The sequence below is a fragment of the Nomascus leucogenys genome, chromosome 14 (assembly GCF_006542625.1).
Source record: "Nomascus leucogenys isolate Asia chromosome 14, Asia_NLE_v1, whole genome shotgun sequence".
NCBI lineage: Eukaryota > Metazoa > Chordata > Mammalia > Primates > Hylobatidae > Nomascus > Nomascus leucogenys.
The window spans coordinates 54,099,810-54,171,898 of NC_044394.1; the positions used below are offsets into that span (position 1 = coordinate 54,099,810).

The 72,089-nt window shown below is 37.1% G+C and overlaps 1 protein-coding gene across 2 annotated transcripts; it reads right to left on the reverse strand.

The window, feature by feature from the left end:
• Positions 1 to 24,893: 24,893 nt before the first annotated feature.
• Positions 24,894 to 46,621, reverse strand: LOC100591818. 2 transcript variants are annotated; one of them, XR_001114782.2, is made up of 5 exons: positions 46,491 to 46,621; positions 43,754 to 43,924; positions 27,061 to 27,190; positions 25,972 to 26,105; positions 24,894 to 25,053 (listed from the first exon to the last, which is right to left on the reverse strand). XR_001114782.2 is itself a non-coding variant. In XM_003276084.1 (5 exons), the coding sequence occupies exons 1-4, from the start codon at positions 46,571 to 46,573 to the stop codon at positions 25,986 to 25,988; spliced, it is 477 nt and encodes a 158-aa protein (XP_003276132.1). In that variant the 5' UTR covers positions 46,574 to 46,615; the 3' UTR covers positions 24,894 to 25,053; positions 25,972 to 25,985. The 2 variants fall into 2 exon arrangements, 1 of the variants encoding a protein (XP_003276132.1); XM_003276084.1 differs by having other exon boundaries at positions 27,061 to 27,163; positions 46,491 to 46,615.
• Between the last annotated feature and the right edge of the window lie 25,468 nt (positions 46,622 to 72,089).

Sequence of the window (72,089 nt, forward strand, 5' to 3'; positions counted from 1 at the left end):
TATTGAAGCATTCCATTGCATAATTTAACTTCAAAACATTTCTTGTTATCTTCCTTAATTTCTGAGCCAATTTTGGATATGCCTAGCTTATTTCTTTCTTAAATAATGTATTCTGCAGGATTCAGCTTTTCTGTCTTACTCTAAAAGTGCTTTTCTTGGAAGATCACAGTTCTTCTCTGGTCTCTCTCTCTCCCTATTTGGTCAAAGACCCTCATACAACTCAGGAATTATTAGCCCTGAACTTCAGATTCATTTTACCTACTTTCAATTGAATATCTTCACCTCAATGACACATGGACAAATAGAATTCATTATAACCTAGTTAATCTAAAAAACATCTTCCTTCATGTCTCCATCTTTTCTATTTTGCTTAATGGCTTTATATGGCTTGGCTTGTCTAGAAACCCAAGAGGTATCCAGACTTTCTTTTCCCTTTTATCACAACATTCAAAGAGTCATCAAATAATGCTGATTTCATCTCCAAGGTTTTACTGAATATTTTCACCTTTCCCATTTCTGCTGAAATATTAGTTTTCTACCATACTCTGAATATATATCCTATATGGTCTATTAGGGTCATGTTGCCCCATATATATGAACTGATAATATATTCTCTGTGCTGCCACTAGATCTATCTTCTGTCACAATCTGATGGTAACCTACTGGTTAGCCATATCTCAGAACACTTCCATACCTAATACTCCAGCCTTGCAAAACTACACCCTTATCCACTAAATATGCATTTCATGCTCCAACATGGTGTTCCCTCTATTTTTTAAAAAAGTTTTCTTCCCTTCACTACCTACCAAATACCAATTCACCCTTTTAGCTCTCTGTTCAATTTCTCCTTCATAAAATCTTCCTTGCTTCCTTAGACAGACTGAGCTACTTTCTTTTCTATTCCCACAGTATGTTTTTGTGAATATTTCTAACAATAGTACTTGTCACACTATATCTTCATTACTGCTTGTCTACCTCTCTTTTTGATGGAATTTGAGCTTATCACAGGCAAAACCTAAGTTTTACTTTAAATGATAATTTCTAGCACAGTGCTTGCAGTATAATCAGTACTTAAAATATGTTGAATAAATTTATATAAATGGATGAATTAAGAAACAGAAGAAGTTTTTTTATTGTCCTTCTAAAGTCATCCCTACCTCCAAGTCAAAAATATTGCTTTCCATTAACTTTGAAGATCATACTCATTGAGATATTTTCATGGTTGAAGGTCTTTAAAACTTCAGTTATCATGGAAAAGAGAAGATAATTAACATTTATTTTACCTTCTGTAGACATTCCAGTAAGATAGATGGTTTACCTACATGATCTCATTTAGTCCTCACAGCAGACTTTTAAGATGTTGTTAGTTTTCAGAGTAGCTAACTGAATTAGTTAAATCCGGTTTGGTTATGAGTAATAGAAAATATAACAGTGACTCAAACAATCATCATGGACTTAAGGTCCTTCAATCTTGCTACACTAACATTCTCCACACCTTGGTCCAAACTGATTGTTGCAGCTCCTAAAGGGAGGAGAAAAGCAAGGGAAAAGAACATGTCTCTTCCTTCCAGGAAGTTACACCATTGCTTTCATTTATATATCACTGGCCGAACTTTGTTACTGGTGCACACTAACTGCAAAGGAATCTTGAAAGAATTGTCTTATTTAAGATATTTATGATCCTAGCTAAAACTCTGGGGACTTATTTCTAAAGAACAAGGGCAAAAGCTCAGATTTTTCATGGTTACATTATAATATCTACCTTGATAATCTGAATCATCTGACTGACTTCAGAACAAATTCCTGAAAGCTGGTGGTCCTTGGTCCTGACCAGTCTTATCTATTTAGAGGCATCACGTTTTGCTAAGCCCTTTCCTTCTTTGTTCAATAGTGAACATTTATTTTAATCTATATGTTTTTGATGCTTGTGCACTTAGCACATGAAAATATTTATGGGGTCAGAAATAAAGAAAATCAAAACTGTTTGATGTCTGAAAAATCTTGAGTTAATTTCACAACCATTTTTCATCGTCTTTTAAAGCATGAAATCACTCTTTGCTAAGTTTTTTTTTTCATTTTTTTAAGTCAGAAAATCAAAAAACTCCAATACAGTTTGAAGGCTCCCAAGTGAACTCCCTTAGGATGAGAAAAATTGGTAAATGGCTAAGAAAGCAAAGTTAAACTTAAATAATTTGTGTTTTATTAAGAAATATTCATTCTTTTTGAATTCCTCACAACAAAGTAAAATAGTGAAATACTCATGGTTCTCATTTGTGTTGTTTTAAATCGCTATTTTGAAAAATGAAGATCAAAAAGCTAAATCTGGTTAAAATTTCCTCAAACCAGGAAATCCCATCAGGTATCAAACACAGAAGCCTTACAAAAACCATATTTCATCTCAAGGAAGAGCCTTATGCAATTCTTGCAAGAAAGATGTAAGAAAGACCACTCTATTAGTGTTGAAACAAAGAAATTAGAATGTGGTCCTAATTGTGAACAGACTCCTTAACATGCTATCAATTAAGGACAAAATGGAACTGGAGGTCAATGATCTTGTTTTGGTGGTGCAAGAGCTGCCTGGGAAGGGTCAGAGAATAGATAACTAACTAGGTTGTTTGTATTCTGTCGTCCATTGACTTGCTTACTTTTTTTAAAGGGTGACCGACATGGGAAGTGTCTTAACATATTTCATGCAGCATAAAATAAAAGACCTACATGAAGCCAGTCAACATCCAGACGTTATTTTCAACTTTTTCTTGGATTAGGATTAAGACATCAACCAATGTTACACGTTACCACAGAGAGTGACAATTCTTAATGAATTGGAGGCAGAATAACATATTCCCAATTGGCCAGGTGCAGTGGCTCACGCCTGTAATCCTAGCACTTTGGGAGGCCGAGGCGGGTGGATCACCTGAGGTCAGGAGTTCAAGACCACCCTGACCAATATGGTGAAACCCCGTCTCTACTAAAAGTATGAAAAATTAGCCAGGCATGGTGGCGGGCACCTGTAATCCCAGCTAGTCGGGAGGCTGAGTCAGGAGAATTGCTTGAACCGGGAAGGTGGAGGTTGCAGTGAGCCAAGATCATGCCATTGCACTCCAGCCTGTGCAACAAAAGCTAAACTCTGTCTCAAATACATACACACACACACACATATATGTATATGTATATATATGTATGTATATATGTACATATATGTATATCTGTATACATATATATTCCCAATAATGTCCATGTCCTAATCTCCAGAATTGGGGAGTATGTTACATTACATGACAAAGGGAAATTAAGATAGCAGACGGAATCAAACTGGTTGATCAGCTGATTATCCTGGACTATCCAGGTGTGTTCACCATAATCACAGCGTTCTTAAATATGGACAAGAAAGGCAGAGGAGTCAACATCAGCATGCTGTAATGTGAGAAAGACGACTGGCTGGTCACTGCTGACTTTGAATATGGAAGAGGGTCATAAGCCAAGGAATGCAGAAGGTTGCTAGCAACTGAAAGGCAAGAAGACAGATTAACTCCCACAGCCTCCAGAAAAGAATGCAGCACCGCCAACACCTTGGTTTTAGCTCAGTGAAGCCCACTTCAGACTTCTGACCTACAAAAATATAAGTTAATAGGTTTAGGTTTTTCTAATCCATTAAGTTTGTAGTAATTTGTTACTGCAGCAATAGGAACTTAATATGTCCTTAATATACCCCCTTAGTGTTTTTTTTAAATTAATTCCTTCACAGACTCTCATCTAGGATGGAAAAATTGATTCTTGTCATTCTAAGTCCTTTCTCAAAGGTGTAGAGAACTCCTAACTCCAGTGCACTCAGAATAGTTTTGCCTGGCTAAATAATTGTTAACATATCTGTTACATATTAATAGTTTGTTCCTAAAAGACAGAATGTTCTTACCTAGTAGTCCCCCCAGGATCTCACAAGCAGCACTTCTCATTTCTATATATTATCTTCAAATAAACAAATTAATGCTTGTTACCCAAAATTTTATAGCTAACTGAAATTGTCAAACAGTTCCCAGAATTTCAACTTATGGAGTACCAACTGCTTTTGAGTCACAAACTTGAGCAACAACACTGAGAATGACTGAGGCCACCCAGTTGATACTGGGATTTTTTAACACTGCCTTTTTATGCTTTCAAAATAAACTTTAATTACCAGTTGAAATTCAGCCCAATTTGAAAGTGTGCAGTAATTGGTACGTAAACAAGTCCAAGGTGAAGCTTTTTAACTACTGAATTCTATAAATACCAAATTAAAGCTGCTGGGGAGATGGTGAATTCTATGCATTTAAGCTGATGAATCTCCACTGCCTAGAAAAGTGTTAGGAATCTGACAAACGCTAAATATGTGTTTGTCGACTTAACAAGTGGTCTAACCCTTTTCTCCTGAGACTTGGTGATCTGCTGATCATTATTAAGTTGAAGTGTGAAGCAACTAGAGGTACTTAGTGGATGTGCAGCAGAAAGTAGGTACATGGCCCAGAGACCAGTGGAAGTACACAGAAAAATACCCACCAAAAGCACTCTATGTGAGGCAGCTATATTTAATGAAGAATCAAGGCCAGAAGAGGTGGCTCACGCCTGTAATCCCAGCACTTTGGGAGGCTGAGAGGCAGGAGGATCACCTAAGCCTAGGAGTTTGAGGCTGCAGTGAGTTGTGATTGTGCTACTGCACTCAGCCTGGGTGACAGAGTGAGACATTGTCTCAAAAAAGAGAAAGAAAGAAAGACAGAAAGGAAGGAAGGAAGGAAGGAAGGAAGGAAGGAAGGAAGGAAGGAAGGAAAAAAGGAAGGAAGGAAAGAAAGAAAGAGAGAGAAACAAAGAAAAAGAAAGAAAGAAAATAAATGAAGCCTAGCATTCCTCTGCTCTTCCTAGCCTCAACTCCTCCTCAATTTTCTTAGAAATTATTGTATACATTAGTTTTAGCTATTTTACTGGATTTCAATTCCAGTTACAAAATGAAATATTGTGGATGAAATCTTTGGTATTTCTATTTATACATCTTTCTTTATTTTAAAATTTACATATAGTAAAATTTACTCTTTGTGGTGTACAGATCCACGGGATTTGATTCACAATGGTTTCAGCACTCCCCAAAATCCCACACATTCTCCTTTTTCAGTCAACTCGTCCTCCATTCCCAACCCCAGGCAACCATTGATCTCTTCTCTTTCCTCATCATTTTTTTTTGCCATTTCCAGACTGTCGTATAATTTGAATCATTCAGTATACGTGTAGCCTCTTGGGTCTATTTTGTTTCACTTAGAAGAAAGCTTTTGAGGTTCACCCCTGTTGCTTAGTCAATTAATTTAATGCATGGATATCCCATGGTTTGTTTATCCATTCAACAACTGAAAAACATTTGGATTGTTTCCAGGTTTTAGCAATAATGAATATAGTTGCTACAACCATTTGTGTACAGATTTTTTACAAATTTTCTTTTTTTCTTGGGTAAATACCAAAGAGTAAAATTGCTGGGTCATAGGTAAATGTATGTTTGACTCTATAAGAAACTGCCAACCCATTTTCGAAAGTGACTGTACCATTTTGCATTCCCATGAGCAACATACGAGAGTTCCTATTGCTTCATGTCCTCACTATTCATTGGTACTATCTTTGTTTTAACCATTATAATAGATGGATAGTGGTTAGGGCATTCATTTAGAATATTCCAAAGAAAAATTATTTAGATGATTCTCGGACACCTTGCAAGATCACCCAGGCTTGGATTCTGAGAGAAATCATATCTTGAAGGCGTATCACAAGTGACTACTTATTGCTCCATACTAATGGCTGTAGCTTTACTCTAAACTCTTTTCCAGTATACAGGCCTTTAGAAGTACTTCCTTATTTTAGTAACAAGTTCAATAAGCACTTCAATGATGATTAAAGTCAAAGATTTGATTCTTTAATAGACAAATAACAATCTCTTTACCCTTTCTCATAGACTTGAAGTCAATTCACTGTTTGCAAATGCATCCTTTCTGGTATCAAGTCTGCAAATAGTTCGTTTAAAAGTCAGGCCATTATTTGGAACAATAAACTCAAAGTTACCATTCTGTTCATAGCAGCATTTTCTTCATACGTGAAGAGCAGCAACAATCAAAATGAGAATGATGAAGACTTTAAGAAAATGGAATACTTTTAAAGTGCCAAACACTATCACAGGACATTTAGGGTATTTAAATTTCCATCCAACACAGTTCATTTAATACTATCCAGTCGGTGCCACATGAATTACCCTTCTGTTCTTTTTCTTATTAAAGTTATCTCAATTAAGTCGTTTTCTCCAAACTTTGAACTTTTAAGGCAAAAGAGAAAGATAAAATCTGTGGGTTACTTTTGTAACAAGTTATGTTCTTTCCCAGTGAATTTTCCATGACATTTGTTTAGGAAAATCTCAGAAGATACCAAAATGAGATAATGATGGGGTTTTATATTTATCAAAGGCAGCCTTACCCCCATGCACAAATACACTAACTCCCCATTGCATGGCAGGACGCTTTTGTGTGCCCAGAGGCACAGTCAGTGAAAGGAAACTGGTTCTAATGAAAAAGATCTTGCTAAATCCTCCTTGATAAAAGCTGGAGCCATCTGAGCTTGACCTTTCTGATACTTCTATCAATTTGGCCTCCCTTTTGTTTTTGATATACATACATATCAACATATACACACACACACACATATATATATACATACATGTATATGTATGTATATATATGTGTATGCATATATAAATACATATTTTATACACACACACATACACACATAAATACTTTTGCTTTGTTGTGCTTTCAGGTTGAACTTGAGAACACATTTAAGGAAGTTCTCAGCAAAAGGATATTTTCAGAGAAGGACTCTTCATGATGCAGGAAAATGAGACTTTATTTTTGATTTTTTTTTTTTTTTGAGATGGAGTCTCGCTCTTGTTGCTCAGGCTGGAGTGCAGTGGCATGATATTGGCTCACCGCAACCTCCGCCTCCTGTGTTCAAGCAATTCTTCTGCCTCAGCCTCCTGAGTAGCTGGGATTACAGGCATGTGCCACCACGCCCGGCTAATTTTGGTACTTTAATAGTAGAGACGGGGTTTTGTCATGTTGGCCAGGCTGGTCTTGAACTCCTGACAGGTGATCCACCCGCCTCAGTCTCCCAAATGCTGGGATTGCAGGCATGAGCCACTGCGCCTGGCTGAGACTTTATTTTTGAATGTTTTATGGTTGTTCTCAAGTAGTGCCTGACTCAGGCAGAGGTTTTTGTCACCAGTTATAAAGTGCTGAGAATCCTTTAGGTTGAGAGTACTATAACTGGTACTCTGGGAATCGAATAATTTTAATGATATATGTGCTTTGCTTGCTAGGTTTGTTCAAACGCTACTTAATTTATTATTCAGTAGAGAATCTAAAGATCTGTAATCTAAAGAGGGATTATTAAGACACGTAATGTCCATTTCTTTCTTTATAACCACCATAGTAGGAAATTCTTTGATCCTAATTTTAACCATAAATTCTCTGGAAATACAAATAATGCTGGTCACTGGTAACATTTTAAGATGTTTATGTATGTATTTCCCTATTTAAGATGAGAATATACCAGAGTCACTTCAGGCTATAAGTTCATTTTTTTCCTCAATCTCTTCTCCACAATATCAGTTCCCCAGGTGCTGCCCTGTTATTTGTTTCTCTCATCCTCCAAGTGTTTTATTTGCTCCTTGACCTTCAATGTTCTCCTTCCATTAGTAACACCAGCACATCCAAACCTATGCCTCAGGCTGTGACATTTTACCTTCAATTCAGTCTTGAATTCCCAATTGCCTAAAGACCTGAAGATCCGAGTGTTTTGCTGGTACCACAAACACTTGGAAAAATGAATTCTCCACCACCTGGAATTAAACCAGCGTCTCCTTCAGATTCATTTCTTCCTGCTAAATGATGCTCCATTGGTCCAGACACTCAGATATCCAAGTTCTTGTCTTTTGGACTTCTCTCTCAGCATCTATACTCAGGAAATGTCTATACACAATTTTGTTGTATTTTGTTTTCCCACAATGTATTTTACTTTAATCTTTTCATAGCTAGGTACTCAACATCATCAAGTGATATACACTAATTAATCCAGGCATTAAGTAAGAGGCTTAATTATGTCAGCACTTGGCAATCCATCCACATCCCAACCAACTTAACAGCTACAAGTTTGCCAAAATTCTACTTTAATAGGCTATTTTCCTGCCCCCAAACACCAAATAGTTCAATTCAAATAAAGCCTAGAAAGTTCAAAGTCCTAACAACTTTACTCAAGGCTCAGTGAAGACTGACCTGTACTTTTTCAAGGCTTGTATCTTGCTACTTCCTTATATGCACCCCACACCCCAGCAAAACTTTTGCTTTCAAATCCCCAGCATGCCATATTTTCAGCTGTCATGCCTTTGTCTATATTCTGTCCATCTACAATTGTTGTCCAACTTAGTCATCTAATGAAATCTAATCTTTCCCTTTAGAATTTATGCTCCACTTTGATGTACATCGGAATAAACCGAAATGATTGTTAAAAATTCAGATTTTCTTACCCAATCTCAGATTTTTGATTTAATAAGTTAGGGAAAGGACCCAATAATCTATATTTTTAACAAATCCACTTGAGTGATTCTCATACAGATGGTCATGGGATCAAAAACATTTGAAAAACATTGTAAAGACCAAAAATATAGACTGTTTAAAGTTTTCTTAGATGTCACTTGTTAAAAACTATTTCTTTTTTTTTAGGAATACATCAAGCATCTTTATTAAATCTAAAAAGAAGTGAATTCACTATCAGACAGCAGCCTGAATTAGCATCTTGATTTCATCCCGAATGAATTAACTAATGTCTGTGACACTCTTTTGTAGTCTATAGAATGGAGTAAATAATAGTACCCACTTAATAACATTGTTTTAAGCTAGGAGAAGCACTTGGCCTGGGTTTGGCACAGAGAAAAAATTACATATTAGCTATTATTGCATTTCTTAGCATAGGTTCCTAGACACAAAAATATTTTTATGGCTTCGGATAATAATCCTGGCCTCCCTTTTCAGTCTCTGTCAAGCATCAGGTTTATTTTTGAACATGCCCTTTCTCCTTAACCAATCATAAAAGTTCCTAAAAAGTGGTTATTATGTTTATAGAGTGTGCATTAAAAAAAAAAAACTCAGGCCAGGTGCAGTGGCTCACGCCTCTAATCCCAGCACTTTGGGAGGTCGAGGTGGGCAGATCATGAGGTCAGGAGTTCGAGACCAGCCTGGCCAACATAGTGAAACCCCGTCTCAACTAAAAATACAAAAATTAGCCAGGTGTGGTGGCGGGCACCTGTAGTCCAAACTACCAGGGAGGTTGAGGCAGGAGAATCGCTTGAACCCAGGAGGCACAGGTTGCAATGAGTCACAACTGTGCCATTGCATGCCAGCCTGGGTGACAGAGTGAGACTCCACCTCAAAACCAAAACAAAACAACACAACACAAAACAAAACAAAAAAAGCTCAAAAACTATGTTATTTTATTCTATGTGTATTACCCACACCTGTCTCTGAATAAAGTAAATGTTCAATAAATATTTCAAATTAGGTTAAATCGGAAGTTCTATATGTATTTTGAGCAAGTGAAAATTAGGGTATGCATTAGAGAATTTTAAAACTTTATGAATCACAGTGATTATGCATGCAAATTTTTTACTTTTGTAGGTTACCTTTTCAGAAGAAGAGAATGAAGCCCACAGAGGTAATGTGATCAATGGTCTGCAGTCAGTTGGTGGCAGAGCTAGGTCTGGAACACAAGTCTCTAGCCCATGGGTCCAACACTGTATCTCTTGTATCTCTGCTGCAACTACTACTAGAGCTTGTGATTTCCACCAAGATTTCAAAAATAGGAATAAAAAATTAGTAAAGTTCTCTGAAGATGTTCATAAACAGAACATTCTGTGCATGTGTAATGTCATAAGTAACTAATTGAGTCCTGATAGAGGTAAGTAGGCAAATGCATTTTCTCCTTTGAAAATTACCTAAAACCAAGTGTACAAAGTACAGCTTAAAACTAAGGATCCCTATGAATAGTATCTAAGTTGGGTTCTTACCCTTTTAAAACTCAGAGGAGTAGATTTTCAGGCATGACATCCTGCGTCCTACTTTTACAGTAGAACAAGAAGTAGACTAACAGAGAGGAACTCTATGGGGCCGATGAGCTGGCAAATAAACAAACAAAATGACTCTATGTCTAGGAATGGTATTCATACTCCAAAGTCCTTGGTCCATCCAGGATATCTTGTGTCTGTAATGTCAAAACTAATAAGAGAAAGGAATGAAGACAAAGTCCAGAAGTCTGACAGCTGCTTATTTCCTATTGGAAGCCTGATAACTCATGCCTGTGTGATTAAAACAAATGGTTGAGACATCTCAATGATACCTTATTGATGAGACAGCAGTGACCAAATATTGATACCAGAACACAATGAAATAGTCCTATAAACCAGCCATACCAAGATTTCAAAATTATTGATTTAATCCCATATATTTTCCCATTTGTCAACACTCAATATTGGATACCCAGCCAAATGTCTTTTTGGTTATCTTAGTGTTTGTTCCATAATCTCACATGTTTTTACTTAGATTTTCCTGATAGAGTGCCTATTTTTTAAAATCTTAGCTTTATCCAATATTCATACTTATTTTATCTTTTTCCATCACATTGCAGTAACTCTCCATTAGTGTTGTAATCTTTGCTTCTGCATTGTTGCTTTTCCTACCACAGATGTACATTAAGACATTACTAAATTCAGAAATTAACTCTGAGATCCTGTTGTAAATGTACCCATCTTGCTGCTTTTGACCCCATGCATATCTTTTGGCTAAGAGTAAGAGAGAAAGAAGAAAACCAATGCTCTTATTCATTCCAGAATAAACAATATTTATAATCCCAGACCTGTGGGAAGCATTTCCAGGAAATATGGATCATCACATTGGTTCTCGTTACCAGAACTGTACAAGGTAAAAGAAGCCCCTCAAAACACATTGAATTATCAAATGGGAAAAAGGTCACATTTACTGGCAAAGAGTCATTCTTTTCCTCATTCATTCAACAACCATGTTTTGATTATTCCTTATGAACAAACTGCTGTGCTCATAGGACATTAACTCTTTGGGTGACATATCTGTCAGTGTCCCAGCAAGGAAAAAACAAGACCATATTCAATGGACTTGAGGAAGATTTAATAATGGCAACAAAAGCCAAAATTGACAAATGGGATCTAATTAAACTAAAGAGCTTCTGCACAGCAAAAGAAACTACCATCAGAGTGAACAGGCAACCTACAGAATGGGAGAAAATTTTTGCAACCTACTCATCTGACAAAGGGCTAATATCCAGAATCTACAATGAACTCAAACAAATTTACAAGAAAAAAACAAACAACCCCATCAAAAAGTGGGCAAAGGACATGAACAGACACTTCTCAAAAGAAGACATTTATGCAGCCAAAAAACACATGAAGAAATGCTCATCATCACTGGCCATCAGAGAAATGCAAATCAAAACCACAGTGAGATACCATCTCACACCAGTTAGAATGGCCATCATTAAAAAAGCAGGAAACAACAGGTGCTGGAGAGGATGTGGAGAAATAGGAACACTTTTACACTGTTGGTGGGACTGTAAACTAGTTCAACCATTGTGGAAGTCAGTGTGGCGGTTCCTCAGGGATCTCGAACTAGAAATACCATTTGACCCAGCCATCCCATTACTGGGTATATACCCAAAGGAATATAAATCATGCTGCTATAAAGACACATGCACACGTATGTTTATTGCGGCACTATTCACAATAGCAAAGAGTTGGAACCAACCCAAATGTCCAACAACGATAGGCTGGATTAAGAAAATGTGGCACATATACACCATGGAATACTATGCAGCCATAAAAAATGATGAGTTCATGTCCTTTGTAGGGACATGGATGAAACTGGAAACCATCATTCTCAGTAAACTATCGCAAGGACAAAAAACCAAACACCGCATGTTCTCACTCATAGGTGGGAATTGAACAATGAGAACTCATGGACACAGGAAGGGGAACATCACACTCCGGGGACTGTTGTGGGGTGGGGGGAGGGGGGAGGGACAGCATTAAGAGATATACCTAATGCCAAATGACAAGTTAATGGGTACAGGAAATCAACATGGCACATGGATACATATGTAACAAACCTGCACATTGTGCACATGTACCCTAAAACCTAAATTATAATAAAAAAATAAAAATAAATAAAAAAAGAATTAAAAAAATTAATAAAGAAACTATTAGCAAAATTATGGGAAGAGTTCAGAGAAATCAAAAAACAGAGGCAAAAACTAAAACACAGTGGTAGCCTAGGGCTAGTAATGCCCAAATTGTTGTTATCCCTAGGCCTAAATGACAAAGGAAGAGAGGTGTTACTGGATCCTGGCAGGAGAGACTCCTGTAGAGGAACTGCCATAAAAGGAAGATAATGCTCAGGAGAGGGACACAGGCAGCCTCAGTTGACCCCACAGAGAGGAGCTTAGGGGTTAGACAAAGTGACCTTACTCTTCTCTCTTCAATTGTAGGCTCCCATTGGCTGAACACAACTGGATTTCAGAAGACTTAATGGAGCCTGTACAGGTCAGCCTTCCAGGGTACAGAGCAAGATGGAGAGTGATAGACGAGATACAGAAGAGCAATCCCAAGATAGCTCACCCAGAGGACAACACTCACTCTGACTACCCAACTTCATTGAAACTAAAAGAAACTTCATCTTGCTTTAGAGGAAAATAATCTGAGCCAGATACGCAGCTTGGGCTGATAAATATACTGCTGTGTATACTTTACACTTTGCAGAGATGCGGCAGATACCTAAAATCTGGGTTTAGTGAACTGAATAAAAAAATACTCTGATGTATATATATAAATTTCAGAGGCCTAATAATGAATAGTGTGGTGCACAGACTCTAAGGAAGCCCCCATGATCCCTGCCTCCAGGTGTCCATGCCTTTGTGAAATCTGCCCCCATCGAGTGTAGGCAGGATCTGAGACTAGCCTCTAACCAATAAAATTGCAAATGTAATAGGCTGTCACTACTGTGATTATGTCATTCATATGATAAAGGTGCTGATGTCACTCCTGTGATTATATTGCATTACATAAAGCTGCCCTGCTAGCAGGCTCATGCTGGAGACTTTCTCTCTTGCTTGCTTTGAAGGAATGACCTGCCTTGTTGTGAGAGGTTTGGGGAGAGAGTCACACGGCAAGCAACTGAAGGCAGCCTCTTGGCACTCCTGGCTAACAGTCAGCAAAAAGCCAGAAACCTCAGTTTACAACCAGAAAATGATGAATCCTGCCAACAACCTGAGTGGGTCTTGCAGTGGATCCATCCGCAGTCAAGCTTTCAGATGAGAATCCAGCTCCACCCAAGAGCTTTTGCTGTTGTTCTTGTAATTCATTGTGAGTTTTTTTTTCAGTCTTATGGAGACATAGTTGACAAATTAAATCACAAAAATTTAAAATATATAATGTGATGATCAGAAATATAGAGATACTGTGACATGATTACTACAATTAAGTTAATTAACTGTGTTACACTATTCTTGCATTGTTGTAAAGAAATAGCTGAAGGCTGGGCATAGTGGCACATGCCTGTAACCCCAACACTTTTGGGAGGCCAAGGTGAGCACATCACTTGAGGTCAAGAGTTCGAGACTAGCCTGGCCAACGTGGTGAAACCCCATTTCTACTAAAAATACAAAAAAAATAGCCAGGCATGGTGGTAGGCATGTGTAATCCCAGCTACTCAGGAGGGTGAGGCAGGTTTCACTTGAACCTGGGAGGTGGAGGTTGCAGTGAGCCGAGATTGTGTCACACACTCCAGATCAGAGACAGAGTGAGACTCTGTCTCAAAAAAAAAAAAAAGAAAAAGAAAATAAATAGCTGAGACTTGGTAATTTATAAAGAAAAGAGGTTTAATTTGCTCACAGTTCTGCAGGCTGTACAAGCATGGCATTGGCATCTTCTCAGCTTCTGGTGAGGCCTCTGGGAGCTTTTACTCAAGGCTGAAGGCAAAGTTGAAACAGGCACATCTCATGGCTAGAGCAGGGGCAAGAGAGACAGTGTGTGGGGGAAGATGCCACACACTTTCAAACAGCCAGATCTTACAAGAAATGAGAACTCACTCATTATCATAAGGACAGTACCAAACACCTCTAGCATTGAGGTGTTCAACATGAGATTTGGTGGGAACATATATTCAAAATAACACATCCATCACCTCACATAGTTACTGTGAGTTACCGTGTGTACGTGTGTGTGTGTGGCGAGAACATTTAAGATCTACACTTTTAGCAAATTTCAAGTATAGGATACAGTATTAACTATAATTACTATGCTATACATTAGGCCTGTAGAACTTAATTATCTCATATCTGAAAGTTTGTACCCTGTGACCAACATCTCCTCGTTTCCCCACTCCCACCCACGGCAACCACCATTCTACTTTTTTTCTTTGAGTTTGATTTTTTAGATTTCACATATAAATGAGATCATACAGTATTTTTCTTTATCTGCTTGACTTAGTTCACTAATCATAATGCCCTCAAGTTTCATGCATGGTATTGCAAATGGCAGAATTTCCTTTTTTTTCAAACTATTTTCATAAGTAGTAAATCAACTGTTCATTGAGATAAGCCCATGTTATTAGTCTCAGATAAAGGATAAAGAAACAGGCTGCGAAGTTTGAATTGACATACCCAAGGTTAACACTAAATGGCAAATTCTGGCTTTTGTCCTTTGACCTCTGACTACAATTCCTAGTTTATTCCACTCTGCTGCACTGCCTTTTTAAATTTAGTTCCAGATGATTAAAACAGTGCTAACAAGCCACACTTTCAGTCCTTAGAAGGACCAGCTACATTCATTCTGCTCCTCATAATGGCAAAATGCCTTCTCTTTCTCTCAAAAATAGGTATGTTACTGGCTAAAAGACGAAAATTATCTGCCAGTAGGAAAATTCCCATGGAAAATTCAAAGTCTCCTTTGGTTAATCATTGGCTCAGCAGTGCATCCTTATCTAAAAATCAAGGTTTGAATTGCAGTTAGGAGTGTTACTAGCAGCAGCAGCAAAGACATAAGCTGACATTCAGAAACGTTTACTGCATAGTCTACCCAAGCTTAATTGTTTATTCCTTAAAATAGCCGAAAATAAAAGGACTTTGGCAAAATCCCTTATGATAAAAGCCCAGACTCAAAACCTTATTAGAGATCAGAGCAGATGGCAATATTAGTTAACAGATTTTTTTTTGTTGTAAACTGCTCTCTGCTTAAAAAAATATTTAAAAGTGATGCAAAAGACCTACAATTTACCTCTTTGTGAATGGCCATCGGTGGAATTCTATCTGTGAGGTCTGTTGTTAGTTTGATCCAAAGGCCAGTGAATGGCAAATGGCATATATGACAATCTCCTTTGCAATGGAGCAGAGCATTTTCTATGATGGAGATCAAAGGCGCTAGTACAAGTCATCAAAGTGGGCACCTGCAATAATACAAAAAAGAGTGATTGAAGTTTTCCCACCGTTGTGTTTCACCTTAGTCCATTTGAATAGTCATCATTAACATTTCTCCCCATATTTGTCTCTTTACTTAGACCTATTAGTATCATTGAAGCTATGAGAGCTTAAGAATAATTTTATAACAAATAAGAGATTGTTTAATGTTGCCAAACATTTAATAAGCTTCTAGAAAATATTCTGTTTTAGTTTGGCTCAAAGTTTGGCCCAAGATGAGAGAATTTGTGTGATTGTTGGTTGCTTGTTTTTCTGAACCTACATTTTAAAAGACAGCAGCTTTGGAAATAAAGTTTGATCCTATGATTCAACCTTGGAATGCTCTTGCTGTGTGTCTGTGTGTCTTTTATCAGGGCCCTTGATTAGAAAGAGAAGAGAATGGAGCCCTTTTTGTTCCATCTCTCCCTGTTATTATATTCATTATGAATCTTTCCCTTTCTTTCTGCCAATTAGGACCGGTCCCAATATGGTGGGACCTCCAGAGTACTACCGCTGTGTCTCATGCATGACTCTTCCCAGAAATCCCTTGGCTTGAAATTCAATCCTTTTTTTAAATGAGAAAACACAGTACCACTGAATCCCAAAGCATTTATATTTAAATCTTCCATGACCTAAAGACTTATCAAGAGAAAATGAGAATGATGCTATTTTTACCCTTACCTAAACACACAGGCTCACGCGTGCCAAAATATTTTAAATACTTAGCCCTTGTTTCTTGACCTTGTGCAGAGAAGCTTCTTATCATAGTGTCACTTCAGGAGAATCAGGCAGAGGGACTTGGGTTCTAGTCCTGACTTCACCATTTACAAACTCCGAAAAAATTCAATATATTATGTAACCTCTTTTAAAGCTGTTTTCTAATCTATAAAATAGCAATAATAATCATGGCTTCTTGAGGCTGCTGTAAGGGTTGAATGAATAGTATACAAGGCCTTAACCCATCATCTGAGACATGGGGAGTCATTGAAAGGTGTTATTATTTCATGACTGAAAATAGCATATTTTTCTCCAATTGCCTTTTTCAAGTATTCCATCAGTTCCCTTTGGTTTTCTGTCATTCTTATTTGATTAACTTTGCCATAAACATCTGGACACTCTATCTAAATTGTACAAAGGAAAGGTAAAGAACTGAAAAAGGACTAGTTTATTCTAATCATAAATCTACTTTGGAAATTAGGTTTATCTTTATTGATTAATGATGGGGGTTCAGGACACACTACTCCAAAATACATCACCTTAACACTTGAGAAGACTGCAGAAGTAAGATCTCTCCGACCTTCTCCCAGATCTTCCCCTTTGCAGGAGGTCATAAAAACTAGGAAAGAGTTTGTTAGAACTCAGAAACCAATATCCCCAAAATATGCCATTTTTACGTTTATAGAATACCCTTGACATAACTAACTCCATTTTATATTTCATAGGACACTTTGCCCTCAAGGGTAAGATGTTTTGCTTAATAAACAAAAAAATAAAGACTGCATCTAACCAGATAAGGACACAAACAAGTACACTCTTCCATGATCAGTTCTCACCAGAAGACTCTTTAACCATAAAGGAGCAGGCCTTCAGCAGCTCAAATCGGCCATCTTAACTGACACCACCTTCCAGTCACTTGTGCTAAGAACTCAGCATCCGCCACCAAGGCTCTGCCATATCAAAGATTCTTCCTTGCAATATCCAGGGACTTCCAGGCCCAAACCAGGACTCCTTTTACTTCTTCCCTCCCCCTAGATTGGTTCATTAATGCTTTCTCCTCTTTTTCCTTTTGATGCTAAATATTACTTTGTTTGTTGTGGAATGTTTAATCTATAACATTTACACATTAAGTATACTATTATGTATGGTTTGCAACATTGACAGACTTGTGGAGTGGCCTGAGCCTGTGTGTCTGCAGCTCTGACTACCAAGTGAACTGGAAGTACTAAGGAGAGTTACCTCCTTGGGAACTCATTGTAATGCATGACTTTTGTGATTGAAACAGTATTAATAAAAGCCTGACATTGTCAAAAGACATAAACATGTGTAGAACTGGTTATCTCTAACCTTTCACTGCTCATACAGACATGCTGAAAAGAAGAAGCTTGAAGGTCTCTCTGACAACCTTCCCTCCATACTATCCGTCTCATAGAAGATGAAGGTTCCTTTATCTGCCGAAGATCCAGACCCACCAAGCAGAGAAATTGGTTTTTTTCCTCTCCCTGTTATCTCATTACCTATTGCAGAAAAGACCAAGAATGTAACTGTACCTGAGCAGATCCTTTTACAAGTATAATGACGGTTTCCAAGAATTATTAAAATTCTAAAGAGAACTACTACTTATAAGTTAATATCTTATCCTGGATCCATTCATTCTCCCTTGTAATTCTCTCAACAGAATCCTTCTTCTCTCCCCTCCCATAATCTGTTTTATTAGGATCCAAGCCCCCATTCTTTCTGTAGCCTCAAGATGGTATATACGATTTTACATTTCATTGGGAGGTAAGATCTTTATTCTGAAGGCTCTCATGGGCACACATTAAATAAATTTGTATGCATTTTCTCCTATTACTCCATCTACCTTATGTCAGTGATTTTTCAACAAACCTTTTGGGGACCAAGGGCTTGGCTTCCATAGTTATGGTGCCTTGGGCAAAATCACCAAAGCCTCCCTGTTCTTCTGGAAGCCTCAATAAAGAGACCTGGGAACTTGAGAAGCCAGCAAAAGGGGTAAGAATTTCATACCAGCTATGGTCCTGCTCTCTCTTTCGGTCAGTTCAGTAGAGGAGATGGTAAAAATTACTGTTTGTCTCCTCTGCAAGGTTTTTATTAATGGGAAAAAGGGGCCTGTGTGACTAGTCTTGGGGTATAGCAACTCTAGTGTACTTTTTGGCATTTTGTGATATGAATATTTATATTGTTTGATCTCTTTCTTCCCAGAAATCTTTTTGTTTGTCTTTGTATTTATGTGTTCTGTCATAAAGAGGGGTACTGGTTGAGGTTCTGTCTCCTCTTGTTTATGTCCTTGAGAACTCGACCTGTGATCAAGTGAGCGCTTTCTCTCTTGGTTCCCACTATCCATGGGGCATGATTTCTGGGTCAGGTCAGGTGGCCAGTCTGAAAATGGCCGGGAATCCGAGACTTTTTCTGTTTCAAGTGTGTCAAGCTCTTGGGAGTTTGTCATAAGAAGCGCCATTCATAAGGGGCTTTTGTCATCTTGACCTGTGCTGCCTGGTTAGTGCTGAGCAAGTCTAGTCACAGGAGGGCCTACTCAATGTGACAGATTAACTGGTCTGCGACTCACAGCCCCCAACAAATTTTGGGGTACAGGAGGAAAACACCATTTTTAACTGTCTATAGCAAAAAGAATGTTTCGCTCTCTCAGCCTATTTCTGGGAAAATGGGGGAATCTTTGATCTTTGGAATCACTTCTTCTCTGAGAAAGGGTATTGGATTGAGTTGCTATTGGAATTAAGTAGACCATTGAAAATGACCAAAAGATCCATTCCTTAAATTAGACTACAAAAAAGTGAGAAATAAAATAAAATAAAATTTTAGAGATCCCTTATTCCAAACAATAAGAAGATGGTATTAAAAGAATCATATTAGTTGTGTCATGGCAAACCTTAAAAATTCTTTCAACTAAAGAGCAAAATCTGAGGTGAGACCCCTTATTCCAAACAATAAGAAGATGGTATTAAAAGAATCATATTAGTTGTGTCATGGCAAACCTTAAAAATTCTTTCAACTAAAGAGCAAAATCTGAGGTAAAACAAAGTTACACTCACACAGGCCACTTTGGATTCCATGCAACATTCACAGTGGACACTGCTCCGTTTTGTAGTCTGCTGGTTACAATTCCCATTGTGGCTTAGGTTAGCTTCCTGCTCAGGGAATTAGTCCCTCTTGGTTTGATATTTGTGTGACTCTTGGGATACCAATTCATTATTAATCTTTTTTCCTTCCTTGGGCAGTATTTGATTTCCCATCTTCTTCCATCTGTGGGATGCATACGATGTTTTGGGGCCTTTGTGTGTAGATGAACAGCTGAGAAGCTGAGACCCATAGAAAAGATGGCTGGAGAGACATATGAGTTGTAATCCATTTGTAGCTGGTGAAACTTTCCTTTCTTTAAGTTGTCTTTAGAATGTTCTGGATTTTGTGCAAAGGCCAGAAATATCAGCTGTTTATCTTGGCTAAAATCTGGTAATAAGATACTTGAAAAGATGTTTTAAAGAATTTTAAGGTTAAAACTCAACTTAATTAAAAGCTAATATCCACACTATATAATCCACTATATATAGTATATATATAATACACTATATATATAAAATACACTATATATAGTGTATTACATAGCATGGATATTAGCGTGGATATATATACATATATATAATTAAAAGCTGATATTCAAGCTAAGTCACATATGTATATGTGTATATGTATATTTTACACACACACATACACACACCCACACACATGTATACATAAATGCACAAATATTTTTAAGGTCTTTCTGCTTTTCTCTTTAAATTCTTTTTCTGGGATTTTTTGTGTGTGTGTGTGAACTAAAACTCTCCCTCCACAAGAAAACAAAAATAAAAACATGTGCTTTTATGTTTGTGTGTTCAAACACTGCTAATAAAGACATACCCAAGACTGGGTAATTTATTAAGGAAAGAGGTTTAATGGACTCACAGGTCCACATGGCTAGGCAGGCCTCATAATCATAGTGGAAGGCAAATGAGGAGTAAAGTCACATCTTCCATGGTGGCAGGCAAGAGAGAGATTGTATGGGGAAGTCTCATTTATAAAACCATCAGACTCGTAAGACTTATTCACTACCATGAGAACAGTATGGGGAAAACTGCCCCCATGATCCAGTTATCTCCACCTGGCCCCATCCTTGATACATGGGGATTATTACAATTTAAGGTGAGATTTGGGTAGAGACACAACCAAACCATATCATTCAGCCCCTGGCCCCTCCCAAATCTCGTGTTCTCACACTTCGAAACCAATCATGCCTTCCCAACAATCCCCCAAAGTCTTAACTCATTTCAGTATTAACTCAAAAGTTCACAGTCCAAAGTATCATCAGAGACAAGGCAAGTCCCTTTCACTTATAAGTCTGTAAAATCAAAAGCAAGTAAGTTACTTCCTAGATATAATGGGGGTACAGGCAGTGGGTAAATATACCTGTTCCAAATGGGAGAAATTGGCCAAAACAAAAGGGCTAAGACTCCATGCAAGTCTGAAATCCCAAGGGCCAATCATTAAACCTTAAAGCTCCAAAATGATCTCCTTTGACTTAATGTCTCATATCCAGGTCATGCTGATACAAGAGGTGGGCTCCCACAGCCTCGGGCAGCTCCTCCCCTGTGGCTTCGCAGGGTACATCCCCCATCCTGGCTGCTTTCAGGGGCTAGTGTTGAATGTCTGCAGCTTTCCCAGGCACATAGTGCAAGCTGTTGGTGGATCTATCATTCTGGAGTATGGAGGATGGTGGCCCTCTTCTCACAGCTCTATTAGGCAGTACCCCAGTGGGGACTCTGTTCTCTTCCACACTGCCCTAGCAGAGATTCTTCATGAGGCCCCACCTCTGCAGCAAACTTCTGCTTGGACATCCAGATGACAGGTATGCAATGCATATAATAATCACATCAGGGTAAATGGGGTATTCATCTCCTTAAGCATTTGTCCTTTGCGTTACAAACAATTCAATTCTTTTAGTTATTTGAAAATGTACAATTAAATTATTTTGACTATAGTAACCCTGTTTTGCTATCAAATACCAGGTATTATTCATTCATTTTTTTTTTAACCCATTAGCTATTTTCATCTTCCCTACCACCCCAACTACCCTTCCCAGCCTCTGGTAACCATCCTCTACACTCTATGTATACGAGTTCAATCATTTTAAATTTTAGCTCCCACAAATAAGTGAGAACATGTCTATCTGTGCCTGGCTTATTTCACTTAAGATAGTGATCTCTGGTTCCATCCATGTTGTTGCAAATGACAGGATCTCACGCTTTTCCATGGCTAAATAATACTCCATTGTGTATAAGTACCACACTTTCTTTATCCATTCGTCTATTGATGGACACTTAGATTGCTTCCAAATCTTGGCTATTATGAACGGTGTTTCAGCTAACATGGGAGTGCAGGCATCTCTTCAATATATTGATTTCCCTTCTATTGGTCATATACCTAGGAATGGTATTGCTGGATCTTATGGTAGCTCTATTTTTAGTTTTTTGAGGAACCTCCAAACTATTCTTCAGAGTGGTTATACTAATTTATATTCCCACAAACAGTGTACAAGGTTCACTTTTCTCCATATCCTCACTAGCATTTGTTATTGCCTGTCTTTTGGATATGGACAAATGGGGTCAAATCAAGTTTAAAAGCTTCTGCAGAATGAAGGGAACAATAAACAAAGTGAAGAGACAATGTGCAGAGTGGGAGAAATTATTTGCAAACTACCCATCTGATGAGGGATTAATAATTAGAATATATAAGAAGCTCAAAAAATTTTATAGGTAAAAATCTAATAATTTGATTTAAAAAATGGGCAAAAGATTTGAATAGACATTGCCCAGAAGAAGACATACAAATGTCAAACAGGCATATGAAAACGCATTCAACATCATTGATTATCAGAGAAAAGCAAATCAAAACTAAAATGAGATATCATCTCTCCCAGTTAAAAATCTTTTGTTAATTTTGTTTATAAATTTTCTAATTTAATTGCTTTTTTTATTAGTCAAGTGCAGTAGTGAGAAGGGGAGAAGAGTAGAACAAAGAGTAAGATCTGTAACGAACTGTGAACAATCAATTGAGATACTTCACTATCTTCAGACCAGCCTGCTTATTTTTCTTTTAATGTTCAGTTTGAGAGTTCTTTATATATTCTAAGTAGAAGCCCTATGTTGAATCTTGTGATTTCCAAATATTTTCCTCTAGTCTGTAGATTAACTTTAGATTAACTTTTCATTCTCTAAATGTAGTCTTTCACAGAGCAAAAGTTTTTAATTTTTTTGAAGTCCAAAAGAGTAATTATGTTCTCTTATGAGTTGTGCTTTTGGTGTCATATCTAAGAACTTCTCATCTAGTCCTACTTCCTAAAATTTTTCTTTGTCTTATGCTAAAGTTTTTTAGTTTCACATTTTATATTTAAATCTATAATACACTTTGAATTAATTTTTAAATTAAGTATTAGGTTTAGGTTGAGACTCAATTATTTGCCCTTGGACATCTAATTGCTTTAACATCATCTGTTGAAAGAACTGTTCTTCCACTGAACCACTTTAATAACCTTTGCAAAAATCAGCTGGGCATATTTGTGTTGTTTAGTTTTGGGTTATCTCTTCTGTTCCATTGATCTATGAGTCTATCCCCCAACCAATATCACACTCTCTTGATTATTGTAGCCATATATTAAGTCTTAACATTGGATATAATAATCCACCCTACTTTATTCACTTTCAAAATTATTTTACTTAGTCCATGGCCTGTGCCTTGAGATATAAATTTTAAAATAAATGTTACTATATCTGCAAAAAAATTTTTTTGGAATTTTGATATGAATTGAATTGCACCTGTTGATGAAGTTGGAGAGAATTGACATCTTTATTATGTTAAATCTTTCTATCCATTACAAAGTCATCTCTCCATTTATTTAAAGGTCCTTTGCATTTGTTCCTTTGGGTTCTGTCATTTTTGGCATAGAGGACCTATGTGTACATTGTTAGATTTGTACCTAATTATTTCTCTCTTTTCTGAAATAATTGTAAATAGTCTTGTATTCTTAATTGTGTTTTCCACATATTCATTGCTAGCATATAAAAATATGATTGATTTTTGTGTGTTGGTCTTGTATCCTATGATCTTGCTAAACTTATACATTAGTTCTGGGAGTTTTTAAAAGATTGCCTGGAATCTTCTATGTATACAATTATGTCATTTGAAATAGAAACAGTTAAATTTTTTCTATTCAAACTGGCTATAGTTTGAATGCATCCCCCAAAGTTTTTGTATTGGAAACTTAATCCCCAATGCAACAGTGCTAAGAAGTGGAACCTTTAAAAGGTGATTAGGTCACGAGGGCTCTGAATGGATTAATGATGTATTGCGGAAGTGACTTAATTATCTCAGGAGTGGGCTCTGGATAAAAAGGATGAGTTTGGCTCCCTCATATCATCCTTCCCCCATCCCTCTCTCTCTTTCTATCTTGTACCCTTACGCTTTTGCCTTCTGCCATGGGATGATGCAGCAAGAAGGCCCTCACCAGATGTGGGCCCCTACACCTTGAACTTCTGAGCCTACAAAACTGTAAGAAATAAACAATTTTCTTAATAAATTATCCAGTCTGTGGCATTCTGTTATAGCAACACAAAATTAACTAACACAAATTTCAGTGTCTTTATTTCCACTGTGTGCCTTATTGCACCAGTGAGAACTTCCAGACTATATGGAATGAGAGTGATGGTAGCAAACATCTTTGCCTGGTCCTGATCTTAGGGGGAACTAATTCAGATTCTCACCATTAAGTATAATGCTAGCTTTTGTGTTTTTTGTAAATGATCTTTATCAATTTGAGGATATTTCCCTCTATTTTTTATTTTTAGAGAGGCTCTTTAGAATTATAAATAGATGCTGAATTTTGTCATAGATTTGATCTTCGTCAACTGATATGATCATGTGATTAGCCTGTTAATATGGTAGATTATATTGACTTATTTTCAAATATTTAAAAGCATTGCATACCTGGAATAAATCCCACTTGGCTATGGAGCATAATTCTTTTTTACATATTGCTGGATTCAAGTTGCTAATATTTTGTTTAGAAACGTTATGTCTAAGTTCATGTGAGATATTGATCTATAGCTTTTTCTCTTGTACTGTCTTTGGTTATAATATAAAGGTAATTTTGGCCTCATGTAATGACTTGGAAAGATGCTGTAAAGAATTTCTATTTTTTGGAAGATGCTACATAGAATCAGTGTAAGCCTTCTTTAGATGTTTGGGAGAACTCTAAATATTGGAGTGACTTGGATCTTGGTCATAAAACCTTGATTCTTTTCTGTCTACATTCTGTCCTTAGGAAATTTAATTTTAGTCTATTTTAAAATATGCTTCACCTGCCAATAAATCCAAAATTTATATCCCCAGCTCCATTCCATTGCACTTAGTATACATCAAACTTTCCCAACCATAGAGTATCAAATTCCTCACTGGCCTCATTTCTAGTTCTTAAGCTAGGTCCCTGTTTGTCTGTAGGGTTGCATAACGAATGACCACAGGCTGAGCGGCTGAAACACCAGAAATTTATTTTCTCACAGTTCTGAGAAAGGCTAGAAGTCCAAGATCAGGATGCCAGCAGGGCTGGTTTTTGGTTCCAGTGAGATCTTCTTTCCTGCTTTACATATGGCCTCCTTCTCACTGTGTCCTCACATGGTCTTTTCTCTGTGCATGGAGAGAGACAGAGAGAGAGAGAGAGAGAGAGATCTGGTGTGTCTTCTTATAAGAGCACCCATTATATCAGATTAGTGCCCTGCTCTTAGTCTTCATTTAATCTTAATTACTTCCTTAAAGGCCATATCTCTAATGCAGTAACAGTGGGGATGAGGGCTTCAACATACACATTTTTAAGAAACACAGTTCAGTCCCTAGCAGGACCTAATCTTACTTCCTAGAGTCTACACACTTTGATTTTCTTCTCTAAATCAAGGACACCCAGCTCATTCTTATCTTAGGAATAGGATTTTGTGATTACAATTCCTGAAGTAGTCTTTCCCTGAATCAACATGTTTGGATCATTTTTATTTATTATATCTCAGCTCAAACGCAATCTCTGTAGTGAGTGTCGTGCTCTGACAGCTCAAGCCAAAGTTTTCTCTACATCTTGGTCATTGTTTTCTATCCCATTGCCTTGTTTAATTTTCCTTATATAACTTACTGCTATCTAAATTATCTTTTTATTGGTTTACATTCTTTGTGCCTCTGTCTCCTGCACTAAAATATAAGCTTCATGATGACAAGAACTGTTTCTTTGGTTCACCTCTACATTCTGCGTCCCTTGTCCTGTTTCTGGTACACAGTAAAGGATAAAAAATATTTGATAAAGTTTGAATGAGTGGGTTTGGTTTAGTCAATGCAGGCAGATTGCATGAGACCTATTCAATATATGGGTTTCACTGTGCTTCATGGTCTTATGAAGTCCTGAGAAATGAGCCATGAATAAGAACCTCTGGCTTGTATTTGTATTTTCAAAAAGATTAGTGAAAATAACTTTATAATTTGTTGATTACAGAAAATACATTTAAAGACTTTAATTTCCTATTTCCTAGGGTTCGGGGGGGGAAAAATCATAGCAATACTAACCATCTTAATTTCCTCTAGTTTCCCAAATCAGAAATGAGGACAAATAGCACAACTTCATTCTTTGGATTCTTCCTTTCTAATTTATCATCCAGAAAGTGCAAAGGACAATGGGTATTCATCTCCATGTATATAATCTAAACAGTGCATGTGAAAGGAGAAGAGAAGAAAAATATATACATATACCACATTAGTTGCAAAAAGGAATCGTATTCCTTACCCACAGAGTGTCCTCCGTTGTGAATTTTATGATTAATCATCCATGCACCTGAAAGTAATTGGCCTTGTTAGTACTTTACTTATATTTGGCTTCCCTTTACCGGCAAGATAGTTGGTAATAGATGAAATTTGTTCTAAGTGAGGTGATACGGCTTCAATCTTTGAATAAAATCGGGATTCATAGGAAATTTACATTTGCATCTTTCAGAGTTATGAAATATTCAGGGGCTTGTAAAGAGTACAGAATTCCATTTAGATTGAAGTCAAAACATAGTTTATTTTTCTTATGCTCCATAAGAGATTTAAACCTTTAAGAGATTATCTACGTGAGAAGCTTTGCTAAAAAATTCAATGCTTTCTTGAAAACACATGATCAGAAATGCTGAGGAAAGATACAAAAACTTTGCTGGGTGTTCATTTTCAGGTTATTAAACTCTTAAATCATGTATTTTTAAATGATTTATATTTGTGGAAATTTCAGTAATAAAATAAAATTCAGAAACATCTGCTTCAACAAGCACATTCTCCGGAATTCAGAAAGCTGAAATAATTTGTGAGCCAAAGTCTATGTTCACATATTTTCTATTTCAAATGTAAATTAAATATAACACTTGGGAGATTATGAAGAATGTAATTTGGCCCAGAGAAAGTGGCTGCCTCAATTGAACATTCTTTCTTAGACTGAAGCTGCGTCCATGTTCCTCGGTAGGCACCAGGAACAACATAGGTCACTGTGTGATTTCCCAAAACCAGGAGATCTTTTGCATGGCATGCTCCCCCAAAGTGAATAATGTCTAGCTTCCAGAGCTAGATTTTTTGAGGACAATTTTTTTGTAACACATCATAAAAATGCAACCCCATCTTATTACTTACCTTAAGTACATTTCTTGTCAGATTCATGGGTTTGTTTCCGCATATTGCTTTCCTAACTACTTCTCCGGGTGAGGGGTGAGCCCTCTCCTCATGATCAATATATCTATATCATGGAAGGAAGAAAAAGGTGCTGGAAGAAGAAGATGGAAAACCCAACCTGATGAGACAGTTGTTGGCTAGCTCTTGAAGACAGCTGTACATAAGACTGTATTACCAGCAAATATATTTTAAAATAGTGACATGATGACACATGAAGCTGGCCCAGCAAAATACTGTTCCTGAACTAAGATCCGAGATCCCGTGAATGATGTAGTAAAGGCAAGAAATCGTTTCTATCAATAATGAACAGACAGCCAACACATTAAAATAGGTTTTCAAAATATAACAGACATACAGGGTATGTTGTAATAGTTATAAAATAGAAAAAAAAATTACGTTTAAGCCAATCTTCAGTTTCTTTTAGTAGACTAATCAAAGAGATTAGAGAATTGCATATGAATGACAAAAACTATCCATAAGAGAATGTAAATATATATATATATATATATCCATATATCCTAGATAACTAATATATTAAGCCTTAGAAGTAGTAAAGTATTATTATTTTGCAAGATTTACAGTAATGATTCTGATCCAAGGACTATATCCCCCCCAGGGACCATTTGACAATGTCTGGAGACATTTTTGGTTGTCACGATTGAGGTGGGGCTTGGAGAAGCTACTGGCATCCAGTCAATAGAGGCCAAGGACACCACTAAACATTCTGCAATGCACAGACCACTCCCTCACCCACATAAAGAATATTCTGGCTCAGAATGGCAATAAAGTTAAGACTGAAAAAATCTGATGTAGATGTATCACTTGGGCAGACATACAAATGAACTTTTAAGAAGTCTTAAGTCTATGGCTGAGTTTATTTAGGGAGAAATATCAGATACCTGCAGCTAAATAAAGAACACTCTTTCCACCTCAGTTCTCCAAAAAATCAATCAATACATTCATGTTCCCACTGCCACATCATAAAAGATATATTTGTTTATTGAATTTCCTAGATGAGGGAGAATAAGAAAATTTTAAGTTATCTCAATAATTTCCAGAGGACCTCAGCAACTAGGACATTATACCTCTCATCTGAGGAAGAAAAATGGCAAACATTTCAGGATTTTTCATTTTTTTTTTCTTTTTGGCAAAAACGGAAAGGCTACAAATGCATTCACTTTCGAACTGAGATGTAAGGGCATTTTATGAGTCTTTTGACTGCCTCTCCAAGTTTTTCAGGAGTTGCTACATTGAAAGGCTATAAACTTAGTTGGAATAAAATAGACATTATTTTTAATTGTTTCTTCTCAGCCTTATCACATATATGTACAAAAAAAAAGCATGGCATGGAAAATCATTATTTACAGTTCTGAACAGCTTTCATACTGTCATCATTCCATAATGTAAGGTGTTTCTGCATTGAAAGAAAATATACTGGGGCAGCAGTGTGAGGGAAGAAAAGCTAAAAACTACGAGGTGTTCTTGAAACCTTGTACAGATACTTAAACAAATAATCTATCTCTTTTGTAACTTCCCTGATTCCAGGTATCATTATCCATGTGCAAGACTAGGCCAGAAGAACTTGTCTCCAAGTTTGAAGGTCAGTGTTAACCTGACTACATCCAGGCTCTCTGAACATTGAGGCTGCCTAAAGAATAGTTCCAGGAACCAATCTGATTTGCTTCTCCAATATTAAAATTTGGATTTTTTTAACTGAACATGCCAATTCCTTAAAAAAATAGCATAAAAAAGAAAACCAAGGCTTCTTGAACTAAATATCTGGAGATGCTGAACATGCCCATCAATGAGTTGGGCCAAATACCTCTGAGCTTGAAGCTTTGTAAATAGATAATTATTTTAGCTGGGGCTGATTCTTTTTGTCTATCTGTTCCCCTTGTTCCATCTAAACTTTTGGCAATCTAAATGTATATTTTGCAGGTTAGTTCACTTGATAATAATGATTGCACTATACTTCTTATTTGATTGATTGGCTCAGGACTTGAAGAAACTATGAATATTCCATTTTCAGTCACTATAGTCACAGTACATATTATCAGGGTAAAATTCAACTGTAAATACAATCTTAGAAGTTTTACTGTTGTAAAAGATTGGGAATTTAAGGAATGCATGATCTGAAACTATGAGCCGTGGTACTATGTCTTGTTTTCATATACAAATTAAAACAAAGCAAACCAAAAACTGCAAGAAGAAAATAATATGATATAAATAAATTTAGTAAACCAAGTAAACAAGTAATTTTCTAATTTCTGGCATTGTCACTTCTCTCTTTACCTTGTTTATTACTAAAAATGATACTAATACTGTATCTTAGAATATGTGAAACTTGTTTTATAATTATTGGTTTCTTTTCATTCAGACTTCAAACCAGGGCACCAAACAAGACCTTCAAGGTTCAGAACAAAGTCAGTGTTGACTGACTTTGAAAGACATATAAAATTTGAAGGACAATAAAATTGAAAGACAATAACATTTTTTCATTACTGAAATACGAAGAAATATAAAACTGAACATTCATGTTAGAAATGTTTAATCACAAAAAGATAATATTCACAGTTATTTCCATTAATTTATTTCTATGGAATCTTTGCTGTATAATTTGTATCTTGGTTACTGATTTTCATTTGACCGAAAAATAATTAGAATACATTTTAAAAACCACCCTTTGAGGTTCTTTCACATGAGAGGCAAATAATTTAATAATGACTTTCTAGCATAAGCTGCATGCCAAGATGTTTACTTGACCTGTTACCCCACATGGGACCTGTATAATCTCCCTCAAAAGTATGTCTTTGGTCTCAAGACACAGTCACAGGAGCACCAGGAGAATGTGTGGGAATGGTTCATGCTAACACACTTTCAGTCCTGGGAATGTGACCAAAATCACACACCATTAGCTGCTTGGGAGTCGCTGTCATCTGTCTGTAAGCATAACAGCAGATTCAATCTGATATTGAAACTCATGAGGCTGATAAAGCCCTTTTCTGCAGCAACATGCTAACTAGAAGAAAACAGATCAGGACTTGCGTGTAGCAACTTGAAAAGAGAAATAAAACATGTTGGGACACACTTGATTGTTTCAAAGGCTTTGAACAGAAGAATTCACCGACATATTGGGTTGTAGCAGGATTAATTGGTAAAGCTGCTGTAACAAAGCATACTTAGAAAAAAATGATGTGTGACAATCTCCCTCTCATTTTCCTGTTACATATTCATAAAAACAGAGGAAAGAGCGCAGGTGCCTCACGGTTCTAAGTGTCTTTGTTCACTTTGTGCTAAAAATGTATCAGGAGGGAAGGCATCCTTCATTTTCAGTTAGTTACAGCTCATTTTTATTTTTATTTTTCATAATGGACTTTTATTAATCATCTGCTATATTTTGAATAATTTATCTCACTAAATTCATCACATAAAGGAGGAAGCCACGGATCTGACAGCTTAGGGTGACAGGCTAAGCCTTGGGTTAGAATTGCATATGAGTATTTCTCTTTCCACTATTCCACAGCTACTTTCAAACAGGTTAAAATTTACCTTTCTAAGACCTTTGTCTTCTTCACAAAGGATAAAATTTTTCTGTATCATTGTGGAGCTTGTTTGTGCATGGAGAAAACTGTAACCTTCTGGTGAATTACATTAAGAAATTAAATATAAACCTAACTCATACAAACACCAACAGCAAGTGGAAGGCAACTAACCTTGGTGAGAGCCCTGCTAGATATTTTACAGCCCAACATCCCTTTAATTTCTGTCCTTGTTTCAGAAGTGAAAAAACCAGATGTTTGGGGCAATTCAGAAGTCTGTGGAAGTTGAAGGTGTTAATCAATGGTACTCGGGTCTGCTTTATTCCAAAGTCTCTTCTTTCCTTTCTACACCACAAATTCTCCTTTGTAAAACTAAAAGAGGGAAACACTAATTCCTGGATGCCTTGTTCTGGCGGAGGCACTAAATCACATCATAGAGCATCCAATTCCCTGGCGATCTCCTTGGACTTTAGAAGCCTGCTCTCCCTTTGTCCAATCCACAGCACTGTCCACACCATTGAAATCTTACAAATGTTTTTCCATTGGTGGATTTTGAGAATTTCAACATCTAAATTTTATCTAATTGTTGATAGGACTATAGTATGTGTTTACAAAAAAAAATTTATTTAAAAAAATTGAATTCCTTTGGGTTTATTCATTATATTCCTATAGATTTTTTTTTCTTCCTACCGAAACCCAGTAATAGAACCTAGTCTTTCTCTGGGAAGTCCCTATCATACATCTGGTACTTGTTCTTTAAAAAGGAACAACCATTAAGGGTGTAATAAGAATGGGACTAAATGTCCTCTATGAAAAGATTCTGGAGACAGTGTCATTGCTTTCTTAAAATATTCTCTTAACATTCCTTAGAAAATAATATTTTTTAAGGCAATAACACGCCATTTGAAGCAAAACTGTAGTAAAAAGCTTTTATTTTGTTATCTTCTTAAAGTGCAAGAAAGGTAAAGACAATTGTTAAAAACAGAGTCAAGCCTACCAATGCATAAAGCTATGGTTTGAAATTCTGATAAAAACAATTTTTGTCATGCTGGATAAGCAAACTTTAATCTCATAAGTGTTCTTGATCTGAGTCTAAATAAAAATAAAATGCTTCAGCAAAAGAAAACACCCAGCATTAATAGTTCTTCTGAAACATTTTTAATTTTTTCCATCAGGTTACTTCCAGGAAAAACTATTCAGGATTTCCAAGTAATGAAGAATCAAGCTAGGTAAGTCCTACTCACAGAATTTCAGGAAAACTACCAGAGGGAATAAAAAGTGCCCTTAAATTTCAAAGGCACAAGTTTTTCCCCACCAACTCTAGCACATTTCATGACCTTATAACCAAGGTCATGCAAATAGATGGTCTACCAGAACAGATTATCACAATGGCTTTGCAATGTTTCTAGCTTTTTATGGCAATCTTGGCCAAAGAAGGCTAGATGGCAATAAGAAAGACTAGAATTTTTGTATGGCTAATTTTCAATCATATCCCGACTCTGTTACCTTAACAAGCACAAATATCCACACAGTAAATTATCCATTTCACATTTATATTCCTCAGATAATTAAAGGCATTATTTTTACAAAGAGAAAAAAAGTTCCTCTTTGATTCTCTATTATAAGCTCAAATGTTGGGAATAAGCAAGAAGTTGGAAATGCCTATTCCAATAAGTGATGAAATTCTTTATCTAAAACTGCCTTTGTAGCCTTCCACCCATGCATGCAATTGACGTCATCATTGTCACAACTTAGCTGGATTATCCAATTTATTGCACATATATTCTACTTTATATGTAACTGCAAAGGACAATGTTTCTAAATTTGCTATCACTGCATGACAAGAACACCACTTCTTTCAAATTGAAATAACTTTTGACTCACATACCTGCAAGCATATCTGTCTATCTATCTGTCATCTATCTACCTACCTCCCTATATATCTATCTGTGTAGAAGTCATTTAAAATTTGTATCAATCCTATGAGAAAACACTATTATTTTCTGTATTAGTGAATGAAAAAATTGAGTCACAAAAGGTAAAGTAATTTGCTAAAGGTACTACAACTAATAAATGGTGAAGCTTGGATCAAAATTCTGTGATCTGACTACAAAAGTCGAAGTCTTTAACCACTTGTAATTTTGACTCTCTTTATGATATGTAGGTACTCTATTACAGCAATTAATGTATAAAGTAATTTTTAACTTCTGCACAGTGGTGCATCCCTTTATGAGGAGGATACATTCTGAGAAATGTATCATTAGGCGATGATGTTATCTAAACATCATAGTGTGTACTCACAAAAAAACCCAGACTGCATAGCCTACCACACCCCTAGACTATATGGTTTAGCCTACTGCTTCTAGGCTATAAACTTGCATAGCATGTTACTGTTCTTAAAACTGTAGGCAATTGTAACACTGTGGTAAGTATTCATGTATCTAAACATAGAAAAAGTACAGTAAAAATACACTATTGTAATCTTATGGGGTCACTGTTGTATATGCAGTTTATTGTTGATGAAACAAAATTGTGTGATACATAACTGTGTATGTTTATTTCCCTAATAGTTTGTAATCTCCTCAAAGAAAGAAACATTTTCATTTCTACATGACCAGCAGCTATCATAGGGGCTAGCACACAGGTAAAAGAGATTTTTTTAAATAACTATATAAATAGTCAACTAAACTAGTCACATTGAAGTCATTTTTGCTTCTCTGACAGCTCTGGATTTTCAAGATTGAAAAAAATACTATTTGTCAAAGCCAGCCTACCAAATCATTCTCCCAATGATCCTTATCTCCTAATATTGTATAGTCCTTCCACATACTGTATCACAGTTTGTGTGACCAACAGAATATGGCAGAATTGATGCCTGGTACTTCTGACATTAAGTTAGAAAAGGCTGAAGCTTCCCTCTTGGACCTCTCTCTCAGATTTCTCATCCTGGGAGAAACCAGCTGCCAGGTCTTGAGGAACACTCAAGCAGCACTGTGGGGAGACCCATGTGGTGAGGAACTGGAGTCTCTGGATAACACTCAGCAGAAACTGAGGCCTTCCAACAACCCCATGAGTGATACTGAAAGCTGATCTCCCAGCCCCAGTCAAGCCTTTGGATGACTGCAGCCCAGTAACAACTTGAATGCAACCTCACAAGAGACGTTGAGCTAGAAGCAGCCAGCTAATCCACTCTTGGATTCCTGACCCTCAGAAACTGATAATAATAAATGTTTGTTGTTTTAAGCTGCTAAGTTTTGTAGTAATTTGTTACAGAGCAATATGTAACTATCATACGTTAATATTAACAGTGAGATGGTGGCAAAATACCAACCCACAATGTGGAAGTGGCCTTAGAACTGAGCAATGGGCTTTGAGGAAAGTGTTAGTGACAGTCTGTAGTGCCTTGAACACATCGTCAATAGAAGCCTTGTGGTTTTTCCTAAAGCTACAGGTGAGGGCTCACAGGTAAAGGAAGTAAATGTTGGAAACTAGAGAAAGAGGGAATTCATTATGTTGTAGTAAAAATATTAGTAATTCTTTTGCCTGAAGTTATGTGGGAAGTAGAAAAAGTACTCAATGAACTGAGTGATCAATAAAGATATATAGATATCAATAAAAATAGATAGATATCATTTCAGCAAGTGATAGTTATATTAATTATTGTTGTAACATAGTAAAAGAAATCTTTAACAGGAAGACAAAAGGGCCACTTCTGTGGTAGATTTTGATACTCTTCAAAATATTTACTGCCTCACATTGAGATGTCCTTCTCTCTTGAGGAAGAGTTTTACACCTTCATCCTGTTGAACTCTGACATGTATATGTGACTTGCCTTAGCCAATGAAATATGAGCGTGGTAGTGGCAAACACAAGTTTTAAGAGCTAGAACATGCTTCACTATGTTTATTTTCCCTATGGTGAAATAAATAGATAAGATTTACTCCATTAGTCTGGGTCCTGAAATGAAGAGTTCTAAAACCAGTCAGCAATGGGGATGTAGCATAAGCAAGAAATACATGTTTGTGGTTATAAGCCACTGTCATTTGCTTCCTAACCTGGTGTCTCCTGACTGGTTCAATTTCAGACAAGAGGTAGAATTGAGGATCAGGAGTACTTTGACTCATGGACCATTGGAAGAAGACACTACAGATAGATAATATTGCAGAGACAGGGGCATCAAGGTGTATGAAATCATGAGAGGATTCTGGATGTTTAAAATGTAATGCAGAAATTAGAGCAGATGCTCTAACCCAGCTGCCACAAATTAGAAATCAATGCTTATAGTTGTATGATACGATACTCAGATCTTATTGTTTTCTGGCAAAACTTGATTGATACACCACTTGATACGGTTTGGCTGTGTCTCCACCCAAAATCTCATCTTGAATTGTAATCCCCATAATCCCCACGTATCAAGGGAAAGACCAGGTGGAGGTAATTGAATCATGGGGTTAGTTTCCCCCATGCTGTTCTCATGATGGTGAGTTCTCACATGATCTGATGGTTTTATAAGGGGCTCTTCCACCTTTGCTCAGCACTTCTCCTTCCTTCCGCTTTGTAAAGAAGGTGCTTTGCTTCCTCTTCACATTCCACCATGATTGTAAGTTTTCTGAGGCCTTCCAGCCATGCTATGAGTCAATTAAACCTCTTTTCCTATGTAAATTATCCAGTCTTAGGCAGTTTTTTATAGCAGTATGAAAACAAACTAATACACCACTGAACTCTAATTCCTAAAAATCTGAAATGTCAATAACCTAATACCCCCAACTCTATGTTCATTTTAAAATAGTTGACCACAAGGTTCCAGACAAAATTCACAGTCTTTTAAGTAATAAAGAATTAACAGAAGAAAATTCTCAAATATTATATTTAATAAGTTTTTATTTGGGGGGTTACTTTTTAGTCATTTTTCCATGTATAAGTTAGTTTGACCGGGTCACCTATTCCACCTCAAGAAAATTTGCCCACCTATTATGATAAGGAGTCACTGAATTATGAGGAATAGAATAATATGCCCCAATTTTACATTACAGAGTTAACAATGACAGTATTTTAGAAGATGAAGGTTAAGTCCATGAAAGCACAGGGAAGGAGATCATTGGGATAGTTTAAGGGAGATATGTGGCATTCATAACCCAAGAAACTAGAGAAGTAGGAAGAGACATTAAAGAAAAAAGAAGCGGGAGAATTTAGTCATTGGATAGAAGCGTTTATGACAGCATTGTAGGAACATGAAGTACAATATGTATCACTTGTGTAAGATTAAATTGTTATTCAGGAATGGTCACTCCATTCTTTCTCATCTCTCAGAGAGGAATGGGCATTAACAACACTTGGGCATGTAACTTACAATAATGGGGTGGGAATGGCCTACATTCCAGGCCTAGGCCTTAAGTAGTATAATTTTTTTTTTCTCTCATCGTATTTGGGACCTTTCATCCCACATCATGAGAACATTCCCCATCCAGTCTACTAGTCTCAAAAGCTGAGAACACTTGGAGCAAAACTGATCTGAATATGTGGCTAGAACCGAAGACCAGCTGATCTCCGCCAAGATGTACCCTTCCCACCCAGCTGCCATAACTCAGAAATCAATGCTTATAGTTGTATGACACTCACATCTTAATGTTTTCTAGCAACAATTTGATTGATACACTACTGAACTCAAATTTTTAAAAATCAGAAATATCAATGACCTACTACCCCCAAGTCTATGTTCATTTTAAAATAGTTGACCACAAGGTTCCAGACAAAATTCACCATCTTTTAAGTAATAAAGAGTTAACGGAAGAAAATCCTCCAATATTGCATTTAAAATGTTTTTATTTTGGGGTTTATTTTTAGTTGTTTATCCACGTGTAACTATGAAGAAAGACACGTAGTTGCACCTGTTCAGATTTCACCTCAAATCTGAGAATATGGATTTTAAAAACTAAGTTATCATGAGAAGCAACAGCATAAAGCCATATGAGAAATACATATGTAAATGATAGTTTTACTTAGTCTTTAAGAAACAAACTTACGTGAATCAATTATATATTTCTGGGATATGGTCAAGGTTCTTGTCCAAAACCCACTAAAGGAAGCACTTTTAAATTTTCAACCCTTACATCATTTTTTAAAGTTCTCTTTGGCTCCCTTATTGGTTTGAAATAAGGCACATAATGTTTTCATCTTTATTAGTCCAAATAAGAGCAAATAAAAGAGTGATAATATATAGGGAGAGAGTTTATTTGCAAACTTTCAAAAGTCATTTACTTTAATACCCAATTCATTTGCAGATTATAGTCTAGATAATAAGAGCACATCAAAAACTGTAATAAAAATTATCGAACGGTTTGCAAGACATATTCTCTTGTTTGAATTAAGCCTACTTCAGGGGGTTGTGATTTTTCCCTTTTTATCTAAATGCTCATAAACTGGATAATAGCCCTGGTTTGTTTCTGAAATATTTTATTTGGGATTTGTACCTTGACAGAAATGGACTACAAAGAAAGCAAAGTGAACTGCTGTAACACATGTCTAAAACCTATGCCAATGATACCCAGGTGATGCAAAGGTTATTAGAACATGCCAATTGATTGGAATGAGCGTTGAATTGATTGGTTAACACAGTATCCTGGGAAAACAATTTTGTCTGTGATATATGAGGAAGCCTCAATTTGGTGCAACCTCCTGTTTAGATGTCCTACATGTTTGTGGGTTGGTGTCACCAATATATTGTCCCCTTACTGTTCAGCTTTTTTAGTTTGCTTTTAATTATGGAAGTAATATAACAGCATTATTGGAAGATTACAAATAATGTAAAAGAGATTTTAAATCATTTTAACATCATTCCTATTTTCATTTTTGTGTGTCCTTTTCAGTCTTTTAATAGAGCTTTTTAATTAATTACTAAGTGCCAGGCAATGCTTTAGCACATGTAAGTCTCATGAAAACAGCAGAAAGTATTATCTTCTTTTTAGAGAGATAAGTTAGAGACTTTAAATAATGTCCTTAAGTTTACCGAGCTACCAAGTTCCAGGGCTGTGATAGACAACTAGTTGTTTGATTTCCTGACCCAAATCTCTTAAATATGTACCTTACGTAGTTATAAACATAGTGTAAATACAATTTTATGTCCTATTTTTCCAACTCAATGTTATATTTTCCTGCACAAGAACATAGCTTGTTATTTTAGCAGGTTGGTTTTCTTTAATTTAGATATGCCCTTTCTTAACTATTCTCCTATTATGAGATATTGGATTACTTTCAAATTCCCATTTTCAAATTTTATAGTTTTCAAATTAACACTGTAATTACTGTCTTAATGCACCGAGCTTTTACATAATCTAGTTGTTTGTGTTTTCTTCCCCTAGAGGCTAAAAGGTTTGGAAATTCTGAAGATTTTTTAAAATGTGTACCATCTAAATGGGACTTTTCCATTGTCTCAGTTTGGGCTAGGATTTCAAAGCTCAAAAGTGTATGTGACAATTACTGTACCTTCTGAAGAGAGATGCCTGATCTTTTAAATGTGAGCTGCAAAAGGGCTTTCCCGAAACAGATTCAGCTGCACCTACCTTCCCTTACACAACGAAAGGTAAGCATTCATTAGCGGAATTGATCAATTATTTTTTGGAACAATTGTCAGCATTATTCAGCATTTCTCTTTCCTTCCTTCATACTTTCTTAACTAACCTCAGGCCAAGTGAGGGAATTTAGATGTTGATATGTGAGGGATTTGGAAAACAAAGAGGCCAGCTCTTGCCTACAAAATTTAAAGACAGGAGATTGGCTGGAAATAGTCCTGATGGCTGAACACGGAGAAAAAGTGGAGGCAGTGTGGACCCTACAGAGGGTAGCGAGGCATGAATTACCTGGAAAGGATCCCAACATGTGGCTTACCTGCAAGGGCTAACAGACAACAGCACTAAGAGGCTATAGGAAGATTACCCAAGAAGCAGGGGTTCAGGTAGATGTCATTCATAGCCAGCTAGTTGGGGCACTGCCAGAGACAGTGAATAATATAGTAGATTGTTTTCACTGGCTTTTTCGAAGAACCTACAAAATATCCTCAGTAGGAAGACAGCATTTAGGTATCTGTCTGGTTCCAGATTACAACTGTGTTGATCGACAAATAACTTTTCAACCCTGGTTTCTCTTATCTACCCAACATCACCAAGACGGGGTCAAGAAATAACATCTTGAGTAAGGGAAGATGAAAGAATAAAGTGTAAAAATAATGAAGTATCTACTTTCCTTACTGTAATTTTCCAAGTCCCACATCAGGGGTCCAGGGGAGAAGCTTAAAAGAGGATGAGACAATAAAAGATTTTGTGGTTTTGTTTTGTTTCTTAAGTTTGACTAGGCTTTTGTACATCAGCTGTACTGGTAACCTAACGATTAATTTATCAGAGGTTTTTGTCCAGGGGCAAGGATGGAAAATTCAACACGAAATTTAACAGGCTGTTGCAGAAGAAAAATACAATCATTTCACAATTTCACCCACTAAATTCAGCTTATTCAATCAACAAATACACACATTTTCAAGTTGCATCCTAAAATAGTTTTATCAATTTATAATATCATTATCAATGAAGGATAATCAGTCCGATGATTTCTTGCTAGCTTTAAACATTCTCTTTCTGTGTTTACCTTAATTTAACATGTGAAATAGGATCTTAATTTATGGTACTTTCTTATTATTAGCATAATTAAACAGTTTCCATTAGTATATCTGCTATCTTTATTTGCTCATTTATACATTTACTATAACATCGACCAATAAATTATTGTTAATTATGCTAATTATTTTCTTATAAATTTGCATGAGGCATTAAGAGATGAACTCAATCCCCTATTTAATGTAACTATCAGTGTAATATGTGGTTTGCCTTTCAACAGAAAATAATGTTTTTATATTAGAAATTTTTTAGTGTATTGAAATTTCAACTGTCAATTTTTTCTTTAATTTCAACTCTTAGGAAAGAAATGTCTATTTGTTTCTCTATTCTTTTGTCATGAGATTTCTAATGTTTAAATGTTTTATTTATTTTCCATCTAAAATTTATTTGTATAAAGCTCAGAATCCGATCAGCATGAGTTGAGTATAACAAATTGGCTGGAAAAAGCCTGTTGTTTGTAGGATATTTCACTTTTCATCAATATTCATATTCTATTAATATTTTAAAGCCCAATTAAGGCTGAAGTGACTTTTAGCAATAGATTTTCTTTCCAAAAAAGAAAAAAAAATCCAAACAATTTCTCCCTTTATAAGTATAGAACTGCCTAAACTCAGTCTCTCTTTTTCTGCCACATCCACCCTCTTCCTCCCACCTCCACCACCATTAGATTTTACAAACCATCCATTGTCAGGGACGCAAACCCCTCTACCGTTTGTTAATGTCCAAGAAAGGCCATCACCTCTGAATCATTTTTTCCCCACACATAAATCCTTGGGCCAACAAAGAAAAGTGGTATTTTTCCATTTCCATAATTCCTGTTATTTTAAGTCTATCCCTTAACCAAAGTGGCTTTTTGTTTTTTTTTCCTTGATAACTCACAGGTTCAAATGTAAAAATTTATTATTACAAGGAACAATTATGAGGTTCAAAGCATACTGTGTGCATTCCATGCTCCTAGCTTCTGGTACTGATATACGGAATAAAATATTTGTGGTTGTCTACTTGCATGAAGTGGATGGGATCCAACCGCTGGTGGTGAGAGGCTTAATGAATGTCTGCCTTCGTCAGACCCAACACAGATCTAGCATCATGGGAGGTTGCCCAAGTGCCATACTGCAGGCATCTCAAAAACAAACTTTTGACCATTTAACTTATTCTTTCCAGTTACTCTTCAACGTCAACAATAACAACCACCAAAGAGGAAAAAATGGCTTTGCTTCTTTTCTTACTTTAAAAATTGTTCTGGATTTTAAGATTTCAAGATCTCTTCCCCAAAACATTGAATTAGACAAACCACTGACCTTTTTGAACACCTTTGGGTTTTGCTTCTTCAGGGCAGCATGTTCAGCACTTTTTTTTTTTTTTTTTTTTTGAGAGGAAGTCTCACTCTTGTTTCCCAGGCTGGAGTACAATGGCGCGATCTCGGCTCACTGCAACCTCCACCTCCCAGGTTCAAGCAATTCTCCTGCCTCAGCCTCCCGAGTAGCTGGGATTACAGGCGCCTGCCATCATGCCTGTCTAAATTTTGTATTTTTTAGTAGAGACAGGGTTTCACCATGTTGGCCAGGCTGGTCTCGAACTCCTGACCTCAGGTCACCGCCCGCCTCGGCCTCCCAAAGTGCTGAGATTACAGAGGTGAGCCACTGCACCCAGCCATGTTCAGCATTTTGATAACTCCCTGCTCATAAAGTCTTCCTTATTTGATGAGATACTTCATTTACATAGTAAAACCAAACAAAAACAAAAACAAACCACAGCATTCTTAACAGTTGCTATTTTCTTGCTGTCTCTGTTTTCTTTTTTTTTTTTAAATAAGACTAGGACATAGTAGTTCCCTCTTCTGTGCTCCTATATAATGTTTATAACTGCAAAAAAAAAAAAAAAAGTGTTTTAGTTACTTGTGTGTATGTTTGCCTCTTCTGGAATACTGAGAGCTTTTTGAGGTTGCAGATATATCCTGTGCTTTTTATTTGCATAGTACATAACGTAAAGTCCAATACGTAATAGGTAGCCAATAATGAGCTTAAGTAAATGAATTGCCTCTGATTAGTGTATGATAGTTGGAATGCCTCAAGATTTTTAAATCGTCTGCACATTGATATCATACAGATCTTTTGCTGTTAAATGTCCAATAACTATCAATAACAGTTCATAATGCTCTAAGCAATACTGTCTAACAATATAGCTGAATTTGGCATACCCATATACTTAGTGTTGTGCTTTTTGGTGTGACAGAGACTGCACATATGCCCTAAAATCCATTGCCATTTCCCACTGGGTACACACTCACACACACACACACACACACACACAAATACATTTTCTATCACACTTTGCAATTAAATATGGCCATATGACTTAATTGTGACCAACAGAATGTGGGCAGAAAAGATGTTAATCAATTTCAGGCCCATTTTATCACAATATCCCACAAGTGATCCTTGTTGTTTTTTTCCTTTTGTCCCTGAAAAGGGAAAGATCTGAGAATCTATAATGCAGCCTTAGGATAAAGATCAGATTAAGGAAATAAGTATTCACAAATATTATTTCAGATAGCCTCATGGAGGCTGATAGATGAGGCTGGAACAATGAAGGTCCAGGCCATGTTGTTTCATGGCAAAACATATGGTAAAACCACTTCATACATTAAATAGAAAGGCACAACACACCTCATAAGCCTATAAGCTTGTAGTTTTGGGATGTGAGGACAAGAGATTGATATGAGAGTAACAGTGCCTATTTGCTACTATTGGCTTTTCTTAGCAATATATTACAAGAAAGACATGAGTACAGACAAAAACAGACTTATTTTGAAGCAGAAATTGAAGGGGATATGTATCCAGAGATCAATAACTTTTAGAGTTAATAAACCTGAGTGCTTCTGCAATCTAATTAAGATAAATTGAAAAAGGCTCTGAATGACAACAATCAAATAAAATTATTGGTAAAAAACAGACAATTTAATATAAAGATTCGACTAAGGAAACAGTATTCAAAAATATTATTTCAGATAGCTTCAGGGAGGTTGGGAGTGGCTTAGAAGGGTGTAGGTGAGGAAGCAAAAAATAAATCAGTCATGAGAATTATCACAAGGAGAAAACTTCAAATGTAGTTATTGGCACATGGAATTGACTAGAAACAAGACAATTTAAATGTCTGTTAGTTTGGGGAAAATTGTTTCCCTAAGGATTCTATGAGCATGGACTAAAAGTATTGACTTCTTAAGCTTTAAGATTAGTGCTGGGTTCCCCAACTTTTATCAGCACCAAACAATCTCCAACTCCCACTTCCTGAAGGTCATGGGAAAGATAGATAAAGAAGAGTCTCTCAGAGGCTGGAATCAGTAACCATGGAGAACAGTGAAGAAAGGAGATTCTAGGGAGCATAATTTAGGAATAATGAAAGATTTTTTCCCAGCCAAATAATAGGACCCTTAATATGTGCCTAGCATGATTTCAAAATTGCTATGGTTCAGTAACAGCTGCATGCCTCTCATTTTTTTCCTTTACCAAACAGATATCTAAAATGTTTTCCTGTATCTAGGTATTGTCCCTGCATGGTATATGTATGCATGTGTGTTTGTGTTTGTGTGTGTGTGTGTGTGTGTGTAAATATCTATCATTTGTAGGTTCAAAGAAGCCACTTCAATTCTGGTCTAGAGAGATGAGCATCACTCAGGGATGCTGGACTTCAAGTTTTGTGCAATGACTTGTTGGGGCCTTTAGTTTTCCACCTTCAGAAAGGACACTTGTGTTCCATGTGTGGCAGGAAAAATGGAATAGATGTTTGGTGAACAAATGGACAGAATTGGCACAGACTGACTGGCTCTTCATCAAATGTATTTTCTTCATGTCCCAAGCACATAGATAGACTATATTTCCCAACTTCCACTGTACTTAGGTATAGCCACATAACTGAGTATTGTCAATGAAAATAAAGGTAGAAATAATTTTCACTGCCTCCAAGCCTGGTGCATAAAACCACACACACAAAAGCCTCTCTCTATTTCTTCATGTATTAACCAAACAGGGAAGGCTTTCAAGCTCAGTAGGAAGGCAGATGCAGAAGATGAAAGGAGCCTGAGTACCTGAATAGTCACTTAGAGGATTGCTCTACCAGAAACTCCCAATGTGAATAAGAGATAAACTTATTATTTAGTTAAGCCATTGATATTTGTAGCTTTTGTCTTACACTCTGTGTTAAGCAGAATGATGACACACCCTCAAAGATGTCCATTTCCTCATCTTTGGAACTTGTAAATATATTAAGTTATATGGCTGAATGGGGGAAATTAAGGTTGTAATGGAATTTAGGTTGCTTGACAGCTGATCTTAGAAGAGAGGGGTTATCCTGGGTTATCCACATAGGCTCAATGTAATTACACGGTCCTTAAAAATGGAAGAAGGAGCAGCAGAAGAGATCACAGTGATGCCATATCAGGACTCAACTCACTGTTGCTGGCTCCAAAGATGGAAGATGGGGGATAAAAGCCAAGGAATGCAGGTAGCCTCTAGGATCTGGAAAAGACAAGGAAATAGATTCTCCCTTAGAGTCTCCAGAAGAGAAGGTAGCCCAGCCAACACCTTGATTTTGGTCCAATGAAAAACACTCCAGACATCTAACCTAAGAGCAAGAAGATAATAAATTTGTATTATTTAAGCCTCTAAGTTTGTGGTAATTTGCTACAGCAGCAATAGAAAACTAATACACAGCCATTAACATTATATTTATAAGTTTAAATTAAATGGCATTGTATAAATCCCTCATGCATCTCCTCCTTTCAGCCTATCAAAACATACTCTCAGATTGTTAGTTCATACTCTGTATAAATGCCTAAATAAGATAAAATTAATACCTCCCAAAGAGATTTGAACTTCAGGGGGAAATCAAGTATTATAGTTAATGCATAAATCTCTACCAGATGGAAATGCAGTCTGTCCTAGAGACTAGGAGAATTATTATTACAGCTGAATGGCAACATATAGTTATCTTAGTTTACCTTCCAATGTTTCAGAACCATGCTATCTCTGATTTTACATTACCATTTGTTAAAGAGTAAGGAAGATGGCTGGGCGCAGTGGCTCACGCTTGTAATCCCAGCACTTTGGGAGGCCGAGGCATGTGGATCACCTGAGGTTGGGAGTTTGAGACAAGCCTGACCAACATGGAGAAACCCCCGTCTCTACTTAAAAAAAAAAAAAAAAAAAAAATTAGCCAGGAGTGGTGGCACTTGCCTGTAATCCCGGCTACTCGGGAGGGTGAGGCAGGAGAATCACTTGAACCCAGGAGGCAGAGGTTGCAGTGAGCTGAGATGAGCCATTGCACTCCAGCCTCAGCCTGGGCAACAAGAGCGAGACTCCATCAAACAAACAAACAAACAAACAAAAAACCACCAAAAAACAGAATAAGGAAGCTACTAAAACTGGGGAATTGAGCTCTAGGATATCTAAGCTACAACAGAGATGAGTTATCTGAAAACAGAAAAAACACTTAACCACTCTAGCTTGTTTTCCTTTCTCCAAGATGAAAGGCATTAGAGTTATACTAACTGGCCTGGTAGGTCTCTCTCTGTTCTAAGCTGCTGTAAAGCAGATGAGTCTATATTTCTCTAATGGCTCCCACGCAAATTAGTTTATTAGCAAATATAAATTTTTACATGTTTGACTTTTTCCCACTCTAATTGTTCTTATGACTGATATCCAACTAAGAAGAAATGTGACAATAGTGGGTAGTGACAGAATGACCATTTAGGTATTAAAATTCTTTCTTCACTTAATTGTCACCTGGTTAGGAGAAGTGGGATAACTTTCTCTTCTGATGGAGGGAAAAATTGACCAAAGTATTGTAAAGAAAGTTTAATCAGCAGACAACAGACTTGGTTGGAATCATACACATGGTAGTAACAATCAAGCAAAGATGGAAGAAAGATAATAGACAGCATCCGGGAGATGGTACTGAAAAAGAAGTGGGACACAAAATCTCCATTAGCAGAGAGACAACAGTAGTCTTTTTGTGTGGTTTACTGTTATAAAATTCTGAATAGGAATTCTGTTTCACAGCTGTTAAAAGAGAATTGAAATACAACTGTGTCCAATAATTGAAAAGCAGCTGTTCATTCACCATGTCTAAAAACAATTGTATAGGAGAAATTGGCTTGGCAATATAGCAAAAAAAAAAAAAAAAAAAAGTGTAATTATTTTTAATTGCCAAAGTGGGGAAGCAATCCAACAGTGGAATAGGACATTGTATGACATCATGAAATCTACTTTTCTGAGAGCTGAAAAATGGTTAACATTTTCTCTGCCTGATGTGCTATCCGGAGGCAGGAAGGAGTCCTGGTTCATCCCTTATAGGCCCTTAGAGAGAGAATTGTGATGTGGGTTTCATTTTTTTGACTATTTTTCCTCCATATATGTACACACATTGTGCATATAACTGATATGTTTTCTTAAGACTTCCCTTTACAGTAAGTATTTCCTACTCTGCTGCAGACTAACAAAAACAGAAAACTAAAGGGAAATCAGTGTCAGTCCTGAATGTTGTGCCCTGCAGTAGGGATTCTGCATAAAACACAAAGAGAGGACACAAAATATGCCCACTTTTCAAGTCACATTTACAAAAGGCTTCTCTTTTATCATAATTCACTTGCCAAAAATATAATTGGACAGTCCTTTAGCATTCTGCAGTATTTCTCAGCACCAGCAACGAGACAGTAAGGAATTTTTCACCAAGAGCCATTAGTAAAGAGAGCTTGTAGCCTTCTATGAGGATCTGGTCACTCTGAATGGTCAAGTAATCGTGGGAAGTTTATTATCAATGCTCGGATAGCAACTCTTTCAACTATGTGATGACCTGCTTTTCTGCTTGCTTTCTATTAAAAAACTGTATTTGATTCTGTGCAAATTCATAAACCAAACACAAAATTCAGGGGTTAAAGAAAACAGTTCTGTAAACAGATGAGACAGACATGCTAATACATTGGAAACATGCTATTTAAATTCAGACTAGTTAAACAGGATGCCCTTTTGTCACTGACCAAATTGTTAAATTGGTGCCTTGGCAAGAGCCTTTTGTACTCGCCTGAAGATTCCCGGGATCCAAACCTCTGTGGTATTAAAACAAACAGAGTAAATATTTTCCTTGAAGTTTACATCCAAGATCTAAATATTTCCAAGCATGTCAAATTCACTTTTCTCCACTGCTCCCTGCAGGGTCCGTGTAGATTTCGGCTGCCAAAGAACCCAGTTGAACTTGCCTTGGGAGGGGCTCCATCCCTGAAGACAGGCAAAGCTCAGAGCCAGAAGCAGAGTGTTTTGCAGCTGTGCTGCTCTGCTTGGCAGAAGGAACTCACGCAGCAGCAGGTGTGCTATCTGCTGACTTCAACACACAGAGCGGGGGAAGGCTCTGTCCTTGCTGCTTGCTCCCTAAGCTTGAATATCTGCCATTCCCTTTTACCTATTTGCAGAGAAGTGCCAAGAACCTACCCTGGAAAACCTGCATTTCTCTTCATTAGTTTTAAGTGTGCAAGTCAGCTTTCTAGATACATAACTTCTAGCTACATAACTTAAGCTAGTTGCGTCTGCAAAATAAACTGATTCCTCTGCAGAATCTAGCAGAGAATATTAACAAACTGTGTTTCTCCTCTCTCTCCTTTGTTTCATATTGTTTTCCATCCAACATGCAGCTGAAGTTCTCTTAGAAAGAGACTACAAAGAATTACAATTGAGTACCACATCAATATTTTTTTTGGACCCTGTATCTTGGGGACTTACTCTGAAAGTGTCCCAGCATAATAGCAAAGACAATGCTCTGCTCTTTCTTTTTCTTTTTTCTTTTTTTTTTGGTAGTTACTGACAGTAAATTTTCAAACTGCCTTCTCAAATTCAGTGTAATTGAACTCAACCAGAAATAATGAATATAACTGTGGGTATCAATACCTTTGCCATTAAACTCAATGAGGTACTTCAAAGAACCTCATCCCACCTCTAAGAAATGCACTTACATTTACCTGGAGTTACCTAATATAAATGAGCCCGGTGCTGCACTGGCCAGGCCTTCCTTCACTGAAGAACTTGTTGCTCTTCAGCTGTTGGCAGATGCCCATAAGCTGGCTGCCCTTCCAAGGATTGCCTGTTACAGAGAGCCGCCTTGCCCAAGGACACACCCCTTTACAGGCAGCCCACATCCAAAAACTGATCAAGGAGGGAGTGTAAGGGCCTGTTCATTGCAAATCAACTTGAGAAAATGCTGAAGGGTCATTCTAGCTCTTGAAATCTCTATGAGAGTCACTGAAGCTGTGATGGGTCTCCATGGAAACTCAACTTCTTTCTCTGCCCTGTCTGCTTCTTTCCCCTATCTCGAGAGGCGTTGATTCCAAGGATGCACCTTAATTAACATAATGAGCTCTTAATTTCACCTCAGAATCGGCTTCCCAGGAACCCTAATCTTTGCCGCATAGGCCCCTACAAAGCCCATTTTGGGGGGAGTTATGTCTGCATTTGATGCAGGCATCCAATCAGTCAAGTATTTGATTAAATGGGTACAATGTATAAATTTATATCCATAGGAAAATAGGAAAGGAATATTTACTTCTATCTTGGTAGAATATATAGTCAAGTTAGAGAGATAGCATAAATATATGAAAAGGTAACTCATTATATAATAAATGATAAGTATCCAATGGTTACATGGCATTGGGACTTATCAGAAGGGAAGATTGGTTTTAGGACAAACTAGTTGCTGGTTCTTTGAGGAGCAGTAAGTTTATTGTAACCCATTATTATCTGCAGGCTGTTCTTCTATGAAAGTCAACTCATCAGGACATACAAGAGTCTTCAAACTAGAAATGAGATTGATTCTGAGTAGCCTTCCTGCTGCTCTGTACCTCATGATGAAACTGCCAGACAATTCACAATGGCAGCAGGTAAAAAACATACTTCCATAAATACTTTTTCCATGAGATCTGCTATAGTTGGCCCTCTTCTTCCTGGATTGCTTAGGTTCCCAGGAACTCTCCACTTTCCCCATTCAAACTCCAAAACATTGACACATAATGAAGGTGCCTTGCCCTTCTTCTGGCTGAGCTGGTTTGCAGGATTGGCCCTGCCAATCCAAATCCCCAAAGCTAGGTCTTGCTCTCACCTGTCTTGACTTTGCCTTTCTTGGCATCTTCATTGTTTCCATTTCTACTCCTAAGTTCTCATCTCCATTTTGCCCCCTCTAGATTCTATCAACCCCCTGTGATCTCCCATCTCCTATGTAGAACTAACAGAATTTGCTCTGCATTTTTACAAAATCACAGTCCAACATGGAGGCCTTGGGCAAATCATTTAATCTCATTCATCTTCAGTAGTCTCTTTTACAAAATGAGGATACTAATTCCTACCTCCTGTAGATGAGAATGATAATGATTAATGAACTAACTTGAAAGAAGGAGTCTCCTGGGAAGAAGTAAAAACAAAACATAAACATAAAATCCTTGCCAAAACCATTACCTAGATTTACTGCATACCAAGCACTGTGTGAAGTGTTATATCATAATATATAACCCTCCCATAGAAATTCCAAGGAACTGTGACAAAAAGTTGTGTCACTTGGGAATTAAAATGTGATTTATCTTTGGTTACTCTGACTCTATTCCAGATGTAATCTGAAACAACCCCCTGCCGATTCTTGCACAAGATCTCTTTCCTTTCTTTTTCATTCTCAATCCTACCCCATCCTAAGTTAAGCCTTAGCAATTTATAACTCATCTAAAATGCTGCCTATTTGATTTTTCATGACTCTGATTGAATGCACCTGCATAATTCCCCTGCCCCCTCAGGCTTGGAGCCAGGTGGAGAATAGCTTCAGGAGGGCAGTGTCCTATCTGCTAGGATGGGGCTCTTGTTATCCACAGTAGAAATAATAGCAACAAGACCTGAAGTAGTATCCTGGAGCAAGGCCACCATCAAAACCGTGATACAAAACAAGATTGCTAATCTGAGGAGGACATAAAGCATAAAACATGGGCCAATACTAAATCAAAACAGAGCATAAATAAGGACAACCAATGAACAAGCTGTATCTAAACACATATGAAAAGGTTAAGTGGGAACTGTTTTTAAAGTGGAGAATATATGACTTTTTAAACACTTGCAAAAGCCATGCAACCATAATTACAACCTAATTTCAGAACATTTTTTATCACCTCAAAAAAAAAAAACCATATCCATCAGCAGTCACTCCCTATTTCCCCCTCGCCCCAGTTTCTGGCTACCCCTACTCTACTTTCTGTCTCTATACATTTGCCTATTCTGGACAATGTGCTTCGACTTCTAGTTGTCATTTTTCTGCTGGATGTATTGAAAGAAATTGAAATGCAGTGCATTCGTTCCTGTACACCTCCATCGATAATTCGCATCATGTGTTACTCCAGTTTTGCTATCCCTTTCATCAAGATATTAACACTCTCTTCTCTTCCCTTCCCCTCCCCTTACACAACTGTTTCCATTGCTCTTTTGTTTGAGGTTAAGACGCTTCATCCTAAATTCCATCCAACAATTTTGCACCCCCCTACTTCCACATGTGCCCTTTAATAGGAATCCCAAGTTTACATATTATTTAAGACTAGATCTAATGCCACCTCCTCCACCATGTTTACCTAGATCAATCCGAGAAGTTAGCTCTTTTTCTTTTATGATCTCCATCTCCTGGAGGACTCCGCACCATTCCTTGGTGGGTACAAATATGCACTCCTCTGCTGTAGTTATTTCTCCCCCTTGACTGTAAGTTCCTTGATTAATGGTACCATATTTCTTTCTCACCCACAGTGCTGACACATTGTGAGCAATAGTAAGTGCTTGCTGAATAAATATACAAATAAAAAGGAAATTGCATGAAATACCCAATGTAACCCCCACTTAGATAACTGTTACATAGAATTCTTGAATTAAAGACCAAAATAATACTGACTACCATATAACAAATACAGTGATTTGACTAGATATTTCTAAACTTTGGATACAATAAAATGTGTTAGCGAACATTATAAATTGTTGGAATACACTTAAAGGCACCTAAATTAATGGGAAACTTGTAACTTAAAAATAATATAATCATTAATTTTAAAGTGAATGAAGACCATTTGCCCAGTGACTTCAAATTGTTGTTCTACTGAGATTTAGATTTTGATAAAAATTTGTAATGAAGAATCCGTATTGAATAGTTTCTCCCTTCTTTTCAAGCTATCTTCTTCAACCCCTCCATTCTATTTCCCTTATGTGAAAATGATAATAAATTGCCATAATAATTATTCCTATATACACACATATCCACTTACAACCTTCATTTTTCTCAACACAATTTGTCAGCCTGTCTTCCCAGCCAGTGTGCTTTGAAAGTGTGAAGTTCACTCAAACAGGTTTCTTTCTTTTGACACACATCTTAAAATGTCATTAATTAATTTATTGTGCAAACATTTAATGGAAATCCTGTCTTGTGTGAAGCACAGTGTTATAAAAAATTAATATGCTAAGGCCTCTGTCTTTATGGTTCACATGGTTTTGTAGTGGATCAAGATGTCTAAACATAAGTTAAAGAAAGATGCATGCAGAAAAGAGGTTTAGGTAAAGTGTCTGTGAGTTCAGAAAGCGGATGGTTAAAAGTTTGAGCTGTAATAAAACTATCTTTTGACATGCTTGCTTTTATCTGATGGACTCTATGAATCTGATCACTTTTCCTTTTTGGTCTGCCTGCTAGGAATCTCAGGACCATTTTTTGTGGTCCACCTTTATCTATAGTATAATTTGACCTACAGTATAAATTTCATGCATCGATGGAACCCCTTACTTTTTCTTATTTTGCCACTTTAATTTTTCTTTGTCTACTTTTTGGTTTTTACTTTATTTTTACTTTTATGTATCTCTTCAAGCTACGTAAAATACGTGTGTGTGCATGTACAATGTATATATAGATATAGATATATTTTTTTTTTTGAGACAGAGTCTTGCTCTGTCGCCCAGGCTGGAGTGTAGTGGCATGATCTTGGCTCACTGCAGCCTCCGCCTCCTGGGTTCAAACAATTCTCCTGCCTCAGCCTCCCAAGTAGCTGGGACTACAGGCATGCACTGCCGCACATGGCTAATAAATACATGTATGTATATTTTTAATGATGTGAGACATGAGTACTGACTAAAAATAATTCTGAAAAAGGCATACTAAAGAGAGCTATAGAACTGCTTGATTGCTTGACCCTCTTCACTCTGAGTGTGTGTGTGTATATGTATTTGCACCTGAGACTGGGCAATTTACAAAAGAAAGTGTACAAAAGAGAGTTTAATGGACTCACAGTTCCACATGGCTGGGGAGGCCCCACAATCACAGCGGAAAGTGAAAGGCATGTCTCACATGGTGGCAGACAAGAGAAGAGAACTTGTGCAGGGAAACTCCCCTTTATAAAAGCATCAGATCTCGTGAGACTTATTTGCTATCACAAGACTAGCAAGGGAAAGACCTACCTCTGTGATTCAATTACCTCCCACTGGGTGCCTCCCACAACACATGGGAATTGTGGGAGCTACAATTCAAGATGAGATTTGGGTGGGGACACAGCCAAACCATATCATTAATTTTGTATAAATTTAAGGGGTATAAGAGCAGTTTTGTTGCATGTATAGATTCCATAGTGGTGAAGACTGGGCTTTTAGTGTAACCACCACCTGAATAATATACATTGTATACATTAAATAATTCCTCATTCATACCCCCCTCCCATGCTCCCACCCTTCCAAGTCTCCAGTGTCTATTATTCCACACTCCATGTACATGTGTACCCATTATTTAGACCCCACTTACAAGAGAGAACATGCACCTCCATATATGGCTATTTTTTTTTTTTTTTTTGGTGAGATGACATCTCACTATGTTGCCTAGTTTGGTCTTGAACTTGTGAGCTCAATTGATCCTCCTGCCTCGGCCCCCCAAACTGCTAGGATTACAGGCATGAGCCCTCATGCCCAGCCCCACATTTTCTTTATCTTCAGTTTTATTCTATTGTGATGGTTAATATTGAGTGTCAATTTGATTAGATTGAAGGATGCAAATTATTGTTACTGAGTGTGTCTGTGAGGGTGTTGCCAAAGGAGATTAACATTTGAGTCAGTGGAACGGGAGAGGCAGACCCATCCTCAATCTGGGTGGGCACCATCTAATCAGCTGCCAGCATGGCTAGGATACAAGCAGGCAGAGGAACCTGAAAGGACTAGACTGGCTGAGTCTTCTGGCCTCCATCTTCCTCCCATGTAGATGCTTTCTGCCCTTAAATGTCAGACTCCAAGTTCTTCAGCATTTGGACTCTCGGACTTATACCAGTGATCTGTCAGGGGCTCTCAGGTCTTCGGCCACAGACTGAAGTCTGCACTATTGGCTTTCCTACTGATGAAGTTTTGGGACTTGCACTAGCTTCCTGGCTCCTCAGCTTGCAGATGGCCTATTGTGAGACTTCACCTTGTGATCATGTGAGTCAATTCTCCTAATAAACTCCCTTTTATATATTCATCTATCCTATTAGTTCTGCCCCTTTAGAGAATCCTGACTAATACAGCTATTTGTCATCTGTTGACGGAAACTTAGGCTGATTCCATATCTTTGCTATTGTGAATAGTGCTTTGATAAACATACAAGTGCAGGTATCTTTTTGATATAATGATGTCTTTTCCTTTGGGTAGATACTCAGTAGTGGGATTGCTGGATCTAATGGTAGTTATATTTTTAGTTCTTGGAGAAATCTCCGTACTGTTTTCCATAGAAGCTGTACTAACTTACACTCATTAAAATGATCATACTGCTCAAAGCAATCCACAGATTCAATGCAATTTCTATAGAAATACCAACATCATTTTTTTACAGAATTAGAAAAAATCCCAAAATTGATATAAAAACATAAAAGAGCCTGAATGAGCAATTATATTTTTCTGTCATCATATCTTTCAGCTGAAAACTGCAAAGGTTATTAGTTAGACAGGAAATACTTTTATATACTTATTCATGGTGTACTGATTCAGATAGCCTAATTTGAAATGTTTGGTGTAATCATAAAGACATATTTGAATGAAAAGCAAAATAACCAATTCTAGGACATGAAAACACTAAATATGCTATCTATGCCCACTTTTTCTAGCACTCAAATACTAATCTGTATAAAGTTAATTAATCAACAAAAGGTAACCTATGTAAAAGGAAAAGGTAATCTATATAGATGTAATTTACATTAATGTCTCTTGAGTGAATCATTGAGTAAACAATGTTTTCTGAGTCCACATTACTATTTAGAGTACACTGGCTAGACATTTTGCATACATTATTCAATATGATGCTCAGATCAGTCTTAAAGGCATATATTATTATTCTCATCTTAGAGAGAATAAACTGGGTTATAATGAAATTTATAATAGTAATAGAAGCCCTGTTCTCAATGTTTTGCAAGAGTTAATTATTTAATCCTCTCACAAAACCAATGTGGTCAGATCTATTTATTTTTATTCTCATTTTATAAATGAAGAAATAAGGAACAGGGATGTTACATAAATCACCCCAGGCTATACAGTTAGTCATGAAGCTGGGTTCAAACCCCAGCAGTCTGACTCCAGAGTGTTTACCCTGAACTAAGTAATTTCCCCAACCTGATTTTACTAAACAAATGGTAGACATCCATGTTTTACACTAAAATTTATACCATGCTGCCTTAGGATTCAGTTCAAACCACACACCTACTGTCTACATCTTTTCTGTTGGTTTCAGACAGAATTCATTACTTCTTTCCCTGGGTTTCTCTAGAGATAGATAGATAGAAAATAGATAAGAGATAGACAGATAGGTATTAAAAAATAGAACAAATACAAGTATACATGAACAGCACTTTCTATATTTTCTTTTAATATGTATACGTACTTTTTAAAAATAAGATTTCCTTAAATGTAGGGATTACTTAATAATGAAATCTCTCTTTTAAAATTAAATATATTTAAAAAATATAAATAAGTCAATGAGTGAATAAAATAAAAACTTCACAACATACGCATTTGGTGCATTAAAATTTCATCAGTACCTGAAATTCTGCAATGAAAGATTTATTATTTTGACTTAAATCCTTTTATCGCTTGGAAAGAAAAGATTCTGACAAGAATTGCTATGTCAATTCATATCTGTCTTTAATGTTTTATTATAAACACATTTACTAGACCTTTTCCTAAGAATAATCTTGATGACGCTGAATATAGACAGAACACGAACACACTACATCTTTCATAAGGTCACCAGAGAGAACCACCGAAGGAAGTTAGGGACAATTGAGGTGGACACCAGAAAATTGATTTTGAAAACTAGAACTTTTGGGAGGAAATCTTGACTTATTAACACTCTCAAATCTTATCCAAAGAAATATTATCTACAAATAAAATCCTTCTCTGAGTAAGGAAAGTAAGGAATGACAAACTGGGGGGTGTTAGGTAGGTTAAAGTCAACAGACTCATAAGATTTCAAGTTGTTATAACATGTACTGTCCAAACCTGGCCTGGGCAACAGAATCAGCTGCAGGCACTTGAAAAGAATATCTTACCTGTGTCCCAACAAATTTCATTTGAATCTCTATATGTTAAAAAATAAAAATATGGCTGGGTACTATGGCTCACGCCTGTAATCTCAGCACTTTGGGAGGCTGAGGTGGGTGTATCACGAGGTCAAGAGATTGAGACCATCCTGGCCAACATGGTGAAACCCTGTCTCTACTAAAAATACAAAAATTAGCTGGGCATGGTGGTGCGTGCCTGTAGTCTCAGCTACTTGGGAGGCTGAGGCAGGAGAATCGCTTGCACCAGGGAGGTGGAGGTTGTAGTGAGCTGAGATGGCGCCACTGCACTCCAGCCTGGCAACAAAGCAAGATTCTGTCTCAAAAAACAAAAACAAAAACAAAAACAAAACAAAAAAAAAACACAAAAAAACCCCAAAAAACTCCTCTACGTGATTCTAACATAAGAAGTTTGGTGACAGAAAGCAGATCTATGTTTACACACCAATGTTTTAGACTGAGCATCACCAACCTCTTATTGATAGTCTACCCACCATGGACTGGGGGTGGACTAGCTCTTCAAATATCTCTTCAACCTTCTAATGTCAATTTCAAGCCATCAAGATCCATGGTAGTGGTAGTGTTGGTGGTAAATGTGGCACCAGGGCCAGCCTCATGGGCATGCAACCTGTGCAGTCACACAGAGCCCTATAGTTAGAAAGGTCCTGTTCATGGTCTAATGACCTACTGTCACTTTTTTTGGAATTCTTAATAATTTTAACAAAGGCCCTCTCTCTCTCTCTCTCTCTCCATATATATATATATATATATATATATATATATATATATATATATATATATTTTGCATTGGGCCTCACAATTACATAGCCAATCTAGGTGACTCTCATTAAAGGGTAGGGGGATAGGTGGAACATTGGTAGACAATAATCATTAGCAAATTTTTGATCCCATTAATTAGATAAATAATGCCGTCATGAGTTAGGTGTTACTACTTATCCAGGGGATTCTTGAACGAGTCAATTCATTTAGTGGACTTTATCTTGATCTTTAGAAAGGAAAGAGAATATTGGAGTAGATGACCCCTAATACCCTACCCAGTTCTAGCACTATGGCAGAAATTGCCGAATGTTCAGCAAAACCTGTTTCTTTTTATTCCTTGACACACAGCAAGACTACATGTCCCAGCTTCCCTTGCAGATAAATGTTGCCATGTGTATTAATTCATTGGGGCTGCTATAACAAAGTATCACAGACTGATACTGTGTTAAGAAGAGAAATTATTTTCTCACAATTTTGGAGGCTAGAATTCTCAGATCAAGGTAGTGGAAGGGCTGGTTGGTTTCTTAAGGTCTCTCTCCTTGGCTTGTATATGGCTGACTTCTACCTATGTCTTCACATGGTCTTTCCTCTGTACCCATCTGTGTCCAAATTTCTTCTTCTCAGGAGGCGAGTTATACTGAATTAGGTTCCACCTAATAACTTCCATTTTAATTTAAGTACCTCTTTAAAGGCCCTATCTCCAAGTACTGTATAGTCATGTTTTGAAGTACTGGGAGTTAGGACTTCAACATATGACCCTGGGGGAATAAAAGTCAACCCAATACATCATACGATGGAGTTTTGACCAATAAAACATGGGCAGGAGTCACAAATACTACTTTCAGTTCAATTCTACATACATATTATACATACAGCCCTTTAGTCTCTTTTTCCCTTTCCAGATGACCGGGATAGAGACCACCCTCTGGGCAATCTTGGAAGCCATGTGGTAAAGCCACACAATGGAAGGATCCTGGATCCCTGAGTCACTACTTGGAGAAGAGCCACTCCACCAGAAATGCCCACACAGAAATGTGATATGAATGAGAAATAAGTGATTATTGTTTTAGGCTCTGCAATTTGGGGGATTTTGTGTTATAACAGCTATACTATTATAGCTAAAATAATCAATCAATGAGGTTTCAGAGAAATCAAGGTATCATATTTGCTTTACCTCAGGTAAACAATTACTAGTTAATAAGCATCTACTCAGTGTTCAGATCTGTTCTCAGTGCTGTAAATTACAAAGAAATAAAAAGCACAGTGTCTGATTTCAATATTGTTTGGAAGGCACAGACCATAAAGACACCATTAAATGCTGAAGTGTGGAGAAGTACCTCTATTTGACAGTTTTTTAAAGTCGTTGATCTATGAAGGCTGAAGGATGAGCCATGAAAGGCTTCATTTGATGAGTTGAACTTTGACCTTCAAGGTAGCCTGGGAGGGATTTAGATAAGTGATGGGTATCCCAGCAGGGAGGATGATCATGAGCAGAAAGTCAATGTAAAAAAAAAAAAAAAAAAGCCAGGCATCAGTGGGAAATTGTGAAAATTCTGCCCAACAGAAGCAGAGAATCCTGTTGAGCAGTGCTGGGTAATAAAGAAAAGCACCAAGTCCCAGCCAGACTCAGGACAGACTAGAGAGCTAGGTAATTATTTTAAGCTGGTTTACTTCAGTACAATCCAGCCTCCAACTTGATTGGGAAAATCCTTCAGAAAATTATCATGTCTTTTTCTTTTGAGCTTTTACTTAGTGTCTTTTTTCCTTGAGCACTTTCTAGATCCTATGAACAGACACTAGGAGAGAGTTATAACGCACCCTCCCTTTTCCCCCTCCCAAAATGGCTTATGACCTCACTTGTCTTTTGTTTTTATTATTTTTATTCTACTATCAGTCTAGTTTCTCACTCACATTTTAATCTTAGGGGTTTTACAAAACTTTTCCTTATTAGAAATGAATTCCTCCCTTTCCTCATAGATAATGTAACTGGGGTTAATTTGGAATTCTCAAATAAAATATTATCATCATCATCATCACTCCTGGCTTCCATTGGTGGCTACCTTAACTGTCTTGCTTCCCTCTTCTGTGGGCCATTTGTTAGAAGACTCCAGCCAGCATTTCCTGCAGCACTCAGTAATGCCACAGTAATAGTTTTTCCATTGAAAAATACCACCAAGTACAATATTTCCAATGGAAATACCACAAGAACAGTGTTTCCACTGAGCATACCGCAAGTAGAGTGCTTTTGTGGTATCTAAATTTTGAGATGAACTCGTAATGCTCATCTTGGATTCATTATAACTACAGCCCCTACTCTCTGGAAAGCACTGAAACGGGGATGGAATTTTTATTTGTAGTTAAAAAAATTCAATAAAAATAAAAGTTAGACGATGCCAAGACAATTTTGCACTTGCTTATGTGAGTAAAATATAAATAGATTTAGCAAGTAAAAGAAGGGGGAAAAACTTTATAAAAATGTGCAGAGAGGATTAACAGCTGGCAAAGCAAGGATATGTGTATATGTGTGTGCGTGTGAGAGATAACATTTAAAACAGCTCAGCAGCTGGGAAAGCAACAACCTGTAAAAACACTTAACATTTACAGCCACTCAGTGGCTGGAAAACCAACTTCTCATAAAATCGATTTAACATTTTTGTCGCTGGTGAAGACATTTAATGCATGCATGTTTATATATCTGTGTTTATACTGCAGCCCCATGGACTTCAGTGGGTTTTATCATAAACTGGAAGAGAACATTTGAAACTATGGAGGGCAAATAATATTTTTGCACCATTGGTCAGAACAATGACTATCAACACATATAGAGCTCTGTTAGATATGTTGGTTGGTAAGTGTGCCTAGAGTCCAATCAATGATAGTCTCTTTATTAACTTTTGTATTTGTACCATCTCACTGATCTGTAGTGCCCTACTTTAAAAAGTCATTTAAAAGAAAATTCCAGTTGGAAGCATTCTCTTATTTTCCAGGAGTTTAAGAGTAAGCCTCTTAGATCCTGATCTGCCTGCAGTTTGGCAAACAAAGTTATCTGTCAGGATAGTCCAATTTTTTCATTTCCCTTGTTATGTCTTAAATCAATTCAGTTAAAGAGGGTTACAATTTTCTTTTTTTTTTTTCTTTCAGCTGGTTTGGTTTGGTTTGGTTTAGTTTTGTTTTTTCTCTGGTTAGTTCCAGGTAATGAATTCAATTACCAACTGGTCAAAGAGAATTTCTTTTTTTGGTGGGGGTTGGGGTGGATAATTTTAAAAAGTAAATGGAATTTTAAAAAATGTTCTTAAAACTTCTAAAGTTAATAATTCTGGAGCAAGTAATACTGAAAAGATGCTAAAATGCTAACACATAGGCCACTATTTTATAGACATGTGACCTTGGAGATGGAAAAGTCACAACACCATGAACACTCAACTTTCTATTTTTAGAATATAAATCATCGTACCTGCTTTTTATGCACCTCTCTAGATCGTTTTGAGGCTCAAATGATATAACATGTAGAAATATGTTAAGTTGATGGCAAAGTACTAGCCATAAAATATTATTGTAAAAATTAATAATAAAACTGTAACTCTCAAGCTTCACACATTGAAAACTTAAGCACATTTTAAGTAAAGCTTAATCAAAATTATAATGATGTATATGGTTCTAGACTCCCATTAAGTGACCATTTATTTATCCCTCTGGAGGATGAAAGTTAGAGAAACTGGAAAATTAAGAGATAGGTAATATATTAGGTTTATGCAAACATAATTACAGGTTTTGTCATATTAAAAGTAATGGCAAAACTCGCAATTACATTTGTACCAACCTAATAGATGAGCATAAAATGATTCACTCTGAATCCAGCATTTTCATCTGCTTTCTTCTCTAACCAGAGCCCACCCCTGAACAGATGCATTCATGTGGACAATTGCTCATTCACCTATTTCACACCATTTCATTTTACTTAAGTTTTAAATATTTTTTGTTTGTTTGGAGAAAGAATTTGCGTTTATTTCGTTTATTTACAACAGTGTTTTCTAAAAGCAACACTGAGAGGAATAAGATGGTAGACTATTGTAACATTTCACTATGTTGGAGCAAGTATGATGGAGCTGCTGCTCTTGTCCTCCTCCTCCTCCTCCTCCTCCTCCTCTTCTTCCTCCTCCTCCTCTTCCTCCTCCCCCCCTCCTCCTCCTCCTCCTGTTCTTCTTCTTCTTCTTCTTCTTCTTCTTCTTCTTCTTCTTCTTCTTCTTCTTCTTCTTCTTCTTCTTCTTCTTCTTCCTCCTCCTCCTCCTCCTCTCCTTCTCCTCCTCCTCCTTTTCCTTCTCCTCCTCCTCCTTCTCCTTCTCCTCCTCCTCTTTCTCCTCTTTCTCCTTCTTCCAAGGATAGAACTAGACCAAAAAAAAAAAAAAAAAGTACTGCAAACTCCTTTCTCCTACAACTCATGGAATGGAACCCAAATGACATTGTTACATTTAGTGTTATGATCTTAACTTAGGTTTTTCCCCTTGAAAATCAATAGAAACCCCTTAACAGATAAACAGAGAACTGAAATTTCAATTCCAACAATTCCCTGAATTTCTAGGCCACTGACTTGTCCAGATTAAAAAAAATATAACTCATTAATGTTTAAAATATAATAGACATTAAGACTAGAACCTCTAATTCTAGCCAAGTATGCCCAGATCCAAATCCATCCCCCTTTTATTGGCTTTATAACGGAATTAGGTTCAAGTGGCACTACAAATAAAATATGTAAAGGAAAATAAAAGTTATAAAATGTTAGTCATTTGGGAGATCTCCATAGAAGCCTTAATCGCTTCTAACAGGGTGGAAATAAAACCAAGATTTGGAGAGGGCTGTTACTGAACTTGCCCATAACTTCATAAAGATACATATTGTGTGTTCAAGAATAGTAATGCATTTAAACTTCATATCAAGAAAAGAGTAAACATTAATGCCTCAGTGGTGAAGTCTGGATATTTTAACCTCATAGAAAACAACAACAAAAAGAAGAATGTTTTAAAAAGCTTAAACTAGAAGGGTGTGAGCTAATGCCACAAAAAGTCTTAACGAATGCCTGGGTTCTAGGTCCTTAGGCAGAGTTTCCAGAGGACTCCAAACTGCTATTCTTTCTTCCCTCCCTGGTGATATCCAAATAGCGCAGGTTAACCACAGACCCCAGCACTGCACAGTCATCCTTCTTGTGCGTAAGTGGCAAGGCCTTTGATAATAAAGAGATGTCCAGTTCGGAGTGGTGGTTCACACCTGTAATCCTAGCACTTTGGGAGGCCAAAGTGGGCAGATCACTTGAGGTCAGGAGTTTGAGACTAGCCTGGCCAACATGGGGAAATCCAGTCTCCATTGAAAAAAATACAAAAATGAGCCAGAAATTGGTTGAACCTGGGAGGCAGAGGTTGTAGTAAGCTGAGATCGTGCCACTGCACTCCAGCCTGGGCAACAGAGTGAGACTCCCTCTCAAAAGAAGAAGAAGAAGAAGAAGAGGAGGAGGAGGACGAAGAGGAGGAGGAGGAGGAGGAAGAGGAAGAGAAAGAGGAAGAGGAAGAAGAGATGTCCAAAGCTCAAAAATTGTAAACAAGAAAAATCAAGATCTACTATGGCAGAATCAGAAGGAAATGAGAATGGAGAGTCAGTAGTGCACCTGGCCCCAGCTTCTTCCCATTCCACTGCTGCTAAAGCCAAAGAGAGCTTCCTTTAGATACATGAATGCATTAGGTAATGGGTAAATTATACTTAGGCTTTCTAGATAGATGTTATGAAACAGTATATTCTTGGAGAAGCTAAATTTTAAAGGTAGAGGAATACGGAAGATGGTTTTATCCTCTTATTGATACTTCTATGACTTAAGGGAAAATAGTCATTATAGACAGGATATAAGTAATCAATATTTGCTAATGATTTGTGATTAGTTTAATATCCCACATCTCAAACTTAAAGCACTCAAAAAAATCTAAATGGTGGCCAGACACGGTGGCTCATTCCTGTAATCCCAGCACTTTGGTAGGCCAAAGCAGGTGGATCACTTGAGGTCAGGAGTTTGAGACCAGCCTTACAAACCTGGTAAAACTCCATCTCTAATAAAAATATATATATATAAAAATGTGCATGGCGTGTTGGTGGGTACCTGTAATCCCAGCTCCTCAAGAGGCTGAGGCAGGAGAATTGCTTGAACCCAGGAGGTGGAGGTTGGAGTGAGCCAAGATCGCACCATTGCACTCCAGCTTGGCTGACAGAATGAGACTCTGTCTCAAAAATTAAAAAAAAAAAATCTAAATGGTAAATAAAATGTTATTGAACAAAACAGGCAATTTATCCACTTGATGGGTTGTTCTTAATTTATATGTTATTACTACTGGCCAAAAAATTCAAAATAAGCGAAGTACAGAGAGGAAAGCAATTGGCAGTATAAAAATAGGAGGATAAGAAACAGCAAGAGGCTGTAGTAAAGATACAGTTGGATCTGGGGGAGAAAAACGGAGCTTAAAAAAAAAGAAGAAGCAAAGGGCAGGGGAGAGCAGAGGAGAAACTTCTGGAAAAAGATACTCTCTTGGCAAGATGAATGGAAAATAAAACTGCAGAATGAAAGACTGCTTAAAGAGCAGTCCCTAATCTTCTGCCAACACAGGCTAATTTGTATTTCTGGAACTAGCAGAAAGGATGTCAGCTGAAGCTCATGTTAGAGTCACCTTGCAGCAAATGTTCCACTGCACATGTGCATTCAAGAGGGAGTGGGACGAATTTAGGTTTCACAGAGTGAAGAATGACTTTAGGAACTCCAAACATCCCATTCCTGAGCGTCGACTTCAGAACATATGCTCTCTCTTTCTAATTGCACATAGGAAATAAAGAGAACAGGGTCTGGGCTGTCGATTAAAATCTAAATTTGGCTCCATGTGAGGAGAAACAGCAACCATCCAGCTGTAAATTCTTCTTTAATGAGGTATGAAGAACTAAGCTTGTCACCAAGAAAAAATTTCCAGTGGAGAATTCTAAGAATTGAAAGAGGTGAACAAGCTACGCACACTCCAGATTACCATTCTCATTCTTCAATTTGTTTTGGTTACTGTGAAAAGGAATCAGTTTAGGTTCTTCTTTTTCCACATTGTTTTCCATGTCATGATGATGACTATTTGATTGTAGATCCCTAGAAAGTAACTCTTCCTTTAGTCTTTCTTTCCTCCTTTCTGCCTTTCCTTATAGGCTTCTTCTTCTTTCTTCTGCCCTTCTTTACAGCTTTCTTGTAAACTCCATTGGAAGTATAGAAAAAACAATTTACTGAATTTTCACAAAATAAGCCTGTAAGTATAATCAGCACTCAGATCACAAAATAGGAAATTTCTAACATTGCAGAAGTTCTGGATGTCCCCTTCCAGTTACTACCAAAGGTCAACATTGTTCTGAGTTGTAATAACATAGATGAAATTTGCCTACATTTGAACTTTATAGAATGAGAAACATCTAGTCTATTTTCTTTTGGGTTTAGCTTCATTTTGTCTGGCATTATGTTTGTAGGCATAATCCACGTTGCTGCCTGTCACAATAATTTGTTCATGCTGATTCATTCTCTATTATATGGATATACAGCAACTTTATTTATAGACTCTTCTATTAATAAAAATTATCATATACATTTTTTGGTGAACATGTGTATGTACATCTTTTGGGTATATACTTAGAGAAATATAATTGCTGAATTATAAAATATAATTTTCTCAGCTTTAATAACCATTTGAATACCCTCTTTGTCAAGTTCTTATTCAAGCCTTACTCTCACTTTTCTATTGTATTTTTGCTCTTTTCCTCTCTTAATGGTTTATTTTGAATGAACAGAGTTATAATTTAATGTAGGTTGATTTACCCACCTTTTCCACCTGTTACGGTTAAGGAGCTTTTTGGGCCTGATTTTAAAAAGCTTTGCCAACTTGAAGATCACAAAAATACCTTCTATTTCTTCTTCTGGAAGCTTTATTTAGTTTTAGATTTAGATCTACGTTTCATCTAGAGTTGACTTTTGTGTACAGTGACTTTTGTGAGGTAGAGGGTGGAGTAGAGACAATTGCACTCATGTAGTTAGTCAGTTGGACAGAGAACTGAGGGCACCTGTGACGTGATGTAACTATTTGCTCCAGGGAATTCTTGCAAACCAATTTCTCCCTGAAAAATACTTTCTTGATGTATGAGAGTACCTCTTCTGTCAGGATAATTGATTTCTCAACAGGGCAAGCAGCTCATGTATCAAAAATCAGTTTCCTTATCTAGACTTATTTCAAGCCTGTCTTTGTGTTGACCAATCCTAAACTCCTATGAATCTGAATTTTCCTAATCTCAGTCAGTTCCTAGTCTTGAAACATCTTGCTTTAACCACTTAGACCCAAACCCAAAGTCCCAAATACTTCTCTCCAACTTTTGTCAAACAGAATCTAATAAACTTTGCTCAATCAATGAGTTTTTTGGTGGTTTTTTTAGGAGTTGACAACAGACAGAGAAGAAAGATGTTTATCTACTTAGAAAACCAAATTGACTTAGGCCCAATAACTGAAAAGGCTACTCTTTCTAAACTCTACTGCAGTCTCACCTTTGTAAGAAATCAAGTAACTGTAAACGTGTGTTCTTTTTATAGGCTTCTCATTTTGTTCTATTTGTCTACCTTACACCAAGTACCACACTTTCAAAACCATTGCAGCATTATTACTCTTAATATCTAAAACTATGCATCCCCAACTTGGTTTTTGTTCTTTCAGATTTTGTTGGTTATTTTTGGCCCTTTGCATTTCCAAATAAATTTTGGAATCAGCTTGCCAGTTTTCAGAAAGCACCTCCAGTGATTGCATCCCACCTATTGATCTGTTTAAGATTAATTGTAATCTGTAAACTATTGACTCTTCCAAATATGTATGTGTTGATTTAGGTCTTCTTTATTTCTTTCGCTAATGTTTTACAGTTTTCCGTATAGACATTTTGTACATTATTCCTAAATATTTTGTTTTGGTTCAATTATAAATGGAATCTTTTTTATTCTATTTACTTCTTGTATCCAGAGACCTTGAAAAAATAGCTTCTTAATGTAAATTCTTTATCTGTAGATTTTTATGTACTGTCTACTTACACAGTCATGCCTTTGTGAATAAAAACAATTTTCTGTTTCTCCAGTCTCCCTGTGTGTATGTGTAAAAACTTTTTGTTGGCAAAGCGGCATTTTTTCTTATTGCAATAGGTTTGATCAATGTGTTTTGGCTAATCTTTTGTGGAATTTACAGTTGACAAAGGCAAGGTTTATCTAGTTCCTTTGAATTTCCGTTTATAAACCCTGGGATTAGAAACAGAAGACCTTAGTTCAAGTGTGTTATAAGATAATTTTCAGAAGGATAAAATTATGACTTTCGTAAAAATATACAATAAACGTGTGTCAATTTTTTTAACTCATTAACTAATGAGGAAACTCATAAGATGTTAAAATCAGTCCAAAAGAAAATCTAAACACAGATGCAAATACAGGTAATCACAAGTTCTGAAATAATGTTGCTAACAGATGCAAAGTGGATCACTATCTACCAGTAAAAACAGATATTTGAATTATCTATTCTACAGAGTAGAAGTCAATTATAAATCTGCCAGACAAAATTCATTTGCATGTAAACACACAAGAATCATTTGTGTCCTTTTCAGTTTTCCATAATTTACAGAGTTGTAAAGTGGCTGAGTTGATAAAAGACTCAGATTCCTTTACAAAAAAACACTCAACATTTCATTGAAAGACACCCACAGATCACATGTCCACTTTCAAATCATTTTTGGTTGTTCCTGACAAATATAAAGAATATATGATTTGCAGTGTAAATTAACACCTTTGAACCTCAACTTTTCCATCTGTAAAATGAGAATCATAATTTTATCTCACAGGGTACTGTGAAGATTCAGTGAGATGATCATCATGAATATAATTAAAACATACAAAGATATATAAACACAAACCTGTTATTTAAATCTACGATAATACTTATCCTTACCATGACATATTTACTGTAAGTAGTACAAATTCAAACTTATTTCAGTTCTCCATTAGGCTGCCACATATTCCTCATTACAGCTTTCTCAAGTCCATAAAAATTCTCCCTTACTGTTTGCAATTCTTATTCTATTTGTCCATATAGAAATACCTTTGAGTAATAAACTAAGGATAGCTCCTGTGGATTAAGGCATGATTAATGAAATTAATGTGTAATCAGAATGATTATGACCCAACCATTGTGTTAGGGTTCCTACACATGCTATTTAATTTAATTTAATTCTTACAACAATCCTGTAAGATATTTTTCTTCATTGTAAAGAAGGAGAAACTAAAGATCAGCAAGTTTGATTATGAAATAATAAGTAGAAGAGTTGTTTTCTAAATTAAGGCTATACAATGTCAAAGTCCATTTCATTTCCCTGTGCTTTGCACAGGGAGACTAAAAGAAGGTGAATTCGTAAACATTGAATGTCCTTATGCCTTTTCATCTAAAGCAAATTAAACCAATCTAAGTACCTTCTAATTTCCTTCTCCTTGAAAAAAAGACATATACTTTTTGAAATTCCAAGTCACTAAGGGTAGAGAATGACCTTAAATTGCCAAAAGGAGATCTAGTAGAGCCAAATTCTGCAGAATCTTTCTTTGCCTTCTCATTACCAGGAATGCAGCTGATTCTCAATAAGTGTATTTCTGATGTAGTTGTTAAGTTCAAAAAATAGTCTCCAGTTATCATTTGCTTATATATTGATTCCCAACGTATTCTGTTGGTTTAAATAGGACTTATTTCTTAATATATACTAGCTAGAGAAATCTGCATAGAATTATGAAAGGACTATCCTAGTAAAACATTGATCAGAGTTCAAATATTATAGTTCTTTATTTTAATATTTCTGCCACTTTTGCTTATAAATGTCTGTAGTGGCACTGTAATGAATTCTAGAAGATGGTTTTATAGATAGAGTCCTAGAAATATAGATGTATACATAGATAGTCCTGTATATTGACATATAAACATACATACATACATATAAGATTACAGGTTATCTTAGAATCTACAGAATGCCTTCAGCTCCTTCAGGCAGTACCAGTCATTTTTATGAGGATTCTAGAAGTCAAGTTAAAAGTTCTACTTTTATTTTTATTTCCATGAAGAAGAATAAAGTAAATGTAAATGTCTTTTCCAATTGACTAACTAAATTCCTGTCCAAATGAGAAATAAAAGGCAGCTGGTTGATGGGCATTGTCCCCATTATTTAATGGTGCAGGAGCTTTATAAGAACAATAATAGGGTCATAGACTATGATGCTAAAAGACACCATAAATATCACACAAATTCGTTTATACTGTATATTCTTTCTGATCATAGGAGCAGTTTGTGGCCTGGCACAGTGGCTCATGCCTGTAGTCCCAGTACTTTGGGAGGCTGAGGCGGGTGGATCACCTGAGGTCAGGAGTTCAAGACCAGCCTGGCCAACATGGCGAAACCCCATCTCTACTAAAAAATACAAAAAAAAAATATATATATATATATACAGCTGGGCATGGTGGCAGGTGCCTGTAACCCCAGCTGAATCCAGGAGGTGGAGATTGCAGTGAGCTGAGATCACACCACTGCACTCCAGCCTGGGCAAAAGAGTGAGACTCTATCTCAAAGAAAAAAAAAAAAAAGAGCAGCTTGCACCCCCTGAAGCAGCAGCACAGGCTGTACCTGGGCCCCTGTGAGCCATGGCTGGAGCTGGAGTGGCTGGGATGCAGGAAGCAGTGTCCTGAGGCTGCTCAGGGAAGCAGGGCCCAGGCCTGGCCAAAGAAACCATTCTTCCCTCCTAGGCTTCTGGGCCTGTGATGGGAGAGGCTGCTGCAAAGGTCTCCGAAATGCCTTTGGTGCTTTCTGCCCATTGCCTTGGCTATCAGCATTTGTCTTCATTTCAGCTATAAAAATCTTTGTAGCCAGCTGGAATCTCCTCCCCTGAAAGTTGGGTATTCTTTTCTACCACATAGCCAGGGTGCAAATTTTCCAAACTTTTATGCTGTGCTTCCCTTTTAAATATAAGTTCCAGTTTGGGGTCATTTTTTTTGCTCGTGCATATGAGAATAGGTTGTTAGAAGTGGCCAGGCCACATCTTGCACGCTTTGCTGCTTAGAAATTTCTTCTTGCCAGATACGCTAAATCATCACTCTCAAGTTCAAAGTTACACAGATCCCTAGAGCAGGGGCACAATGCAGCCAACCTCTTTGCTAAAAGTGATCTTTGGTCCAGTACCCAATAAGTTTCTCATCTCCATCTCAGACCTCTTCAGCTTGAACTTAATTGTCCATATTACTATCAGCATTTTGGTCACAACGATTTAACGAGTCTCTAGGAAGTTCCAAATTTTGCCTCATCTTTCTGTCTCTGCTCATTACCCAGTTCCAAAGCCACTTCCACATTTTCAGGTATCATTATAGCAGTGCCCCACTCTTTGATACCAGTTCTCTATATTAGTCCTTTCTCATCTTGCTATAAAGAAATACCTGAGGCCAGGTAATTTATAAAGAAAAGAGATTTAATTGACCCATGGTTATGCAGACTGTACAGGAAGCACAATACTGGCATCTACTCAGCTTCTGAGGGCAGGAGGCTCAGGAAACTCACAGTCATGGCAGAAGGCAAAGGGGAGGCCAGTAATTCACATGGTCAGAGCAGGAGAAAACGAGAGAGGGGAGAGGTGACACACACCTTTAAACAACCAGATCTCATGAGAACTCTATCAAAACAACACCACAAAAGGGATGGTTCTAAATCATTCAGGAGCACTCCATCCCCATGATCCAGTCATCTCCCACCAGGCCCCTCCACCAACACTGTACTCTCTCCAGCTTATATTATACCTAGCCACCCCTAATGCATGAACAATTCTAGCTGACTTCTTAGCTGTTTCTTGCTCCATCTGTCCCATGTAAGCAAGTACTTGGATATATAGTGGCCAGGCTTGGTGGCTCATGCCTGTAATCCCAGCATTTTGAGAAGCCAAGACAGGAAGATTGCTTGAGCCCAGAAATTCAAGAGAAGCCTGGGCATGGTGGTGTATGCCTATAGTCCCTGCTTCTCAGGAGGCTGAGGTGAGAGGATTGCTTTGGCCCAGGAGATCTAGACTGCAGTGAGCCATAATCACACCACTGCACTCCAGCCTGAGCAGCAGAGAAAGACCCTGTCTCAAACAGAAAAAAGCAAAAAGCACATGTATATAGTGCCCAAGCAAGTGCCAAATTCTGTGCTAATCAGGGGATTCAACAGCAAATCTTACAGTGGAAAACAATTTTGAAAGTTATTGTAATTACTTACTAAGACAAGCCTGCTTTAATGCACATAGTGATTTATTCAATTTTTTAAATTTAGACTTATTCGATTTTTAAAATATATGACTTAACTGTACACCTTTGATATTTTATATAAAGTCAATGAATCAGAAAACAATAGTTCCTAAAATTTTTCTGGAATTTATGATGATCTTACTTAATGGTCCATTAAATAATTACCTACTCTGTTCTCTAGTAGAGATTGCTATGGTAACAACCCTGCCCAGCAATTATATAGCTTATTCTTAAATACTCCCAATGTTGAAAAGCACATCTGCTTCCAAATCATCATCATGCAATTTTTGCAGGACTCAATGGGGCATGGAATCATTTAGGATTCTAATTAGTATAATATATACATTCCTTTATTAATCCATATTCCAGGGCAATCTATAATTGTTAAATTATAATTGCTGATCTATATTTGTTTATCTATAATTGTTAAATGATTGTGATGTTCATCTCTTGCACCAGTCCTAGCCTCTGCCAAGTAGAATAAGCATCCAACTACTCATTTCTCCACTGTAGCTAGCAAAGTTCAACATAGGTAGGACTGCTAGAGGTTTTACCCCCTCCCCCAAAAAACCTCCAATTTGAAAAAACCATCCCAAATACTTTATGCCCAAATAATTATTCATTTATCATTGACTCATATATCTGCTTTCCATAGTTGAGCTTTTTATTGAGTTTTACACTCTTGTATCCAACTGCTCGATGCACAGTTTTGTGATTTTTATGAGAATCTCAGCTATTATCTTTCCTACCCTATAACCCATTCTTCCTCCTTCATTTTTATTTCAATCAATGGAACCAATGTTCCCTGAGCTAGAGACCAGATACCCATTGTAAGGCAGCCTTGTCCCTCAAGGGAACATTGAATCATAATCTTGGTTATGCTACCTCCTAAATGCTTAACTATTTTTCAACTTCATCTTCATTCTTTTGCTCCAAGCTTGAGTTAGAGGACTACCACCCAACTGATCTCTTTGCCTCTGGCCTTGTCGACCCCAAATTGTCTTCCACACTCTTCAATAGCCACATCTAAGGAATGACCTTGATCATAACCTTTCCCTATCACCTACTATAGGATAAAACCAAGCTCCTTAGCATGACATAACAATTGCTTTCAGGTATTCCCCCTATCTGTATTCAACTCATGTCTATGCTACTTCCTGCGCTACTTCCTGCCTTGAATTTATATTCAAATACCCAACAAATTTCAGTCGTTTCCATTCCTTGACACAAGCACACATATACATCTCAGATGTTTATTTGCAATATTTTTCCTTTGCTTATGTCACTTTTAACTACAGTACTTTCTCACTTCTTTACTCTTTCTCTCTTTTTTGAGACAGGGTCTTGCTCTGTTGTCCAGGCTGAGTGCAGTGGCGCAATCATGGCTCACTGCAGCCTCAATCTCCTGGGCTCAAGCAATCCTCTGGCCTCAACCTTCTGAGTAACTGGGACTACCTGCATGCACCACCACATTGCTGTTTTGTTTGTTTGTTTGTTTTTCATAGAAATGGGATCTTGCGGTGTTGCCCAGATTGATCTCAAACTCCTGAGCTGAAGGGATCATCCTCACCTTCAGCTCATGCCTATAATCCCACCAAAGCACTGGGATTACAGGCATGAGTCACAACTTCTGGCCACTTTACTCTTATTAATCCTCTTTCCAGTTTTAGTTCAAGTGCCATTTCCTCTAGGAAGTCTTCCTTGATTGTTGTAAGTTAAGTTAGGTAGCCCCTCCATAACATTTCGATATTTGATGTTTATGCCTCTGCCACCTCCCTATTTAGATTAAATGTACTTCTCAAGAATAAGGATGTTTCTTTTTTTTTTTTTCCTTGAGACACAGTCTTGCTCTGTCAGCCAGGCTAGAGTGCAGTGGTGCAATCATGGCTCACTGCAACCTCAAACTCCTGGGATCAAGTGATCATCCTGCCTCAGTTTTCTGAATAGCTGGTACTCTAGGTATAAGCCACCATGCCTACTAGAATAATTTTTTAAAAATATTTTTGTAGAGATGGGATCTCACTATGTAGCCCATGCTGGAAGAATGAGATTATTTCTGATTTAATCTTTATCATCTCTGAACCTACCATGGTACTTAGAGTAAAAACTCAGCAGATTTTTGTTATTGAGTGAAACAAGTTCTGCAACTCTTGATTATTTCTGGGGCAGTCATCCTTCTTGCCCAACAAGATTCTATCCAACCTGGTCTCTTATATTCCCAGGATTTATCTGGCCTGCCAGCCCCAGAGTGCTGGATCCTGGAGGGGTCCTTTTCTGTATTCTAGCTTATGATCTTCTCTCTTTTCCATATCTCTAGAGTTTGGAAATTTCTGAAGATCTGTGCTTTGTTTTTGACAGAATTTCCCTCATGATCTCAGTTCATAACTGTGCCTCCAGTGCCATACACCACAGTTAGATGCTCTTTGTTTTCAACATCTGCCCCAGTACTAGAGCTTCGGATCCTTGCTGAGTTTTGGCTTCTTTTGTTCCTTGCCCTCTCTTCCCAATGCCATCAGAACTGCAGTCATTTTCCTGCCATCCCAGTAGTTTCCTCCTAAAGTCTATAGCTTGATTCTCTGCTCCTCTAGAATTGCCGTGTGTATTTGTCCATTTTCACACTGCCGATAAAGACATACCCGAGACTGGGTATGTCTTTACAAAAGAAAGAAGTTTCATAGACTCACAGTTCCACGTGGCTGGGGAGGCCTCACAATCATGGCAGAAGATGAGAGTCACGTCTCACATAGTGGCAGACGAGAGAAGAGAGCTTTTGCAGCGAAACTCCCGTTTATAAAACCATCAGATCTCGCGAGACTTATTCACTATCACGGGAATAGCATGGGAAAGACCCGCCCCCATGATTCATTGACCTCCCACCAGGTTCCTCCCACAACACATGGAAATTGTGGGAGTTACAATTCAAGATGAGATTTGGGTGGGACAAAACCAAACCATATCACCACGTGACTGGCACACGCTGCCACACATAGAGCTAATCCTGGATGTCATGACTATTTAGGCGCTCTTAG

What these genes read in the sequence shown, in the direction of transcription:
- LOC100591818 (XM_003276084.1), bottom strand. Translation starts at nt 46,573, where the DNA reads ATGGAGCCCCTCCCAAGGCAAGTTCAACTGGGTTCTTTGGCAGCCGAA. An exon ending in CATCTTTGGAGCCAGCAACA is followed by an intron (nt 27,164 to 43,753) that starts GTGAGTTGAGTC and finishes TCCATGATATAG; the next exon opens with ATATATTGATCATGAGGAGA. An exon ending in TGACAAGAAATGTACTTAAG is followed by an intron (nt 26,106 to 27,060) that starts GTAAGTAATAAG and finishes TGCACTGTTTAG; the next exon opens with ATTATATACATGGAGATGAA.